The sequence below is a fragment of the Panthera onca genome, chromosome A1 (assembly GCF_046562875.1).
Source record: "Panthera onca isolate mPanOnc1 chromosome A1, mPanOnc1 haplotype 2, whole genome shotgun sequence".
Classification (NCBI taxonomy): Eukaryota; Metazoa; Chordata; class Mammalia; order Carnivora; family Felidae; genus Panthera; species Panthera onca.
In genome coordinates, this window is record NC_138339.1 from 121390705 (window position 1) to 121462793 (window position 72089).

The 72089-nt window shown below is 39.5% G+C and overlaps 1 protein-coding gene and 1 pseudogene across 2 annotated transcripts; one reads left to right on the forward strand and one right to left on the reverse strand.

Moving 5' to 3' along the window:
* Positions 1–2556: 2556 nt before the first annotated feature.
* Positions 2557–58476, reverse strand: NDFIP1 (Nedd4 family interacting protein 1). Of its 2 annotated transcripts, none has more exons than XM_060635868.3 (8): positions 58182–58476; positions 26557–26644; positions 21617–21747; positions 17194–17281; positions 16181–16305; positions 14188–14254; positions 11179–11284; positions 2557–3648 (listed from the first exon to the last, which is right to left on the reverse strand). In XM_060635868.3, the coding sequence occupies exons 1-7, from the start codon at positions 58242–58244 to the stop codon at positions 11181–11183; spliced, it is 666 nt and encodes a 221-aa protein (XP_060491851.1). In that variant the 5' UTR covers positions 58245–58476; the 3' UTR covers positions 2557–3648; positions 11179–11180. The 2 variants fall into 2 exon arrangements, with proteins under 2 accessions (XP_060491851.1, XP_060491849.1); XM_060635866.3 differs by lacking the exon at positions 58182–58476 and adding an exon at positions 36214–36521.
* Positions 36552–37384, forward strand: LOC132682366 (tubulin beta-4B chain pseudogene; annotated as a pseudogene).
* Positions 58477–72089: the final 13613 nt, after the last annotated feature.

Sequence of the window (72089 nt, forward strand, 5' to 3'; positions counted from 1 at the left end):
GCAAAAGCAAGAGTACTTCAATATTGGTTTAACAAACACTCTTGCTCAATTCGCCTCATGTACCTTATAGACTACAAGTAGTATTTAGGCATTAAAAATATGCAAAACACAATTTTAAGAATGCACCAACCATCCATAGGAGCTTATCTGCATTTTGTTACGCCTCTCATCATTTCTTAAATCAAAGCCTAAAAATGTGAAAATCTAAATAGCTGAAAACAATAGCAGATTCTGAAAATTATTAAACTGCATCTTACAACTTACCTGTATCCATCACTGAGATTTCACCAAGAACCAGATTCAGGTAGGGCACAGGGGCCACAGCTTCCTGTTCATAAGATATTCCCGCACATTTTACAAGAACGTACATCTCTACGTCCAGCCTTGGCATGTCTGAAGTTAAAATTTGATTATTGGGATATAATGGAATCAGGGCCAAGTGCTTTTCCAGTATCTACCACATTAACCTTCAAGGTCGGACACAGAGAAGAGGTGGTAGGGTTGGATTCAAAACTAAAGAACACTCCATTTGTGGGGTACATTTCTGTTGATTCTGACCTCAGAATCTTGCCACCTCAGCAACCACTTAAACTGAATTTTCACTTCTCCTGGCCCTGAAATTCCCTTTCAGTAGTTATTTCTTCCTTTAAATATAAACAATTTATGGCTAAGTAAAGTATATTCTAGTAGGAGAATATAGTGAAGGTCAAAAGAAGTTTCCTATGTACCACGAATGACTCGTGGTGGGCCAGAGCCCAAGTCATACTTAACAAGAAAATGAACAAACAAAAAATTTTAAGTATTATCATTTACTTCCTTAAAAATCTTGTTTTCTTTAAAACTGTAAACAAAATTGACCCCGATAGTAAAGATATTCACTCATAATTTTTTAACAAGATTTTAATAACTTTTTATTCCCACACAAAGCAATCTAATTTTCTGAAAAAAAGAAACTGCTACACAGAATCCTTTAAACATAGTTTGTATAATTCCAAATGAACAGAAGTAAGAGGCATGAGGGACCTCTGTGGTCATAGGTAAGCCCTAGTTGTCCCTTAGTTCAGGATCAAGGGCAGTTTATTCCATCACCTTAGCCAAATAAATGGTTCCTCAGTATCCCCTTTCAAATAGTTCATATGAAAGGGTTATTCTTAATAATGAAACTACCGAAGGGAGACAGAAAAGAATGAGAGAGAAAAACGAAAATAGTACAGTATAAATATTTCCATCCTAATAGTTAAGGACTCTAGGTATCAAATGGTACCAACTTGACACGTCTGAAAAGACCTTAATATTTAGAACATTTAAAAGAAAAAGGAGAAATCATCCTTCTAAGTACTTTGAAAGCATGTCAAACTATAGATTTACATGTGACAAAGTCTTAAAGACCACCAAATATGTAGAAATAGAAATTCCAAATGTTTTAGTCCTTTGAATATACAAAACCAAATAAGGCACAAGGACCTAAAGATTAAACACAAAGCAAGTTTATAATGTTCCAGTTTATGTGGTTTAGAGACCTTCTATTTTGTCCTGTAAGATAATTTCAATAGTTCTCTCTTGCATGCATCCCGATTTATTATGATTGTTGGAGATATATTCATTCTTAAACTTAGAACACGATATAGGCTATAAAATTTTCCAAATTATACTGTTGGCATAATCTAATTCAAAATGTAAAAATCTTCAAAGAGATTCAAAGAGACTTCCATTAAAACCCTCTGCTTATCTACTGCAAAATATAACTTTTGAACAAGAATATATAACTATTACAAATAACAAACAAGATGGAATGATCATTGAAATGTCCATCCAGGAGGCCCTCAATTCTCCTATTTAGCTCTCAAACAACCTACACTTCTATGCATTACATATTGACACCCCTAAACAGACTTCTGAGGCTGATCCCAGATATTTGCATGCAGGAGATAAAAGAACATTTGCAGCTGCCATACACGCTGGTGATCTGTGAGTTACATGACCATCTTGCTGCATGCTGCATTTGTTCTTTATATTTTATTTAGTAAGTGGAAGAAGGGGGGGGGACACATCAAATGGCTGACATTGTAAGAACCACGGGACTTTAAATTTAACACAACTGGGACAAGAATAGAAACGGAGGAATGAGGAGTCTTTCGCCTCAGCCGGGTTCTCATAGGGCTTAAACTAGTGGATAGTGCTCAAATGAGAAAAAGAGCAAAGGCAAGAAACATGCAGAAAATATTGGAAATAAACCATCTAGGATTAGGTCTAAAAAATGAAGCATAATTGGGAGTTCTGGAGTGATTTAAGATCTCTACAACTCCTCTGTATTTAGTCCATTATCTTTTGCAGAACCAATTTTCACATACATCTTTAGGAATGTACTGAGAATAACAGAAGGGAACTTTTTGTGCTGAAAAAAAAAGAAAAAGAAAAAAATTGGCTCCAAACCAATTTTTTTTTTAATTTAATGAATGATTCTGCATGACTCCGTATGAATAAAGATTAGAAAAAAATTGCCTTGGCAATGAACAAATGCAAACCAAGAAATTAAACACTAATCTACAGCAGAAGTTGCTACACAAGAGACGTTTATTAATGTTCTGTTGTATTTACAGTTTTAACATAGCAAACCAAGGTGAATTACCACTTGGCAGAAAGCACATCATTCTACATTTATAACTCATCGGTTTCTGCTAACACATTATAAAAGCAAGTAGTACTACAGTATGTTAGGGATCATCTCAAAAGTTCCAAACTAATTCTTTCTTTGCTCCTTAGTATCTAATACCCTCCCTACTCCAGCCCTTGGCCTAATCATCAGGAGACAAAAAAGAAAGAAAGAAGAAAGAAAGAAAGAAAGAAAGAAAGAAAGAAAGAAAGAAAGAAAGAGTGAGTAGGACTCTTAATAATAAAGTATCAACTGTATTTTAGTAATTAAGCTGCAATTGTCCTTGTCCTTTTTATTTTATAGTGACAACACCTTTACAATTTCTTAGGTACATAACACAGAACAATAAGGTACTGCAAAATTTAGAATACAGACTATAAAAAATTAATGCTTATTATTCATCAATTAAGAACTTAACTTAATCCTGACGACACCTTAAATGCATTTTGCACTATGATTTTGCTTCCAGGTGTTCACAGTACAACTGAATAAATTTCTAGATTAATTTTAACAGCAAGTATGGATTATGCGTAGAAATGCAGTCATAACAAAAATCTGAACTTTTGAGAAAATCCCTTTTAAAATGGCCAGCATTATACATATCTTACACTAAAATACTTAATTCCAAGTTCATTTTGAGATGGAGGATGAATAAAGCAAGATTGCCCCCTACTGACTACAGGGACAAGGCTCATGCTATTTAAAATAACTACAAACAATAGATAAGGCATTATTAATACATCACATACTTGATTGCGAGAGCTTTTTCAAACATTAATCACTAATGATTCAAAGTTTATGGAATTTTGCATTAACTATTAAAATTTTACACCTAGGAACAAATAAAGAGAAATGATCTTTTTCAACAGTACTTTATTTTTTTAAAGCAGGTGATTATTCCTCTGTGTTCTGCATCTTGATTCACTTCCTGCAGGTGTTCTCTTGCTTCTTGAGAGAGAATTCATAAACGCAGGAAGGCCTTTGCCAGAAAACATCTGCCAGAGAAGGATATTGAATATTGAAACTCTAGTTAGCTTGTTATTTTGGCCAAGAGAAGGATGTAGTCACAAAAGAAGGCAGGATGTTTGCAGACACAAGTAGATTTTAACATAGCTTTAAGATTACTCTACACTGACGTCATACTATTCAATAAACATTAACATTTCAGTTCTTAAAGTTACCAAGGACTCTAGAACTAGGAAGAACTTGAATGCTTTCTCTAAAGCCCACGAAGCCAGGGATCGATCTGTCTCTCCAAACGTCCTAACAACATAACGAAACGCAAGTAACACTTCCTTCATCCTGCACTTAACCTCCACAGCAATGACTGAAACTTGGGGACTAAGAGACGGTAGAATCCAAGTGCACAGGTAATTTTCCTAATACACCTGAAGCGCCTGTTTACCCTGCCAATTCTGCCAGATCTCACACAAGGAAGATTTCCACAAAGGACGCCAATGATGTCATGCTGTACTTAGAGCACTGCAAAGTTAAAGAATAACTGTAAACTCACAGGTATCACAGATACTTCTTTCAATCAATCAGACAAAAAAGTCAATGTATTGTGGGGCATATATTTCTGAAAAAATTTGATAAAGAAACTAATTTTTTTAAATGTTTATTTATTTTTGAGAGAGAGAGAGAGAGAGAGAGAGAGAGACATAGCGTGAGCCGGGGAGGGGCAAAGAGAGAGGGAGACACAGAATCTGAAGCAGGCTCCAGGCTCTGAGCTGTCAGCACAGAGCCCGACACGGGCTCGAACTCATGAACACAAGATCATGACCTGAGCTGAATGAAGTCAGGCACTTAATGGACAGAACCACCCAGGGACCCCAAAAAACTGATTTTTAAAAAGGAGTATACATGACTGAAATAAACACTCTCAAAACAATGTCCATATACTGCATATTATTTTTAAGTTTATTTATTTATTTTGAGAGAGAGAACAAGAGGGAGAGCATGAGGGGAAGGACAGAGAGGGAGGGAGAGAGAGAATCCCAAGTAGGCTCTGGGCTGTTAACACAGAGCCTGACTCAGGGCTCTTGACCTGAGCCGAAATCAAGAGTCAGGTGTTTAACTGACTGAGCCACCCACGTGCCCCATATATTCTGTATTTTAAATGCAGTTTTCATACAATACTTTGAGGTATTTCTGTTTTGGCATAATTAATCATTTTGGTTTTCATGGAATTAACAGGAAAACGTACAAGTGACTCCCTACATTAATGCAAAAAAAAACACACAACAACACTGAAGACACACACACTACTTCATAAATATTTGAGAAACAACTGTGTGGTATCATGCATCAAGGGAGAGTTGGATGGGCTCATATGGAGACCCTTAGCTTACTTTTCTACCTGTCCAGGTTACTGTAAAAGCTAGAACTAGCCCTTTCTTTTCTATCTTTTCTGATTAGACTACTGCATAAATCTTTAAAAGGCTGACAAAATGCAGAGAAGCTACAACAGAGGAAACCAATATATGGTTTTTTAAACTGTTCATATTTTTCCAAATTCCAAATTCAGTTGGTATTCAAGTAAACCAGTAATAGTGACACAAGAACAACTTTTCTTTAGATTGAGAGACCTCAGAATGTACAGTGACAAAGACATGAGAACATAAGGAACTCTAAAAACCAAGCAGAAGCAAAAAGTGTATCAGCAGGCCTATGTCAAGTGGAGGTTTTTGCAATGAGGCTAGACTTACTACAATTTTAAGTAACTTCAGCTTTATTACTTTCCATTAACAAATGAAAAATGATGTAAGAGTTCTTATTCATTAAAACACTAGAATTTGCAAGAACATATGATATAGTCCAGGTAATGATCTGACCACTTGCCTTAGATCATGCTGCTTCCACAGAGGTTGATTAGATCCCTCAAAGTCAGAACCACCCAACAAACAATAAAATTCCACTAAAGGAGTCTAGATAGGTTAACAGTGGGTGATCTCAATTACTATACAGGCTCCAAATGAAAATTATTACTGCTCTCTTAAACCTGGAGGCCTGTCCAGACAGACTTGACTCACAAGATGTCACAAAAACAATGGTGGAACACAACTGGAGGAAAGAAGGCTGTTAGGGACTCTGGACATCATTACTAAACTGTAGATCGGATCACTTCAGAAACAAAAGGAACCATCAGCCTACAGATCATTTAATCTCAAGAGGAAAACCACCATTTCTTCTTGAATGTTATATGAACTTTTTTTAGCAAAAATACCACTGGGGTGCCTGGGTGGCTCAGTCGGTTAAGTGTGTAACTTCGGCTCAGGTCATGATCTCACGGTTCATGGATTCAGGCCCCGCATCGGGCTCTGTGCCGACAGCTCAGAGCCGGGAGCCTGCTACGGATTCTGTGTGTCCCTGTCTCTCTGGCCCTCCCCTGCTTACACACTGTCTCTCTCTCTGTCTTGCTACTTGACAACATAGTCCAACAAATTTAACTTTAACTTGGGGTGAACTTCCTTTAATAAATTAAGAGAAGTATTAAGGAGGAGGGGGAAGTTTATAGAAAGGGAAACATCATAGAAAAGGAAAAATAGCATCATATGGGGGGAAATTTTACATATCTGGTAACTAATAGGTACAGGTCACAGGAATCATTATCTAATTGTAAAGCGTCCTATCTCATTAATGCCAGGGCTTACAAACTTTTCCCTCCTATTTTAATTTTTTTTTAACGTTTATTCATTTTTTGACAGAGAGAGACAGAGTATGAACGGGAGGAGGCTCAGAGAGAGACGGAGACACAGAATCCGAAACAGGCTCCAGGCTCTGAACTGACAGCACAGAGCCCGACGCTGGGCTCGAACTCACAGACCGTGAGATCATGACCTGAGCCGAAGTCGGATGTTTCACCGACGGAGCCACCCAGGTGCCCCTCCCTCCTATTTTATATGTGGTTAAAATAACAACTTAAAATCTTTTGGGCTTCACAGGCACAAGTGCTTCTGGAGCAGCGTCTGATACCAGTTCACTGTGCTACCACATTCCAACTACTGCAGCTAAACCCTCAGTTCCTTGGCAGCATCAGAGGAAGTGGTACTCCATAAAAATTTATTTTCCAGTAAAATGGTAAATAAGAAAAAGTATGAACACAACATTTTTGACCATTTCAGATAAAGAGGTTTCTGAAAGGTATCTGTTTCTTTGGAAACAATACAGAAGGAACGTTCTGTTTTTCTGCTTCCTCACAGTCACTCACTTCTTGAGGCCACTGGGACTACATTTAGCAGTTCCTTCTGGCTTTTCTTGCTGTGGGGCAGGAGACCAGATTTCCTTTTTAAGCTTAAATGAGCTCCAAAAGGGAACCTGAGAGCTGCCCCTATGATAGCAGTACATGAGCCTCACTGTTCGGCTTTTGTAACATCTACTTTGGCTGATTAGAAAGAGGCCTTCTGGGGTCATTTCAAGGTTTGTTTGTTTGTGTGTCCTGTATTTTGGGTCACCTGAACAGAAAAGTCACTATTCTTGTACCCTTTTCCAGAAAATGGCATACCTTAGTACAGCATGGGAATTAAGTTATTTTTCTGTTACGGCAAAGCTATTTTAAAAAGTACCTACCTGTGTCTTTCTGGCAAAAAGTAAGCCTACAGCTAGCTTTTAACTAGTGACATATATATCAAAGAAAGTTAAGAAGTCTCAGTGAAAGAAAATAAAATCTTCACATCTTCCATGATGGTTTGCTAGCACAATTTCAAACTAAATTAAATTTCCTCTCAACTAGAGAAACATTCTACATTTGGATCTAGATGAACAGTTCTTATCCCTGTCAATGGACAAAGGAAATTCAGTCCCATGGGATATTATGGCTTTTCAGATTCACTCTGGGGATACTGACAATTAGTAAGGAAGTCATTAGAATTCTAAATGCGGCTCTAAGCCTCCAAACCCCTAATTTAGAGCTCTGAATCCTCTGGGCATGTCAGAAATGATTTCAAATCAACTAGACTAGCAAAGTCAGATAGAAAAGAAAAGAAACTTAAGATGCCCTTCACCAGGAGATGCTCTAAGTTTCTGACAACTCCTAAAGCACAATAAGGCTTCTGACCCCAAAATACAGAGAATCGCAGGGGCCTAGAATGTCCCTTCACAATTCCATCAGCATTAGTACTAAGGACTGCCTACTGCAAATCATAATCCCATACTTTGCTTTACATTTAGAATACTCCTATAAAACATTTCAGACAGTTTTAAAAATCCAAACAAGACAATACCAATTTCTATGAACAAAAGCCACTCAATACAGTCTCTAACAATACAGGAAAACTGAGAAGTTCAGGCTTTCTTCCGAACCTGGCTGTTACTGGTTATGTGTTAGAAGCAAGATGAGGAAGGTGTGCAATCCCCTAATAAACATTGAAATTTCCTTCTAACTGAAGAATGAAGAGAATAGAAGTGTGATCTTGGTCCATTCAGAAATTCAAAGCTACCATTTGCCTAGACCTATAGAATCTATTATTTCTTAAAAAAGAGAAATAAGGGGGCACCTGTCTGGCTCAGTCAGTAGAACATGCAACTCTTGACTTCAGGGTTGTAAATCTGAACCCCACACTGGAAACAGAGATCACTTTAAAAGAATTAAAAGGGGAAGAGAGAGACAGAGAGACAGAGAGACAGAGAGAGACAGAGAGAGAGAAAGAAGTCTGTCCCCTCAGGATATATGGGCATCAATGGATTAGGGGAAATCTATGGGTGATTTGGGCACCCTTTGTAAGGAGAACCATGGCAACCCAAAAGAATTAACTTTTGAATCTTTGGCAGGTAAGAATTAAATGTGAGGCTTAGAAATAGTTACCAATTATATGGATATGGATATGGATATGGATATGGATATGGATATGGATATGGATATGGAGAGGAAAGAAAAAAGAGGACAATAGTAACTTCATAAAACTACACAGAACATCTGATAAGTCTCTTAAAGTTAGGATGTCCTAGACACAAAAACACATTAGGGCATTAGGCCAGCAGTGTCAACGTCCATCTGAGTCCAGACTTTGTAACCTAATTCAAATTCAGGATATGCCACATACTTTTAAACACGCAATAAATGGGGCGCCTGGGTGGCTCAGTTGGTTAAGCGTCCGACTTCGGCTCAGGTCACGATCTCGCAGTCCGTGAGTTCGAGCCCCGCGTCAGGCTCTGGGCTGATGGCTCAGAGCCTGGAGCCTGTTTCTGATTCTGTGTCTCCCTCTCTCTCTGCCCCTCCCCCATTCATGCTCTGTCTCTCTCTGTCTCAAAAATAAATAAACGTTAAAAAAAAAAATTTAAACACGCAATAAAACCTACTTCAAATGTTTTATTTCTTTTAAAAAAAAAAAGAAAAAAAATCCAGCACATGTGGCACTCTTAAGGAACAAAGTTTTCTTTCAAATCAAAGTACAAACTGCCTTGAAGAAATTTACTTTAACCAATACAAGCCTAAGTTCTTTGCATGCTTTAACTTTTGTAAGAAATGCCTTAGGAATATACTCTACCATGCAGGTATCTGACCTCATCTATCACTGTAACTTTCTGTTATTTACATAAATACATTTAATTATACATATGAAATGCTTAATGCAATTTGTCATATTCAAGAAATTCTCATATTATTCTGTTTCTTAAAAACTTTTACCTATTTTTTAGAAGATTTTGTTTTGAAGTAATCTCTACACCCAACACAGGGCTCAAAACCACGACCCCAAGATCAGGAGGGGCATGCTCTCCTGACTGAGTCAGCCAGGCATCCCTGTTGCTTAAAAAGTTTTAATGCTGGGGCGCCTGGGTGGCTCAGTCAGTTGAGCGTCTGACTTCGGCTCAGGTCATGATCTCACAGCTCGTGAGTTCGAGCCCCACGTCAGGCTCTGTGCTGACAGCTCAGAGCCTGGAGCCTGCTTCTGCTTCTGTGTCTCCCTCTCTCTCTGCCCCTAACCCACTCGCATTCTGTCTCTGTCAAAAATAAATAACCATTAAAAAAAAAAAAAGTTTTAACGCTGTCTCACATCACCTGGCAAATTAATTATGGTGGGTAGTTTCTTTTCTAGACGCACACATCCTGATACTATCATGAATCTTCAACACAGAGAACTCCACTCTTAGCATCTGATTACTTTTGTTAACTATGACTACCCACAGCAAATAGAGAACAAATTAATGTTCACAAAGGGTTAGCTTGCATTGAACCAACATGTCCCTGGACTTTAAGGGCTGCTCTATGCATTCTACTGTTCCACTGCAAATGGGCTTAGTGCTCAAGATATTTGAAACCATTGTCTCAAGCTGGCTTTGCCAGCCTTGACCTTCAACACTCCTTTATGCTATAATCAAACTGCTGTCCCTTGAGCAAGCTTCATACTTCCTTGCCTCTGTTACACTCTTCACTCTGCTTTAGGTGATTCTGAAATCTACCCCAACCTATCCAATTTCTGCGTATCACTTAAGATGGATGTCAACTGGTACACCCTTTAAAACAAAGCCTTGTCTGATCTTCAGGGGGTGCCTGGCTAGCCCCGTCGGAAGAGCATGTGACTCTTGATTTCAGGGTTGTGAGTTCAAGCCCCATGTTGGGTGTAGAGATTACTTTAAAATAAAATCTTTAAAAACAAAAAACACACAAAAAAAGCCCCAAAGCCTTGTCTGATCTTCAACTAACCTAGCCCCTAGGGTGGTTTGAGATTCCTCTCCACAACCCACCCATCCCAAACTTAAAGGAACAAAGTGAAGTCCAAGAAGTCCTATCAGATCTTGTTACCAGAGAGGACTCTCTCTGGTATACTCTTTCCCAAGATTCCATAGCTCTTCCTTTTTGCAGCTAAAGATGGAAGATGGAGCTAAGCTCTGGAGAAAACCACATAGGAATCAAAGAGGAGCCTTAGCAGGGCTTAGTCCTCCTCTTCTAGGCAGAGGTAAAGGTCCGTTCCCCTTCCTTTCCTTGGGTTTGACCCTCCTTACCACCAGAGTGGTAATGCCAGGGTGTGAACGTGAAGAAGGGCACCAGGAAAGTCTCCTGACTAATTTTAAGAGATGGAAGCCTTAGTGGGCTTGTAAAGTAGCCTAGGCAAAAGGAGTTCCTCATGCAGACAATGGTTTCTTCCCATAGGAGCTCTGGGGATTGGGGGACCTATGTAATTACAGCCAAGTGATTAGGCCTAAAAGGCTCCTTTTCAATGCTATCCTCTGGAGCTGGTACAATAAGCAGTGGCTTCAGGATTCAGGGTTCAAAGATCCTGGACCCCATAGTTACAGCCAAATATCCTAGCTTCCCAAAGACTATGAAGACCCCTGCCTCTTCTATACTGTCAGAACATGAGATAATGTTTTCTCCTATGGTAGTTTTTCCAACTTGCCCATTTCAATAGCTTTTAATGAAAACACGCCTTAACTAAACTAAAAACTGCCAAAAAGGCAAGGACTATGGCTTCCTTACCTTCTCTATATTTCCAACTACAGGGGGCATACTCTACTCTGATCGTGGAGAAAAACTGGCAATGTATCACATGATTATACCGGGACTAGAATAACGTTTTGTGTAATACCTTTAATAAATAAAGAGAACTCTGGTCCTAGGGAGATTTGAGAACGTTTCTGGCATCTTCCGAACTTTTGCATAATTGATAAATCCTCTGAGAAACAGGAGAAAACCTGATTTAAAAAAGAAAAATCAAGAATGAATTTATAATTTCTGTATTAAGTACACCCTCCCCACAGAAATATCCCTATTGATAGCACTATATCATCATTTTTCTGCTATAAGTTATCAAAACATGAGCAATTTCCAAAGGATTTCCATACAAAATTTTCCATTTCTCATTGAGAAGACATAATCTTGAGAGCCCAAATGAAAGTCTTTTTGCACATTCAGAATCTAATTGGTCTAAAAGGGAAATAAAAAATAAGATAGAGCTAAACCTCTATTATTTGATAACCTCACTGAAAGGCATTATGAAAACTTACCTTCTGGGTTCCAAAACAGTATTTCAATAATTAAGCCCCCCAAAAAAGACAGGTTATAAAATATTTTTCTCAAAAAAAAACCAAAAAAAAACAAAAAAAACCCCATCCCTCTTGTCAAGGTTTTTTTTTTTTTTTCTGTCAACTGTACATATGCTGTCCACTAGGTGTCAGGATCCCCTTAACCTATTACAGCAATTCTTTTTATATTTTGTTTCGTTTTGTTTTTGTTTTTACAGCAATTCTTACATTCTCAACTCTAAATTTAATTTCTCTATTCTTAAAAATATATATACAAGTAGGGTTCACTCTGCCCTTTATTTCCCAGGCACTGAAGGAGTGAGGCTGATTTTCTAAGTCTACACCGAAAGCTATTTACATTCAGTTTTCACCTCTTGTAACAACCAACCCCCTCCTCCCCCCGGGAAGGGGGTATGCCCCCTCTAATGACAGCTCACTCTCTTCTGACCTTCCTCCTTCAGAGCTCTTCCCTGGGTCTTAAGAGACATTTTAAAAACACCTTTATGGTGATATAATTCACATACCATAAGCTTCACTCATTTAATGTATACCATTCACTGGCTTTATTTAATTTTAGTAGAAATATAAAGCTGTACAACCAAAACTATTATCTTAACTTGAGAACATTTTTATGACCCCTAAAAAATCTGTACCCATTCAGCAAGCACTCCTCATTCCCATTCTGTTTGGCAGCAAAAGTAGTAAGTGACTAGAGAGCAGGGGTTACCCCATCACGTGCTGGGTTGTGGAATCCTGGTGAAATGAGTGGTTAATATGGAGTGGATGCCTACAACTCAGCTCCAGTAAAAGGGTGGGGGCCAGGTGGAAATATAGGCCTGTTTTGCTAGATATTCCAATTTTTAAGAAAAGTAAAAAAATTGAGACGTTTTATATGGAAACTCCTGATTTGTAAGTGACGGCAACTAATTTTTAAAAAAAACCTCTGAAAATAACTGTAGAACAAATTATAACTACAGGCTAGATGTAGCTCATTGAGTGCCAGCTTGAGAGCTCTGTGTAGACTTGTTCCTAGCAAAACAACAAACAAAATAACAAAACACCCAAGAATTGGTTCTCTCTGCAAGAGAAATTCCCAAAATGATCTAAACATTGGATCCAAATGCACAAGTTATATCCTAAGTGTCACTGTTTTTTCGCTTACTAGTAAGCAGTAAGATAAACAGAATGACTAATTACAAGTATGGTAAATTCTTCTCCCAAGAAACTTTAATAAAGGAAGGAAATCAGTTCATTAAGTTTCTATAAATTATCTATGTTATCAACAATCAACCTAAAAATACATATTTAATGCCTCTCCTTTGGTCCATTCAGGACTTGTCTGAATTTAGGCTTGGGGGATAAAGGAAAGTCACCCTTTTTCGTAAAGATACATTTTCAAGAATAAGCAAGCCAAGAAACTATTCCTCCAAAGTAACTCTTCTATGGGTCATTTTTATTATTAAGTGCCTTAAGATTAAGGGGGGGGGGGTTATGATTTATCTTTCCTTAGAATTCCAAAGACTATTAGTAGAATAGATGATGCTACTGGGGAAGTGGGGGATGGTGTGATATAAGATTTGTATTTTCTAAGTAAAATTTAGGTTCACCAATGCATGGTCTATCACCTTGGGCAAAGCAGGTAGGTCCTGAATATATTAAGCACTTGTTGGGCATGGGTGCTACACTGTGCTAACTAGACCCATTAGTAGCGTTGCCACCAAGGATCTTGATTAAGAAGGTAACAAGGCGGCCCAAAACAGGAGACAGGAGAAAGCGATATCATAGAAGTGGGCGAGGCAATTATACTATCTTGAACGGGATGATCCTGCTATGGTTCTAGAGAAATGACAACAGTGATGGTGGTCAGTTATTGTATCATAAATATTTTCTTCACAAAGAAAGAAGAAGTCAAAACTATTCACCCCACTGTTCATTTCTTTGCTTTAAAATGTCTTAGAAGAAAAAATTTTTAAATACAGAGTAAAAAAAGATAATCTTAAGATGAACAACCTGAAATGCCTAGCATATTATATTCTTTTAATTGCAAAATCATTCTTATTCTCACCAGTACTGAACTAAAGAGTTCTAGAAACCCAATAATGATTCTTCCAGAAGTTATGTCTAGTAAGACTATACATTTTGTTTCTTGCTGACAGATCTGACTGAAGATTGGCCACATACATGCCTGAGTAGTTAGTTCAATTTGTTAAAATATACCTATAAATAATTTGGGGTTAAGTTTGTGAACCCTTTTGTCATGAATACTCTCAAGGGGAAAAATACTCGCAAACTATAAAGTAAGTCCTATTAGCATGCCCCACTGGTCACATGGGAAACCTGAGAAGTATATACGAATGGGTTAGGAAAAACCTACCACTGAGAGACCTTTTATTAACCTGCTTGTTACTCTAATGGTGACAACAACCTAGCCTTTAAGAAATGTTTTACAAATTATACTTACTATTGGTAATATATTACTGTATCATAAGCAAGATAAGGGTTTACTAAAAGCAATTTTACTTCTAAAATTAAAAATATCTTTTCTCTCCTTTGTCTACGTTAAAAGCACTTACCTAAAACCAGGAACACCCACCAGAGCCAGTACTGACCATCAAAATATCCAGGGAAATAGGTGGAAAACTGAAAAATAAAGCAAACAATTTTATAGCAGCTTAGCAAATACAATTTCACGTTTCAACTTAAGGGCACACAAAACACAAGACTTTTGCATACTAATGCTATCATTTAGCTCCTGCAAATTTTTAAATGAAAATATTTTATGTATTACTGACCTGAAATGGTTATGACATATGCAGACACGTTTCCTTTCATGGAAAGGCAATCTTGAGATATGATTTTGTCTTATAGACTCCTTGTTTTGCAGTGCTCAAGTCTGTTTATTTTTTAAAAGGTTTTTTTTTTTTTTTTTTTTTGCCCATGTAATATTCATCCTTCTAGAAATACGTTTTGATGACCCTTTGACTTTGCTTACCCAGTGACAGAACCAATTATTTTGTTCCTATTCTTCCAGGTATGCCTTCACTTTGCAAGCTTTATCATGTACAACACAATAATTCGACTCCTTTGCCAAATAATGGCACATTCTGGCCAAAGGGAATTGAGGGCTGCTAAGGTCTTCTTGCATGTGGAGAGAAAAGCAAGAGAAGAAATAGTTGTCTTTCTTCTGCTGAGCACTGCTGTGCTTCTGCTGTGATGCCTTGAAACTGCTATGGCCGTTTTCACCCTGAGGGAGGAGCAGCTGTACTAACATGCTGACCAGAAGTGGCAACTGTCCCTAATGATGTCAATGACACCCTGATTTAACTATCCTCCACGTCAGGGCTTGTTTTCATGGGAAATAAATGTGCTCCACGGTTTTCTAAGCCATGTTGAACCCGTTTTCTGTTACAGACCAGGCCATCCTGATACAAGTTGATTCACTCAATTCAGTTTTAAAATTTAGTCAGCTCTGAAAATTTTAGTTAAAAAAAAGATTGGTAACTAATTTTATCTCTGTTTTCTACTGGGGGCTTCAGTGTCCAAGAATTTAACACAGTTTCAGTGTTAAAATATAGCATTTTATTTCCTAATAGAATAACAATTTAAGACAGAAGGAACGAGAAACCCCTTTCGGACTCAGGCTCTTAACCTGAAGGCTTGTCTCAGATGAATATATATTAGCCATCTGGGGGAAAAGTCCTTAACTTTTACCAGACTCTCAAAGGAACTTGCAATCCTAAAAATGTTAACTGGTTAAAATAAATAAATTTGAAAAACTCCAGCTGTCAGTCAACACCCATTAATTAGTTTATAATGCCAATTTATGATGGATACATTGATTTTATCTATAAAAGCAATAAACTTATATGAAATCGCAGTATACTTTAAGATACTAGATTTTTTTTAAGTATAAATTACTTCAACAATTGTGACTACCTGATAACTCCCAGATCACTGATGATTTCTCTCTAATATACTGTAGAGATAAAGTCCCCTAATGGAGTAGCACTTGTTAAACAGTTTCAGCTCCCAGACATTTTGGTATAACCACTGATGCTACTGATAAACAACCCTGGAGGGGAGGAAGAGAGCTCTGAAGAGAGGGAAGAAGGGGGGAGAAACAAAGTGAAAGAAAGAGGGAAGAAGAAAGATAAACTAAAACTTTAGTAGAATTAGTGAGAGGGTGAGAGGAATGCCTATTTTTAATGAGACACCAAAGAAGTGTTATCTTTCTTTTTGTCATAAAAACAACTAATTTCAGAACAAACACACATATTATCCTATTATAAACATTAAAAGCAGAGAAAGCAACTTGTGAACAACCTGTAAGATAGATACCTTGGGGCCACCAATATTCACTAGATTTAAGTATAAGACTTGCATGCATGAACCAACTGCAAATGATTTAGGTTCAACTTCATGAAGCCAGAATAAAGACAAACCTAAAATCGTTTTAAATGTAGAGATAATGCTAAGCAACAACACATGAAAAAAAAAAGTCAAATATTCAAACTTATTCTACTTCTTGTTTCTCAAAAGGTCTATCTTTTCTGGTATACAACTTACCCTGACAATCAGGATCCACTTAATTAGAGAGAGACCAAATCCTGAAATGGCCCCATACCTTCCTGCAGCTGAGGTGGTCAGACAAAAAGACAGGAAAAATCCAATCCAGTTAAAGAGGAATGCCACTGTAAAGGCAGAGAAGAAAAAAAACAAAACATGTCAAACATGTCCTGTTATTATGGTAAGAGTGCCTTCTACACTTGCTTTTGCTTAAATGGTTTTTCCAAGGATAAAAGCCCAGCCCATCCACCATAACACTTCCCTTACCTCCTACATCCATTCTGTCTTCCTCCCAAAAGCAAACAAGAAAACATATCTATTGCTATTCACTTTCAAAAATGCCTTAACATTCACCAAACTGTATACTTATGACTTGTGCCCTTTTATGTGTTACACTTCAGTAAATAAAATAATCTGATTCAAGTTATTCATCGTCCTACTTCTATGAATCTTGACAGCTACATAGCATCGCCTCTAAAAGCACTGCATTTCCTTTATATCTAATCTTTTTAATACCGCAAATTAAAAAAATGGTTGCTCACTTCTAAGTGACACTCAGGAACAGATAAATGCAAAATAACATCAAGGAGGGGAAAAAAAATTCGGCTGACTTTGATCTGTCAGAAAATAGAAGCTTGCAAAAAAAAAAAAAAAAAAGGCAAAATCAATCAGACTAAGGTCTTCAATTCCTACTCTACAGGTCAGGTCTGAGTAGGAGCAATGCCAAGGATCCTTGCAGACCTAAAAGATGAGGCTTACTTATTAGCTCATGTAAAAATACAGCATCCCCATAACTACTTCAGTTATATTTTCTATAGATATAAGAGAAGACAAACAGAAGGAATATTAAGAAAAATGTATACTAAGTTCCTGAACATCTCAATAAGAGGCATCAAATGCATACAATGTATTAAAATATTAGTTCAACTAGTCACTTTAATTCAGTCAGATACGGCCATACTTCAAAGCACTCTGGTTGGTGAGAGGTGGTCCTACTATGTGTATTTACTTACTGAAAAAAGTTAACATGAAAATCCCATCATTTCCTATCCTCAGCTGGTCAGCATCATCAAAGTCATCCCGACCCACAAAGTCTTCATCCTAAATGAAAAGAGAAAGGTAAAATCAAGATGAATTATTTGTAGGCAAATGAAAGGCATCAAGAAAAATAAGGAAAGGAATAAAAGTGAGTACCAAGGAGAAAATTTACCGCTTTGGCTCAATTCAAAATAATGAGCATTAAGGTTCAGTATGTGTTAAAAATTTCATTTTGTCTTTTAATAAAAGATACAATTAGAGAACAGGCAAATCTTTCTTCTATCTCTATAGTTTTCTAAATGAACTGTTCATTTTATAACCCAAGTTCTTTAAGAATACACTTCAAAAATTATAAAGTTCAAAGAGAAGTATTCACTCAAATATATCTAAAGGAAAAATACATATTTGGCTTAAATTTGCCTTACATTCTAGAATCAGTAACCCAGGGCCTGCTGAGGGCCCAGATATTAGTAATCCAGGACCTTATTAAGAAGTTCAAATTTTTATAAGACATGGGAGAAAAAGAATAGCAAGATCACACATGAAGAGGCTGTGGGGCTGCCCAATGCTCAACTTTACAACCATTTTGTTCACTTTAGCATAAAGGTCTGAAACAACCTTACTTCCAAGCTTATTGGCGGAGAGGATCCTTTCCATCCTAACTTGAAAACATATTACTCCAAGTCTAGGAGGAACAGGACCCTGACCACCATTAACCATGTGGCCCACCTTTTCAACTGATGTATGTTATGTGTTGAAATACTGAAACACATATGAATATACACTTAAAAGTAAAAGCCAGATTTGTACACAGTCCAATGAAGGTTCCTCAAATGCACAAAAGGAAAAAAAGGGAAAAAAAAACCCTTAGGGACAATCCAAACTCACCCTACACAGACAGAAAGGAGGCTGGGAAATCCATAACAAGCTAGGGTTCACCTGGGGAGGGTGTACTGGAGAAACGGAAATGTAAGGGGCAGCTTCCATTTCAAACTTAACACACTTCGTCTCCTGTTAGAAATTTTTACAAGAGGGGCACCTGGATGCTCAGTCGGTTAAGTGTCTAACTTTGGCTCAGGTCATGATCTCACAGTTCATGGGTTTGAGCCCTGAATCGGGCTCTGTGCTGACAGCACTGGAACATGCTTGGAATTCTCCCTCTCCCTCTCTCTCTGCCCCTCCCCCACTAGTGCTTTCTCTCTCAAAATAAATGAACTGTTAAAAAAAAAAAAAAAAGGAGGGGCACCTGCGTGGCTCAGCCGGTTAAGCATCTGACTTTGGCTCAGGTCATGATCTTGCGGTTTGTGAGTTCGAGTTCTGCATCAGGTGAGCGTGAGCCCTGCTTTGGGTGAGCTCAAGCCTTGCTTCAAGTAAACCCTGCTTCTCTCTCTCTGCCTCTCGCTCACTTGCACCCTCTCTCTCTCTCAAAAGAGGAAGGAAGGAAGAAATTTTTACAAGAATGTGTTTGTTTTGTTTTTTTTTTAATACTAAGTACCCAGTTTCTGACTTCATATTAGGAAAAATAAGGCCTTGCCTAATTAGAAACTAATTGGGTTGTTTTGTTTTGTTTTGTTTTTGCATAAATACTCAAAGATATACTACAGAAAGACAGGGAAGTAATTTCTAGTAATACTGCAGGTGCCTTCTTTTAAAAAAAAAAAAAATTTATTTATTTACTTTTGAGACAGAGCACATGCACAAGCCGCAGAGGAGCAGATGGAGAGGGAAAGAGAATCTGCACTGTACGCGCAGAGCCTGACTCAGGGCTCGAACTCGTTGTGAGAACATGACCTGAGCCTAAATCAAGAGTTTGATGCTTAGCCAATTGAGCCACCCCAGGTGCTCCTTGTAGGTACCTTCTAACTGTTCTTCCTGTCCTTGGTATCTGTACTATCATTCCTCCTACAAATTGCTGCTGGGTTAATGTTTCTAAAACACATACTTGTCTTATCATATCCCTGCTCAAAAACTTTCACAAAGATTCTGTGTGACCCACACATAAGCCTACATGCCTCACCCTAGCATTCAAAACATTCTACAGCCTATAGTCTGGTCACAAACTCTTTGCTCAAGCAAAATCAATTACTACATTCATAGACCCTTTCCCACACCGGCTAAATTCATGTCTGCTTTCTGGACTTTTCCTTTTGGAATGTTCTTATCCATCAAAACTCAGGATCCACTTCAAATCCCATTTCCCCCACAATCACATAGTAAAAAGTCACAGTTCTTAATGCTCACGGCACCTGTGCTGCTTAGATATTGGTATTTGGGGGCCTTTTCCCCAGCTGTCTTTAAGTTCTTGTATAGCAGGAGTACTGCCTTATTCAAAACTTTCTACCTATCCATTACAAAATACATAGCACATTGTAAAAAAAAAAAAAAAAAAAAGAAAAAAAAGTGGTCTATGCATGTTTGCTAAATAACGTTTAACAGGTTCCTAAATATGTATCCTTGTCAAATAAAAGTATTCTAAGGAGTTCTGTTATTAATCAGAGCTAATCTCCTGGTCTATTTCCATGGGACAGTTACCATATAATCTAAGGGAACTACAGAATACACATAGGACTTTAGAGTCTAGAATACCTGGGTGTGACTCTCACCTGTGCTACTTATTAGCTATTATGACTGCGCAAATTACTTAATTTCTCTGGGCTCAATTCTGTAAAATGGGGATAATATAATCTCTATCTTGCAAGGTTGTTGTGAGAACTGGAAACAATATACTAGAAACTGAGTACATGCCAAGCATGTCGTTGGCTTCCAGTATTACATGAAGACTGTTTTGTCCTTAGACAATAAACTCCTTGAAGGTTGGTAGTTTCTCCCTGGAAACTACAAGAACTGAGCACACACTACCATATGGCATCAGCCTAGTCTAGGCTTATGAACTATTATTTCTATCAAGTAGTGGTTTTAGAAGCCGGACTCCTCATAGTAGGTATGGTCTGTCAACAGTCCTCTACCCTAAGGCCTGAACTTCTGGGGCCTATGCCATTGCACTGTCCCGGCTAAACCTCTGTTTTTGTTCTTATTGTTCACTCTAGTTTCCTCTCGGGATGAGTCTGGAACCCTGACTGCCCCTACTCTACATTTTCCCAATACTGGCCCAAGGCCCTACCTGCATCAGCTTTAACCTGGATGAGTATTTATGAAATCACATCTAGTCACTTGCAGATCTGACATCAAGAACAAAGAGTGCCTTAAAATCTCCCACTGGCTTTCATCACACCCAACCTACAGGATCCGAATTCACTATGTCCTCACAGACACAGGAGTGGTCTGGACTGCTGGTGACATGAGGTTCATCTAGACAATTGCTGGGGCCCTGTTATAAGTTTCATAAGTTTAATTCTATAAGGATGAACTTACTCTCTCCATAAATCTCCCTATCTACCTAACGCCAAAATATGAAATGTGTAGATCAAGGCAAAGTCAGTGTATTTCCTAAATCAGCCCCTGCTCTAAGACGTTTCAGTTAGGGCAGGAAAGTTGAGAAAATGGTGGTGGAAGGAGAGATACAGGGAAAATTTAAACTGGCCTGACTAGTGATTTTTTTTTGCTGATTTGTAACTTTTACCACATCATTTTCAGGAAGAGGTAAGAGTTTGTTATCCCAAAAGAAAATGTACTTGTTTTTTAAAAAAATAGCTGTACTTTCTCAAGAAACTAAAAATAGAACTACCCTATGATCCAGCAACTGCACTCCTACGTATTTACCCAAAGGATACAAAAATACAAATTCAAAGGAGCACATGCACCCCAATGTTTATAGCAGCATTATCAACAATAGCCAACCTATGGACAGACCCCAAATGTCCACTGACTGATGAATGGCTAAAGATGTGGTATGTGTGCATGTGTGTGTATACACACATATACACACAATGGAATATTACTCAGCCATCAAAAAGAATGAAACCTTGCCATTTGCAGTGACACAGATGGAGCTAGAATGCATTATGCTAAGCAAAATAAGTCAATGAGAGAAAGACAAATACCTTATGATTTCACTCGTATGTGGAAGCTAAGAAACGAAAGAGATGAACACATGGAAGGGGGAAAAAAGAGGGAAACAAACTACAAGAGACTCTTAATGATAGAGACCAAACTATGGGTTGACGGAGGGAGGTGGGTGGGAGATGGGCTAGACAGGTGATGGGTACTAAGGACGGCACTTGCTGCGATGAGCACAGGGTGTTGTATGTTAGTGATGAATCAATGACTTGTACTCGTGAAACCAACACTGCACTGTATGTTAACTAAAATTTAAACAATAAAAAATTAACTGTACGTTTATGAATTAGTACAATCATAAGCAATAAATCAAAAGTGGGTAATGAAGAGAACCTAATTCCCATAAAGCAGCCAGCAAGTAACATGGTAATTTGGACTTACTCTTCCAGGAACCAAGGGGATAGTAGCCTCAGCCTTTGTTCTCTCAGCTTCATCATAACTGGGCAGTGTTGTTGCCACATTGTAAGACGGAGGCTTTGGAAATCCAGACTCATCTTTGTAGTCAAAATATGCTGCAGAATAAAAAGGAAGTCATAATTAACTGACCATTAGCTAAACGCAGGAAAAAGATGATTTCTACTAACTCTGGAAAACAAAAACCAGCCATACTTCTAAGGGTACATACAGAATAATTGAACCAAACTGTTCATATAAGAATATAAGAGATTGAGAATGATTTTTAAATTCATCTACCTTTTAATTATTTAAGCAGATTCATTGAAATCACTTTGCCTTCCCTCCCAAATGCCTTGGAACACTTTTTTCAACTGTCACTTGATATGTTCACCAAAGGCACTCAGTATTAACAGTAGCATAAAGACAACATTTAAGCCAAAAATACATCACCTGTGTGTCTGTAAGCTATACCATAGTTTCCTCCCAATTATAAAGAGGAAAACCAACTTAATAAAAAAGTTAAAATTCATTTCTCACGAGTTTATTCTGGCACTTTGATTCTTACCCATTAGTTTTACCAGGTACTGTTTTCTATGATGTGCCTAATCAGTTCAGGTAACTAATTCAGTTACAGGTAACTGAACTGAGGTAACTAATTCAGTTACAGAGCCATCATTTATCTGAATTAAATCTTTCATTTCCTCTTTTTAATGTATCTTCATTCTCATTAACTTCTATGATAAGGAACTCAATATTTATTAGAAAAGATGTATTTAAAAATCTATTAAATTTCTACACCATTTTTTTTAAAAAAACAAACATTTTGAAAAAAGTCCTATAGTTCATCAAGATTAACATTTTTCTCTCTTCTATTTCTTCTGGTTAATTGTAATTAACTTCCAATTTTACTGTAATATATTACTGAAATCATCAATCAATACAATTCACCTCGTTAACAGAAAAAAGAAAAATTCTATTGTATTCACATGGACACAAAAAGCGTTTTACACAATTCAACACCTACTGATAATAAAAACACTTACCAAATTAGGAATAAAACTTCCTTAATTTGATCATAAGTCTCTACAAAATACCTAGAGTCAATATCATAATTAATTGCAAATTTTTAAAAGCTTTCTCCCCTAAGATTAGAATTAGACAAAAATGCCTACTGTCACTACTTCCTATCAAACATTACCTTAAAGATCCTACTAGTTCATATAATATGGCAAGAAAAGGAAATACAAGACAGAAGTATTAGAAGAGAAGAAATAACTGTCCCTAATCATGGATGACATGATTATAGACCCAGAAAATTCAAGAGTATCTACAGACAGCCTATTAGAATTAATATATGAATTTAGCAAAGTCTCTGGATGGATATAAATCATCAATTGTATTTCCATATACCAGCAACAAACAGAAAGTAAAATTATATATGAACCATTTTTTACAACAACGTGAGAAGTAAGTCTAGTAATAAATATATAAGTACTCAATGTTGAAATCTACAAAATACTACTGAGAGAAATTAAATAAGATCTTAATTACATGGAGAGATATATCATGTTTACAGACTGGAAGCAGTATTATGAAGATGTTAATGCTCTTCAAACTGATCCCAGATTCAGTGCAATTCTAACTAGAATTCTAGCAGAATTACTGTTTTCTTTTGTTACAGTTTATGGAAACTGACAAGCCTATTTAATTGTAAAATGTATATATATGCAAAAGGCCAAGAAAAACCAAAGCAATCTTGAAGAGCAGTTAAGTGTGAAGGACCTACATTACCAGATACCAAGATTATAAAGCTCTACAATTAAAATAGTAGGGGATGGGCATAAGGATAAGTAAACAGACCAAAGAACAAAAAAATGAGTCCAGGGGTGCCTGGGTGGCTCAGTTGGTTAAGCATTCAACTTTGGTTCAGGTCACGATCTCACGGTTCATGCATGGGTTCAAGCTCTGTGTCGGGCTCCATGCTGACAGCTTGGAACCTGGAGCCCACTTCGGATTCTGTATCTCCCTCTCTCTGCCCCTCCCCTGCTCACTCTGTGTCGCTCTCTCTCAAAAATAAATAAACATTAGAATACTGAGTCCAGAAAGAGATCCACACATATATGGTCATCTGATTTACAACAAAGGTGACACTGTAGGGCAGGGAAGAAAGAATGGTCTTTTTAATAAATGGTGCTGTACCAACTGCCGATCCATACAGAAAAACAAATTCATCTTGACCACTATCTTACACTATACAGAAAAAAACAATATCAGATGGAATATAAATCTACATATGAAAATAAAATATTAAAGCTTTTAGAAGAAAATATAGGAAAATGTGTTATTGAAACTAAAGCTGCCACCTAACCCAATTTAAAGAACTTGTTTTTTTCCATGTCAAAATTGCTATTTAAGATACATGCACACACATACATTATAATATATACATTAATGTAATATATACATATATAATTAATGTGATACATACATTATAAAACACTACATAATCTTCTATTAAATTTCTTTTTATTTCTCATCAAGTCAAACTAAGTTATTACAAACAGAAATGTACAATTTAAATTAGCCTACTGCCATAGTAATTCTGAATACATGAATAAAACTGATACCTACCACCTTAAGTTGAAGAAAATTAACAACATGTTTATTTCCCTATTTCAAAATATTTTGTAATGGGATCCATCAATATACATACTCACATCATTTTAAGTTACCAAGAAAAGTTTAGTGACAATCTTTCAAGTTTATTTAATATATTCAGAACAACAACAACCAATATTTGTTAGACTGTTCAATTTATATATCACAAATTAAAATAGGTAGAGTGTGCGAAATAATGACTTGTGCTCTTTTTTTTCCCTACCAACATGCATGTGTCATTTTGTTTCTCATCACTTTCCTCATAAATGGAGTAACAGGTACACATAGCATTTATCTAAAAAAAAAATTAGCAATGTTAATTTAACAACAAAGGGGGAAAAGGCCATTTAAACCATTTTAGAGGTTTCCTTTTTAAAAAAAAAGTCAAAATGGAAAACCCCAGTTCATACACAAAAAATTAATGTTCTTGAGTAACTTATGATCCCTAAAAAAGATTTCCCTGAAACTTCACTCATCTGAAACTCAAAGAGCTCAGTAGAGACTCAGGAAGTTAAAAGTTTGGTTGTTTATTTTATTTTATTTTTATGTATTATTTATGTATTTTATTTGTTTGTTTGTTTTAAAGGCTTCTGTGTAGTTAGACGAAATGCTATAAAATCCAAAGACTTTATTCATAAGAGTATTCTTCAGGCTCTATTCTAGAAGTAGTTTACCTCTACTTTATACCCAATCTCAAGAAGCTTTGTTTTTTGCCGTTGAGGCCCACAGCAAGATTAACAACAACAAAAGAGAAAGATTAAAGGGACTTCTGTAAGGACAGCTATGGGAAATACCATCTGACAGCTAAGGGAGAATCTGATTCTTGAATCAAAGTTCTACAAATGTCAATGAACAAAGGCATCACTATAGTATAGAACAGAATATCTTCCAGATAATGTTTCTGGTTGCAATCCCTAAATCATAAGAAAAAATGTAAACAAAGAATATGAGATATAAGTGAATAAGGGAGGGAAGTGTTTGAAAAAGATTTGTCTCAAAAATGGTTCTAACTTTTTACAATTACGGAAAGTACAAACTCAGATATTCAGGGAAAAAATTACCTCTTAATAATTCTGGGTAGCTAAATATAAAAGACTTTTATCATTAAAAAAACAGGAACCAAATTTCTTATTAATGAGTTAAATTTTCAGTGGATGTATTTAAAGGATAACTAGTACTTATAGTCTGGGTAGAAATGAGTAAATACGGCATGGCTTTGCAATTCTTTCCCAAGTCTTGGTGTTTTCATCTTAATTTGATTCAAGGAGACACCCTGCAATTCCTCAAAAACCTGAAGTTAGCATTCTTAGTTTTAGATGCTTATAAATAAAAGAATTTTAATACAAGGATACAGAGTTCAAAATTTGAAGCCAGAGTAGAGGGAAAAAACTTTCTGACCCATGTTCTTCTTAATTAAACAGCAGCCTCAGGGCCCCAGAGACTACCAACCAAAGTAAGCCCTCATCAACTGACAATAGCTGCCCAAATACTGTATTGAAAAGGATTATGAGGCTCTTTGGGATAAATGCTGTCTTCAATTTGCCTATCTACCCTGGCAGTAGGATGGGTTCAATGGTGGCACCATGCACGATTTCATGCCACATTTCTCTTTTAGAGAAAATGAAGAGGTTCCATCAAAACTGGTCCATTTTCAGCAATTAAAGCAGAACTGCTTATCAGGAAGCTTTAAACTACCAAAAGTCCTCAACTGTTGAGATTTTCTTTCTTTTTCCCCATCCCTTCTATGTATATATGTGAAAATTAAATAGATAATCCGGCGTAAAATGTGAAGACAAAAGATTATTCAAGGAGGGCTTGAACTATGAGGAATATTATGAAAGAACTGAGAGACTTTTAGTTTTGGTTTTGTTTTTTTTTTTAAATTAAGAATTCACTAGCACAAATCAATCAAATGTACTATGTTCCAGGTCGCAGGCACTAAAATCACAAAGAGCAAAACAATTAATGAGGAAACTACAAAAAGAACAAAAAATCAGGTGATCACCTAGTTCATGAATTTCTACTTCCTTTTTACGAAGGGCCTATTGGAATGAAATGGAGTTCCATAAAAAAGACACACTGAGATGGAGTTTTAAGTGTTTTTCAGAAAAGTAACATGAGTTTTTTCCACTTCCGGCTACAAACTACAAACAACGTCAAAGACTTCTTAAGGAAAGCTGAAGCAAAGGCAAAGACAAACACACACTGGACAAGTCTCTGGCTAAGTGCATTTCATGAGTTCAAGAGTCACCTTGCGGGTTACCTACCTGCACTCTCTGCAGAGATGCTGCTGTAAGGTGGAGGAGCGTCACCTACAGCCTGTTCTGGCTCTCCAGGCTCTTCCTCATTCTGCAACTAAATAAAAATTGCACATTTTAATCCAAGTATAAAGCCAATTAGAGAAGAAACTGAAAACTGGAATGGCCTTTCTGGAAAGCTATTTGGCAACGTGTTTCAAAAATCTTAAAACGGACAAATCCTTTACAAAGTACTCTACTCTCAGGAGCCTGGGTGGCTCAGTCAGTTGAGCCTCCGACTTCAGTTCAGGTCATGATCTCACTCACGGCTTGTGAGTTCGAGCCGCGCATCAAGCTCTGTGTTGTCAGCTCAGAGCCTGGAGCCTGCTTTGGATTCTTTGTCTCCCTCTCTCTCTCTGCCCCTTCCCCACTCGTGCTCTTTCTTGCTCTCTCACTGAAAAAAATTAAAAATATATATATATTTTTTAAAGCAAGAAACAAAGTACTCTACTCTCAGGAATTTATCCTAAGGAAATAAAGGGGCAAAAGGGTAGATATTAATGTTACTGCGGCAAAACATAGAAACAACCTAAATTCCAATCATGGGGGACTTTTAAATAAATTATAGGTCATCTCACAAAGGATTACTAAGCACCCATAAAAATAAAATGTGATGGCTTGAATGGGTATTTATGCCGTACATGAAAAATAGCAAAATTTACCAAATAGCAGGCAAAACATAATTTGCTTTTGAAAGACAGTTAAGTGAAGACAAGAAAGTTAGAATGACAGACATCTACAGTTTACAATGTTTATCTCTAGCTGATACAATCATAAGGGAATTTTTCCTTTTTCTTGTTTATATGTATACTGAATTTTTGGTAATGAACATTTACCACTCGTGTAATTTTTTAAGTTAGAAAAACAATCCAATAATCATCTGTTGAAACAAAGCTAAATCATACCAAACCAAGGTTTACCATTATATTCAGTCTGCACATAGAAATTAAATCTTAAATAATTAAGACATTTACGAAAACATTAAATTCTACATAATTCTACAAATAACCTCTGTCAGTAAATCTCCCTTTTCCCTATCTCAGAGACTTTCTCGGTCAAATCTACAGCCCCAGTTACTCCAAATAACTCACAATGAAAAGGGTGTCTTCCTGTCATTGCCAGTCTGGACAATCTACTCAAACTCATCTTCATAGAACAAAGACATTAGATTTAATTCTTATAGTGTGACAATAAAATACAGCTCATTTAAAAAAGATGAACTGGCTGAGAATGGGAGTCCATCTGTAAAGTAATAACCATATTTATCGATGTAACTGACTCAGGGGTCTGGGTCCTGCTATGGGCCATCATGATACAGGGAACCAACTGAGCCACTCGCAAAACACACACCCTTCTAAACCAACTGCTACAAAAAACTCTACGTTGAATTCAGACAGGAAAACAGAGAGCCTGACTGGTGGTAACATGAAGGAGAGCTCCCGAATTTCTTAAATTTTAACTAACCATCTCAGTCTCCAACCCCTATGCCGTTCAAAATCAGAAGCCAACAAAAAACTTCTGATTAATACTGCAATGTATTCAGGAGTGCCTGGGTGGCTCAGCTGGTTAAGCGTCCAACTGTTTGTTTCAACTCAGGTCACAGTCTTGAGTTTCATGGGGTCGAGCCCCACATCAGGCTCCAAGCTGACAGTGAGGAGCCTGCTTGGGATTCTCGCTCTCTCTCTCTCTCTGTCCCTCCCCACTTGCTCTGTCTCTCTCAAAATGAATAAATAAAAACTTTTTTAAACATACTGCAATGTATTCAATTTCAGAAGAATTCTGGTGCCAAATTATCAACATCTACCATCTGGGCACATTTTTTTGAACCCTAGTATTCTAACGTTAAACTTAAGGCCCTCCCCAAAAAACTGTATGATAATGTAAGATGAGTTTTCCTTTTAAGGAAAGCATATAGGGCAAAATAGCTATAGCTATTTATATATAAATATAAATATAGCTATATATTATATATTTATTATATATAAATATAAATATAAATAACTATAGCTATAAGCCACATGATCCTAGGACCTCCCCACCCCCCATCAGTAAATTATTTAAATAGAGTTCCTGGGAGCACCTGGGTGGCTCAGGCAGTTAACTGTCTGACTCTTAATTTCAGCTCAGGTCATGATCTCAAGGTTTGTGGAATGCAGTCCTGCATCAGGCTCCCTGGTGACAGCACAGAGCCTGCTTGGGATTCTCTCTCTCTCCCTCTCTCTCTCACTTTTTTGTTAAGCTTATTTATTTACTTGAGAGAGAGAGACCAGGGAAGGAGCAGAGAGAGAGAGAGAGAGAGAGAGAGAGAGAGAGAGAGAATCTGAAGCAGGCTCCATGATGTCAGTGCAGAGCCTGATGTGGGACTGGAACCCATTGATCTTGAGAACATGACCTGAGCCAAAGTCAGTCTGAGCCACCCAGGCACCCCTGGAATTCTCTCTCCCTCTCCTTCTGCTCCTCCCCTGCTCAAGCTCTCTATCTCACACACAAATTTAAAAAAAAAAAAGAAAAGGAAAAAAAAATGACACTGAGACACTATTTTTTTTTATCTTTCACAATCTATTTTATTTTTTTTCCAATATATGAAATTTATTGTCAAATTGGTTTCCATACAACACCCAGTGCTCATCCCAAAAGGTGCCCTCCTCAATACCCATCACCCACCCTCCTGAGACACTATTTTTTAAGAACACATAAATTGAGTTCCTGGGGCCATGGTTCACTTGCAATACTTTTTTTTTTAATGATTTATGTTTTTGAGAGAGAGAGAGAGAGAAATCATGCACACAAGTGGGGAAAGGGCAGAGGGAGAGGGGACAGAAGATCCAAACCAGGCTCCACGCTGACAGCAGCGAGCCCGACACGGGGCTCAAACTCATGAACTGCAAGATCATGATCTGAGCCGAAGTCAGAGGCTCAACCCACTAAGCCACACAGGTGCCCCCACCTGCAATACTTTTAACATTATATGAATCTCTAGATAGGGTATTCTCAGCCTACTCCTGCATAACCACTTTTGTGCCCTGAAAATGCCACAAAAGAGTCAGCAGCAAAGAGAGGCAAATATGGACTTTGCAAGAATGATGCCTTAATATACTGCAGCCAGTAATGTTCTTTATTTAAACTTAGCTTGGTATTTTTGACCCGTTTTATATTTCCTGAGCTGGGTCATATAATCATGTTGTCTCTGCATAATTTAGGGTTTAGAAAAGAAGCATGACAATTCTGAGAAATACAGAAGTCCAAAGAATAAAGAGATCTTATGTGCCAATATCTGCAAGATAGGCTGCCTGTCTCCTAGCAACCTGGAAATGTGGAATTTGATCATCCCACACCAGGGGAAGAGATAACAGAGCAAAGAAATTCCAATGGTCTCAGAAACCCCCATTTTCTCTTTGGTGAGGATAAAAAAACAAACATTTCCAAGTAAAGTTTTTTGCTCCATTAAAATTCACCACTTTAGGGGCTCCTGGGTGGCTCAGTTGGTTGGGCATCCAACTTCAACTCAGGTCATGATCTCATGGTCCATGAGTTTGAGCCCCGCGATGGGCTCTGTGCTGACAGCTCAGAGCCTGGAACCTGCCTCAGATTCTGTGTCTCTTCGGTCTCTCTCTGCCCCTCCTCCATTAGGGTTGTCTCTCTCTCTCTCTCTCTCTCTCTCTCTCTCTCTCTCTCTCAAAAACAAACATTAGAAAATATTTTTAATTAAAAAAATTCATCACTTTAGAATCATGTACTAATACTATTTCCAACCAAAAACAAAAATGACAAAAAACACCCACTATGACTATGGAGGCTCCACACTCTGGGATGAACCCAGGACCTCACTGTTTAGGCTTCCCAACACTGGCTTATTTTCTATGTGCTGGTCTTAAGTTTAGGCTCCATCAAGAAATGTGTTTAAAATAAAATAATACCGGGTGGAAAAAAAGAGAGGTAACCACCTGCAAGAAGTATTTAGTGACCACCATCTGTGTGAAGAATAACTTGGTAAACAACAGAATCCCTAAGTATATATGTTTTTACACTTTGGGGGATATCTATGGCCATTAATGTGGCTCTGCCAGCAAACAAATCGGGCACTCGCTAACAAGGCGGAGGGGCTGGGATGCAGTGGCACCTTTGGCTCTCTCCCTACTATGCTATTCCGTGTGGTGGGTAGGGGGATCCTCTGATTGTGTGTCTATGACAGATAATAAATACCTGTTGGGACTGATTCTTTTCTTGACAATTCTGATCAATTTCACTTATCTCTAAATAAGATTTAAATGGCATTTTTTTTTTCCAAATAGAATTATACAATTACCTATGCATGCCATATAAAGTACTGAGTTTAGTACAAAACTACCTAAAACCACCCAGGTCTCCAGCCCTGAGAGAGGAATAATCCAATCATCTGAAAATCCGGGTGGCCTTTCTCTTTCCACCGCCCCCCATCCCCTCCACTGTGCCCTGGCTCCCACTTTCCTTATCACCCATGTTCCACTGCATACTCCAAGCAGACTCTGTCATGGGTCCCTAAAAGAACCCTAAAACTCTTCTACGTTCCCACTTTGCATATCACAATTTGCTGTGGTACCTCTTGGCCTTGATCACTTTCTATTTTTTTAATATGTACCTACAAATACATGCTAATAATGTTCTGTCCTCCAGATTCAGCCAGTGAAATACAGCACATCTAACATAAAGGCTGTGATGACTCCTTACTACATTCCACTGTGTCCTATCTATACTGTTGCTATGAGAAAGAAATACATGGTATTTTACCTAAACAACAGTTTAAGGACTCTCCCATACAGAAATCATACACAGCTGTAGTTCTAAGAGAAGCAAACTTGAATTTAACAAGTTTTTTTATTAATGTTTAAAAAAAAATTTTTTTTTAATGTTTATTTTTACTTTTGAGAGAGAGAGACAGAGAGCACACACGAGTGGGGAAGGGGCAGAGAGATAGGCAGACACAGAATCTGAAGCAGGCTCCACGCTCCGAGCTGTCAGCACAGAGCCCTATGTGGGGCTCAAACCCACAAACTGTGAGATCATGACCTGAGCCAAACTCGGATGCTCAACCAACTGAGCCACCCAGGCGTTCCAATGTTTATTTATTTTTGAGAGAGAGAGAGACAGAGTGCAAGCAGGGGAGGGACAGACAGAGGAGGAGACACAGAATCTGAAAAGAGGCTCCAGGCGCCAAGCTGTTAGCACAGCTGGACACGCAGCTGGAACTCATGAGCTGTGAGATCATGACCTGAGTTGAAGTCGGACGCTTAACCAACTGAGCCACTAAGGTGCCCCTCTCTTATTTTAATGGGTAAAGTTGTTCCAACAGTTCACAGATCGAGGCACTCATTTATTCACTTGATGAGTTCCACTGTGTGCCAGACATGAGGAATATAGTGGGAAACAAGGCAGATGCAATGAGGACCTCCTCGAGCTCACATTCTAGTGAGGAAACCCAGCATAAAAGGGACTCCAGTGAAGTGAGTGTTGCAGTGAAGTCCAGGGTATCATGGGAGTTAGATAATAGGGACCTATGGGGCCTAAAAGACAGGTAGACTTCCTGGAAGTGGAATTTATATTCCTAGTGAGTAGGGAAAAGAAGATAGTTTAAAGACACTTACACCCTGCAGGTTTAAATTCTTATGAGTTCACACCCCAGCAAAAAGGCCTCATCACTCCTCTCCCCTGAGTCGTTCTAAAGATGGTCTTCCACTGAAAAATGAGCTGGGGTTATTTATTTATTGTGGGGGGGGGGGGGGGGCGGGGAGAGAGAGAGAGAGAGAGAGAGAGAGAGAGAGAGAATCCAAAGCAGTGGAGCCCAAGACGGGGCTTGATCTCACGAACAGTGAGATCATGACCTGAGCTGAAATCAAGAGTCTGATGCTTAACTGACTGAGCCACCCAAGCAACCTGAAATGAGCTGTTTTTAAGCAACAGCAGAGTCAGAGCTATGATTAGGCCTAAGTAAGGGGCAACATTCACAAATGTACTGGATGGCAGTACCTAAAGGCACTTAAACATCATTCTTCGGGGGGGTGCCTTGGTGGGTCAGTTGGTTAAGCATCCAACTTCAGATCAAGTCATGATCTCACGCTTGTGAGTTCAGGACCCACATCGGGCTTTGTGCTGACAGCTCAGAGCCTGGAGCCTGCTTTGAATTCTGTATCTCCCTCTCTCTCTGCCCATTTCCCATTCATGCTCTGTCTCTCTCTCTCTCAAAAATAAACATTAAAAAAAAAAAACTTTTTTAAAAAGTCATTCTTGGTTTCTATTTACTATGGATGGAAGAACAAAAAACCCTACAAAAGACCCAAAAAGCCTTATACATGACAGAATGTACCAAAATATACCTCATAATTCACACAAATACAACAAGCATGTGGAAAATAATGCTGAACTAGCCAAGAAACCCATAATGTTACAAGTATTCGCACCACTCATTTTTTTTTTCTTGGTTGGGTCCTATTTAAACAGCAAGAAAATTCCTTTATGTTTTAAATCCTTTTTTAGTTATTAACAGTAAGTCTCAGAAAACCCTGGATCAATGCCTAAACTCTAGCTTTAAATGTTACTTACTATTTCTAATTTTAGAGTTAAATCCTAAATCTTTTACCTTATAATGCAATTTTTAAACCTCTCATTACCAGCCCACTACTTCTGCATACTCTAAATCCTACCAGATGAGACAGTATAATTAACAGAAAATAAATAAGCACATTTCTTTAGGTAAACAACTGAGTATGCATTTTACTCTGTTATTCAGAAATAGCCAAAGTTTGTGGGGTGCCTGGGTTCCTCAGTCGGTTGAGTGCCCAACTTCAGCTCAGGTCATGATCTCGAGGTCCGTGGGTTCAGGCCCTGTGTTGGGCTGTCTGCTGTCAGCACAGAGCCAGCTTCAGAGGCTCTGTCCCCCACTCTTTCTGCCCCTCCCCTATTGGTTCTTTCTCTCATTCTTTCTCTCTTTCTCTGTCTCAAAAATAAACTTAAAAAAAAATAAATAGCCAAAGTTTGTGAGGACTAGGAATTTTCTATTGTACACAGTCTTAGATTTTTAATTGTATACTGACTATAAACTTTATTGTTCTAACATCAACAAACTCTTTATATTCAAGAACAATTCTCTATTATATTGCTAGTAATTAGGGGATGATATTTAAAATAAGGTAAATACTTCTGATAAGGAGAAACCTGCCAATAAAAAAATCCAATTTAAAAACTAGCACAGAGGCACCTGGGTGGCTCACTTGGTAGAACATGCAACTCTTGATCTTGGGGTCATGAATTTGAGTCTCATGTTGGGTGTAGAGATTACTTTAAAATAATAAACAAATAGGCAAAGACTTTAAAATTTATTTTTAAGTTTATTTATTGATTTTGAGAGAGAGAGAAAGTGCATGCGAGTGAGGAAGGGGCGGGGGGGGGGGAGAGAGAGAGAGACAGAGAGAGACAGAGAGAGACAGAGACAGAGACAGAGGGAATCCCAAGCAGGCTCTGTACCACTAGTGTAAAGGCCAACGCAGGACTTGAACTCCTGAACCATGAGATCATGACCTGAGATGAATAGGACACTTAACGAACTGAGCCACCCAGGCGCCCCAGGCAAAGACTTGTAATACACATTTCTCCAAATAAGATACACAAATGAGCAGTGTACACAAGATGCTGAACATCATTAGTCATCCCAGAAATGCAAAATCATACCAAGAGATACTACTTCTAACCCACTAGTATGGCCATAAAAAAATAAAAAAGGAAGGTAACAAGTGTTGTTGAGTACGTAGAGAAATTGGAACCCTCATACACTGCCAATAGGACTGTAAAACGGTGCAACTGTGGAAAAGTTTGGCAGTTCCTCCAAAAAAAGTTAAACAGAGTTATAAAAAGATCCAGCAATTCCACTCCTAAGTATATGCCCAAGAGAACCAAGAGCACAGTTTCACAGAAAAACTTGTACATGAATATTCATGGCAGGATTACTTACAATAGCCAAAATGCTCATCAACTGATGAACGGATAAACAAAATAGGGTATATCCCCCTTCCAAAAAAGTACTGATGATGAGGAAAACAAAAGCAAGAGAGATGTAGCTTAAATTAAATCTCCTTACAGCCTGCAGCCCAGTGACAGACACCTAAAACATGCAGAGCGTGACCTTCCTCAAGGAACTCATGGCTCCCTTAGTGCCTTAATGTTTTTTATTAAAAACTAAAAGTAATTTTATCTTTTTTATTTTTTTTTAATGTTTATTTTTATTTTTGAGACAGAGAGAGACAGAGCATGAACGGGGGAGGGGCAGAGAGAGAGGGAGACACAGAATAGAATCGGAAGCAGGCTCCAGGCTCTGAGCCATCAGCCCAGAGCCCGATGCGGGGCTCGAACTCACGGACCGCGAGATCGTGACCTGAGCTGAAGTCAGATGCTTACCGACTGAGCCACCCAGACGCCCCTAAAAGTAATTTTATCTTAACAGCAGCTAGCCCCTCAAGTTCTTAAAAGTCCTGCTTCCAAAATTCCTTAGAAACCTACTTTATCTCTACCCATCTTCCTCCACAAACTTAAAAATATATATAATCACTCACTCCTCACAATTCCAGGGCAGCTCTTTCTGCCCCCAGGTCCTGTCCCCCTATAATAAAATCACCTTTTTGCACCAAAAAAAGAGAAAGGTCTCAAGAATTCTTTCTTAGCCGTTTGCTCACAAATCCCACTTCATAATTTCATCATTGATACACGCCAGAATGCTGAGGAATCTTGAAAACAGTATGCTAAGTGAAAGAAACCACTCACAAAAGACCACATATTTTATGATTCCCTTTATATCAAGTGTCCAGAAACAGCAAATCCAAGAGAGACAAAGATTAGTAGTTGCCAGGGGCTAGGGAAGGGAAGAAGGGGGAGTAACTGACTGCTAACGGAAACTGCCAGGTTTCTTTTTGGGTGATAAAAATGTTCTGCAGTTAGATAGTGATAATGGTTTCAAACCTTGTGAATATAGTCAACATCCATGAACTGTATACTTTAAAAAGGTGAATTTTGTGGTATGTGAATTACATCTCAAAATATTCTCTAATTTTGAAAAGGCAAACTTAATGTAATGTAAATTTTGTTTAAAACAAAACTGAAGGGGCACCTGGGTGGCTCAGTCGGTTGGGCATACGACTTTGGCTTCAGTTGTGATCTCACAGTTTGTGAGTTGGATCCCCACATGGGGCTCTCTGTTGTCAGCACAGAGCCGGCTTTGGATTCTATGTCCTCCTCTCTCTCTCTGCACCTCATCTGCTTGTGCTCTCTCAAAAATAAATAAACATTAAAAAAAAAAAAAAAACTCTTTAAAAAAATGAAACAAAACTGAAGAGCACTCTGCACACCCACTGGTCTGCTCTTGCGCCGGTCCTTCTGCCCACACTGCCACCAACACTCCCGCCAAGAGGGAGATCTTGCACTTTGCAGACAGGCCAGGGCAGCAACCACATCTGCACCAAGTTCTGTAAGGTGATCAGCAACGAGCGTGGCACGGACCTTACCGGCACTTACCACAGCCACCTCGACCTGCAGCTGGAGCAAATTTACATGTATTACAAAGAGGGCACAGGTGGCAAGTACGTGCCTCGCACTATGCTCACTGACCTGGGAGCCCGGTACCACGGACTGCGTGTGCTCCAGGCCCTCCCGGCAAATCTTCAGGCCAGATAACTCCATCTTAGGTCAGAGTGGTGCTGGGAACAACTGGGTCCAGGGCCCTACATGCACTGTGCAGAGCTGGCTGACTGGGTGCTGGATGTTGTGAGGAAGGAGCTGAGAGCTGTGATTGCCTGCAGTGCTTCCAGCTGACCCACTCCCTGGGTGGGGGAGGGGGGAACCGGGTCTGGGATGGGTACCCTCCTCATCAGCAAGATACGGGAGGAGTGTCCCGAAAGGATCACGAACACATTCAGCGTGGTGCCCTCAGTCAAGGTGTTGGACAGATGGCAGAACCCTACAATGCCACCCTCTGGGTCCACCCGGCTGGTAGAAAACACAGATGAAACTTACCGCACCGATAACAAGGCCTTGCTTCTGCTTCTGTGACATCTGCTTCAGAACCCTAAAACTGACCACACCCACCTACAGGGACCTCAACCACCTGGTGTCAACCACCATGGGTGGGGGGGTCACCACCTGCCTGCACTTTCCTGGCCAGCTCAGTGCTGACTCCACACACTGGCTGTCAACATGGTGCCCCTCCCCCACCTGTACTTCTTCAGTGCAGTGGGACTTTGCCTCACTGACCAGCCAAGGCAGCCACGGTACTGGGCCCTGATGGTGCCAGACCTCACTCGGCAGCCGTTCGATGCCAAGAACATGATGACCACCTGGGACCTCCTCCACAGCCACTACCTGACTGTAACCCTAGTGTTGAAGGGCCACATGTCCATAAAGGAAGGTGGACGAACATACACTTAACGTCCAAAACAAGAACAACAACTACTTTGTGGAGTGGGATCTCCAATAATATAAAATCAGCTGTGCCACCCCACCCTGGGGGGGGGCTAAAAATGTCTGCCACCTTCATCAGCAATAGCACGTCCATTGAGGAGCTGTTCACATGTACCTCAGAGCAGTTCACAGCCTTGTTCTGGCATAAGCCCTTCCCGCACTGGTAAACAGGTAAAGGTTTGGATGAGATGGACTTTACCAAGCAGAGAGCACCATGAGTGACCTGGTGTCTGAGTCCCAGGACACCACAGTCAAGGAGGAAGGTGAGTTTGAAGAGGAGGCAGAGGAAGAGGTGGCCTAGAGCTGATACCCAATAAAACGTGGACGCTGTGTGAACTCTGTATTCACTCATAACCAGTTCTCTGATAGCTACGTCTCTGTGTGTAGCCATGTCTCTTGCTCTTTTTCCTGCTGTGATCTCATATGCTGTACAGACACCACCATTAAAGCATTTTCATGGGGGGGGGGGGGGGGCTGAAAATTAACTGCTCCAAATCATCATTCTCTTACTAAATCAATGTCTATGCTCATAAATGGGAGAGAATGGTCCTGATCCCATCAGTATCCTCAGATCTTAACATGGAACATGTACTTGCGAACAGACAAAAATAAAGAAAAGTAACACAGTAAATTACAAGCTAATTGCAGTAAAAAAAAAAAAAAATTCTTAATGTTCTCCCCTCCTGATAAGAAAAATATTAGGATCAAGAAATCACATAGGTTTGGGGAGCCTGGCTGGCTCAGTCAGTAGAGGACGCAATTCTTGACCTCGGGGTCATGAGTTCAAGCCCTACATTGCGTGTAGAGATCACTTAAAAATAAAATCTTTAAAAAAACCCAAAGCACTGGGTGTTGTATGGAAACCAATTTGACAATAAATTTCATATATTGAAAAATAAATAAATAAAATTGTGTAGATTTAAAAAAAAAAACAAAACAAAACCAAAACAGTTTGGCTAACAACCTATTTTAAGAGCTGAGAACGGATAGCATTAATTTATTTTTTTCTACTTCAAAAGTTACCCCAAAGATAATTTTAAAAATAAACCACCAGAATTAGATTATCCCCAATAGTATGTCTCATGTCAGAAGGAAAAAATAAATGCAAATCCTCTTAATACCATAATAAAAACATAATTAAAAGTCAAAATTCAGCAAAGCAAAAGAAGAGTAATCAGAATAATGCCTTAAAAAGTCAATGCAATAACAGAGGAAAAGAAAACTAATACCACAGTAAATCCCCTTAGAAAGGCCATCAGTTCATAAAGCTTTTCACTTAAAGATTTTTGTGATGGAGATGCCTGGGTGGCTCAGTCATTTAAGCATACAAATTTTGGTTTCAGCTCAGGTCACAATCTCACGGTTCATGAGTTCAAGCCCCACATCAGGCTCTGTGCTGACAGTGTGGAGACTGCTGAGATTCTTTCTCCCCTCTCTCTTTACTCCTTCCCCGTTCATGATCTCTCTCTCTCTCTCTCTCTCTCTCTGTCTCTCAAAAATAAATAAATAGGGCGCATGGGTGGCTCAGTCATTAAGCATCTGGCTTCAGCTCAAGTCCAGATCTCATGGTTCATGAATTCGAGTCTCACATTGGGCTCTGTGCTGATAGCTCAGAGCCTGGAGCCTGCTTCAGATTCTGTCTCTCTCTCTCTCTCTCTCAAAAATAATAAAAACATTTAGAAAATTTAAAAATAAATAAACATTAAAAAAGTAAAGATTTCTGTGATGATCACTATTACATATATAAATACAACTGATGAATAAAATTTGGATTGGAAGGAGAGAAAATACTTTCTGTATTTATGCTAGTCCTTAGAAATGAGAGCAAATATTATGAACTATAATATAACAACTTGTGCTTTCTTCTTTCTTCACCTGATATGCAAGTAACAAGGAATACCATCCAGAGAGATAAGAGGAAGGCAAGATAGTATCCACTCACCTCCAACTTCGACCTTCCTAAGAAGCCAAGGTGCTAGGAGAAATCACTCTTCAGGACATCTGGGGGGCTCAGCTGGTTAAGTGTCTGACTCATGGTTCTTGAACTGAGTTCTGCCCCACTTTCGGCTCTATGCTGACAGCACAGAGCCTGCTTAGGATTCTCTCTCTCCCTCTCCCTCTGCCCCTCCCCTGCTCAAGCTCTCTCCCTCCCTCCCTCTCTCTTTCTTAAAATAATAATAATAATAATAATAATAATAATTATAATAATAATAAACTTAAAAAAAAGAAATCACTCCTCATCCACAGAGATACTAAATTAGCCAACTATGGCTATGATAGCAGCACTGTGAGATTTTTGGGTGGGACAAGAAAATTATGATCAACCTGCCAACCTCTGGGATCCAATGTCTTATGCTCAAGTATTTCCACCACTGATAGCAACACCAAGACAGCATCAAGTAAATGGTGCCTGGTGTTTTCTAGCACTTAACTTCAACAAAATCTGTAGCCAAGAGCCTTCCAAGTTAATGATACGCCCCACCCTCCCCATGCTTCATGATTTTATAAAGACTGGGGAAACAAGGAGGGACAACCATGCAACATTTTCAAATAGGTCTCCGTGCCTCTTTTAAGAAGTAGCAACGAAACTATTTACTAACAATGTGTCCTCCATAACATCCTGAGTCCTACCTCTTCTCCATTTCTTACTTCCTTAGAAAACTCAGGTTTCAGAGCTCTAGGGCCTACTTGGAAAAGTAATTAAAATTCCTGGCAAAGATAAGTTGAAATGGACAGTAAGCACTTGGCTTAGTCCCCTTGCTTTTGACAGGATGATAGAAACCATTCATCTTTTGTTTACAGAATAATCAACGTAAAAATAGTAGCTAGACCAGACTCACTTTTAAATAATTTATATCAAATCTAGTCCATAATTTCAATGCAAAAGTGGTGAATACTGCTCATGCTTTTATTTTTAAACCCGTATGTTGTATTTAAGATATGTTACAGCTCTAAAATACCAACATGGAAGCAAAAATGAACTCCTAATTATTCACCACTTAAAATTGTACATTAAGCAATGCCTTAAAAAAAAAAGTTGTCCCAACAGAACATGGAATACAACTGACATCTATTCAAGTATGCTTTTTTTAAAAAAATGTTTACTTATTTTTCAGAGAGAGAGATGGATCACGAGCACAGGAGGGGCAGAGAGAGACAGAGACTCCCAAGCAGGCTCCGTGTTGTCAGTGCAGAGCCCAAGAGGGGGCTCAAACTCACGAAATCTAACAATATATTTAATTAGTTTGATTTGTATAACTTTCTGTAAAACAGCTCAACCACACAGGAGTACTTAAACTGTAAACACTATTACGGCACCTGACCATCTCGGTCAGCAAGAGCATGAGGCTCCTGGGCTCAGGACCGTGAGTTCAAGCCCCATTTTGGGTGTAGACATTACTTAAATAAATAAACTTAAAAAAAATAAAAAATAAAATGCAAACACTATTAATGTAGACATAAAACCTAGAGTATAATCAAATGTAAATATATTGTGATTCAAGCTTTCTGTTCTATTACCTTTTCTTCTGCCATAGCCCACAACAACCTTCTCCTCATGGAGAATCATAAATTTAAATATCTCACTCAATAAAATTTTATCAAGCACTAATACATGCCAAGATCACATCAATTTTTGATTATTATCCCCTTAATGTTCCTGAAAGAACATTTCCATTTTTTCCATTTACTAGGAAGACTATTAGTTTAAGTTGTAATAATAACTTTGGAGGTTAAAAAGTTAATTTGATGAGATGTGTTTAAGGATGCTTTATGTATAACTATGAAGACCAAGATCTGTCAGCAAGGATGAAAAAACTTTTTCATTAAATCTACCGACAGAAGCACTATTCCTATATACCATTATATTAAAATAAAATACCAAAGGAAGTAGTTTTTTAGGTCTAGCAACTGGTTTCTTCTGGGCTCTACCTTTTTGTGTGTATGTCAATATTCTCTAACCGATGGTTACCTTAGTGTTTGGGGCATCACAGGGGATGGCATATTTTTATCAGCAATTTCCTATAGAAGTGGTACACATCGATCCTACTGCTATTCTTCAAAAGCAGACTACCAATTTCTTCCTTTACCGTTAGCTTTTTTGTGTCCAAAGACATAAAGAAGTTCACCCACATTTGCTTCTCATATTAACTTTTATTCATTCAAAAGACCCGATTAAGAAAATGAAGACAACCCAGAGTGGCAGAAGATGTATTTTTCAGACAAAAGACTCAACCAGCATACATACAGAGTTTCTAAAAAACAAGAAAAAGGAAAAACAAACAAAAAGGAAATCACCCAACTGAAACATGGTTTAAAAACTTGAAGAGACAGTTCCAAAAGAAGTTATCCAAATGGCCACTAAACTTATTAAGAAGTGCTCCACTGTATTAGTCATACAGAAATGCAAATTAAAACCATAGATGATAGTTAAAATACAAAAGCAGAAAACACCAAATGCTGATGAGGACATATGACAACCAAACTCTCAAATTGGGACTGTAAATCTGTACAACCACTTTAGGAAACTGTTCAGCAATTATCTTATTTTTTTTTTTAATGTTTATTCATTTTTTGAGAGAGAGAAAGAGCGCGTGCAAGTGGGGGAGGGGCAGAGAGAGAGGGAGACACAGAATCCAAAGGAGGCTCCAGGCTCTGAGCTGTCAGCACACAGCCCGACGCGGGGCTAGAACCCATAAACCGTGAGATCATGACGTGAGCTGAAGTCACCCATGACCAAGGCAATTACCTATTAAAGATGAATCTGTATATTGGGGCGCCTGGGTGGCTCAGTCGGTTAAGTGTCCGACTTCGGCTCGGGTCACGATCTCACGGTCCGTGAGTTGGAGCCCCGCGTCGGGCTCTGGGCTGATGGCTCAGAGCCTGGAGCCTGCTTCCGATTCTGTGTCTCCCTCTCTCTCTGCCCCTCCCCCGTTCATGCTCTGTCTCTCTCTGTCTCAAAAATAAATAAACGTTAAAAAAAAAAATTTTTTTTTTAAAATAAAGATGAATCTGTATATACTCTACAACCCAGCAATTCCACTCTAGTTATATATCTAACAGAAACACATATGTTCACCAAAAGACATACCAGGACGTTTAAAACAACATTATTGTTGTTTTAATTTAACTATCTAAATTAAATGTCCATCAATAGCAGAATAGATAACTAAATTGTGGGATCTCCATACAGTGGAATACTACACAGCCATGTGAATAAACTATGACAACATACAATGCATGGGTGAATCTCCCAAAAATAATGTTGAGCAAAGGAAGCCAGAAACAATAGCATTAACTGTATGATTATATTAAATAAAGATCAAAACCAAGCAAATCTAACACGCCAGTCAATGCAGAGAAGGTAACTGGAAAGGTACGTGAAGGGGGCTTTTCGAGTGCTGATAATGTCATTTCTTGATCTGGGTACTAGTTAAAAGTGCACGTTCAACTTCTGAAAATTCACTAAGCTGTGCATTTATGATCTGTGCATTTTTCTGCATGTAAATTATATTTCAATAACAATTCAGGAAGGGGAGAAAAGGAGACTAGCAAAGTATCCATGACACAGACGGGGACCTCTGCATGGTCTATCTCTATATTCACCATAGCATTTAACACTGAGTGGCACATCACAAGTACCTTATCAGCACATGTTACCTAAAGCAGGATGGAGGTGTAGTTTTAACATAAATCTACCTAAAGAAATGGCAGCTTATCTTAATGCCCTCTTAACCGACCAGTTCACATGTACCTAAAATATTCACATTACTTTACAATCACCAAATAAATGTACAGATGAGGCATGGAGCCACACGCAGATGAGTGCTGAACTGTGGAAGGGACAGTGATGACAGGTCCGTGAGTAACCAGCAGCAGATAGCATCCCTATCACTACTTAGCACCAGGAGCACATAAAACACGGAGAAAACTGATGAGAAACCAGGCTTTCTAAAGCAACAAAGACAAAAGTTATTCTCTCTTACTGGCTAGTCTAAAAGCAAGGAGGTATGACACACACACAAAAAAACCTTCCAAAAAGGACTGCCAACTCACAGGTATTTGATTTATTTGCAGGCTTTATAACCTTATGCGTTACATGTATTCCTTTTGTATGTACCGTGTTTCATAATAAAAATTAAAAGAAAATTGTGATTCTATAATTACCAATTTTAAAAAGAAATAGGAACAAAAGTGCAAGAAACACAAAGGAGAAACTGGCATCTTCGACCTTCAACTCCTGAGAAATAAGAAATGTGTAACATTTAGTATTCCACCTATAACACTTAGCATACTGTACTAGGTACAAACAGGTATTCAATAAATGTTTGTGGTACAAGTGAAAGAAAATTAGTGTTTTAATCACACTAATTCCTAGACTGTTTTTTTCTTCTGAAAACAACTGGCATAGCAAGAAATGGAATATTCTACATTAAGAAGACAGTAAAGTCAAATGTCCACACACTAAAAGTGACAGACATGCCTAGAACTCAGGCACTAGCTCTGACTACAGCCTGCTTGGCCCTGCTGGCCCCAGGAGCAACGAGAGCTCTCTCAGGCTGAGTTCCAAAGCTATGCTTGCTTTTTACTATATTATTATTATTATTATTATTATTATGCCTAGACTAGAGCATGCTAGGGCACAGGTTAGGGATGGCAAAAGGTGTTCAACAGAGTCTGCCTAAACTTAGGCTTGGTCATGAGGTCCCCTTTTCCTCCAAGAACAATGAGAGCCAAGATAGATGCATTAAGCATCTCCTATCTTTCCCTCCACCTCATAATCCCAGAAAGTTCCATCATGCAAGTGTTTTAACTACTAGAATAATGTAACACCACTCAATGTGTTAACAAGTCTGGCCATGATTGGTGTGGGGTAAAGGACACAACAGCGAATGTGACTGCTGTTTTTAACCTAAGTATGCAGTTCATCAAAGAAAAGACCATCAAAAGAAGTAACTGCAATTTTAATATTCTACTTAATGATTAAACACACACATTTACTCCATAAATAATCCTTTAGTAAATGTAAATGTTAATGTAATGTCAGTAAAGTTTTGTTAATTTTAAGTCAAAAAAATATATAGAGACAAGTACCAGGAGAGGAAGCAGCAATAAAATCCCAAAAGCCAGAAGCAAGAGGAAAGGTGACAACTACCACAGAGGACCCAAGAGGAGTGAATCCTAAACCAGAAAGCAGAAGAGCGACATGTCTTGCACTATATCCTCAAAAGGCTCAAGAACTGGTGGCAGCAGTTACTGGTAGAAGTAGGAATGAAAATGAGATTTAAAAGCAGAAAGAAAGGTGACAGACTCAGCCCAGAATCCAGTTCCAGGATCCCCACTAGAAGACTAGAGATTTTTTTTTTTCTGACCAGTGTAAAAGCACAGAGTTTTGGGCTGGAGACACACAGTTTGGGAGAAAGGGTAGCATATCAGAAAAGAGTGATTGAGAGATTTATGTACCAAGTGTTGAGATCTCCGAGCTTTCTCCCCACTTAGCTCCCTTCTTTTTTTTTTTTTAATGTTTATTTATTTTTGAGAGAGAGAGAGAGAGAGAGAGAGAGAGATGAGCAGGGGAGGGGCAGAGAGAGAGGGAGACACAGAATCCAAAGCAGGCTCCAGGCTCTGAGCTGTCAGCACAGAGCCCAACGCGAACCGTGTGATCATGACCTGAGCTGAAGACTGAAGCTTAACCAACTGAGCCACCCAGGTGCCCCTCAGTTCCCTTTTTACTAGCAGTCAGGCCTATTCTCTGGGGGAAACTAAGCAGCCCAGAAGAAGAGACCTAAAGACGTCCACTCAAAGAAACAGTCTAGTCAGATTCAACAAGAAGCTCCATCAAACATCCTGAGCTTTTTGAGGTGTCTGGGTGGCTCAGTCAGTTGAGCGTCTGACTCTTGATCTCGGCTCAGGTCACGATCTCACGGTTCTTTCTAAGTTTGGGCCTTGCATTAGGCTCTGCACCGACAGTGCAGAGCCTACTTGGGACTCTCTTTCTCCCTCAAAATAAATAAACATCATTTTAAAAAACAGATATTAAAAATACTGCAATGAGTTAGAATCTAAAAAACTTGTTTAAATTTACCAGAACTGATAAACATGAGCTTCCAGACCAAAAGGGCCTTCTGAATGCCTGGTACAGTGGACAAAAGTAGATCTCAAGGTACAACACAGTGAAATTTAAGAGCAGTGGGGACAAAAAGAAGCTCTTAAAAGCTTCCAGGGTGAAAGAGACAGAGAGCTGGAGAAAGTAGGCAACATCTGAAGAATCAGACATCAAAAGTGGCTTCAGGCTTCCTAACAGCAACAGAACTTACAAGGCACTAGAGTAAATGCCTTCAAAATTCTAAAGGAAAACGTTTCTGGACCAGAAGTCTAAGTGTGACAACAACATAAAACAGCCTTGGATGTGCAAAGTGTCAAAAAAAAAAAAAAAAAGGAAGGGGGTGTTAACTTCCCATGCATTCTTCCTCAGAAAGACACTGTAGGCTGTGTTCTAGGAAAATAAGGCAATAAATGGAGAGAAAGAAAGAAGTGAATCAAGGAAAGGGGCTTCAATCAAAAAGTCTGGGAAAGGAAACCCCCAGGATAACAAGGAAACGGCGGACCTTGGGAGCAACCTTCCAGAATGGGTCAAATGGCCAGAAAAGATACCTCCCCACCCTCAACAACAGCAATAAAATATCTGATATGTTTGAACATATCAAAAAAGAAAAAGAAAAACAAACAAACAAAAAACCTATGGAGAATATTAGGTCAAAGTCTGAGGATTAATTAGTGCTATTAGCAATTTCTGATATGTACATAGAAATTGAGCAAACAAAAAAGTAATTACTTTATAAAATTTATTTCAATTCTAGTATAGTTAACATACAGTGTTATATTAGTTTCAGGGGTACAATGTAGTGATTCGGCACTTCCATGCATGACCTGGGGTGTTCATCCCAGCAAGTATGCTCCTTAATCCCCATCACCAATTTCACCCATCCCCCCCACTCCCAAAATAATTACTAACTTCAGGGAAAATAAAGTACTATTCAGGCAAGGACAAGTAACCACAGTACAGTACATATTTCAGCCCTGAACAGTGTTTATTTTTTTCAATTACTGTAAATGCTGAATATTGATCTAACCACATAATGGACACAACTATATCAGAAAAGTGAGAAGAAAGGAAGCAGGAGTACATGCAGCTGTGGGAGGGTGGTAAAATAGAGATAAATCCTTACCTCCCATAGCAGTTAAGTCAAATTTTTTTTAAACACTGAAAACTGAAAAATCAAGAAGTAGCACACTATAAAATGTTATGTAGCTACAAGGATAATAGCAAAACAGCAAAAGAAACAGTTAAAAGAGTTAAGACATAGGCAACTAAACAGGAGACTACTGTTTTTAGTAATAAGCACATGAGATCTATTTTACTCTAACCTATACACCTATATATAACTTTGATATGAAAACAAACAAAAAAAAAAGTTTAAAACATAAAACATGATTACAAAATGTGTCACAAAAGGGGATTCTCACTGTGCTCAGGAGAAACTAACCTATTGGGGGGAGTACTCAAACCCCCTTTTGGACAGACTACCTAAACTAAGCTGGGGGCTAGGTAAGAGGAGGCCTCCAGACCAGAGGGTGATGCACTCTAGACCTGAAACATGTTCCCCATGGGAAACAAGTCATGAGACTCCATCCTTCCCCCAAATACTTGTCTCCCCCATCTACATCTTACTCATCCTTCAAGGCCAGGCTCAAGTTTCACCTTCTCAGAAACTTCCTACCTAGAACCAGGTACTAGGTACTACTCTTCCACCTTAAAATGATGTCTTTCATCTGCTATCTCATTCTCTGAATTAAAGTAATTAGTATTACACCAATACCATAATACGTTCTCTTTAGTCACTCAATAGGCAAAAATATAGAAATTGAAAATAAAAACCACAATAATCCCATCTTTCAAATATCCTTCTAGCCATTGGGTGAATATAAATAATCGAATAAGCTTTTCATTCACTGCATGGTGGAATTTTTCTTCATCATTAAATAACCTTTTCTAATATCACTATAGTATCTGAAACCCAGTGTACATTTTTTTAAAGGGAAAAAAAGTTCATTTCTCAAAGTAACTACAGCATTAACCAGGGACAATTAAATAATAATTAAAGTAATCTGGTAAGAGAAATACAAAATCAGGATTAGAAGGTATGGCCTGGTAATTGTTGAGATCCTTTTCAACACAATTACAGATTCTTACTTTAAATATTTTCACTGAAATGTGAAGTCAAACTTAAAATGGCATTTGGATTACATTAAACCTGACACATGAAGATATTTTAACCTTCCAAATAATAGTAGATGCTAACATAATAAGCCAATGATTACCTTTCACACCTCCCATAACTTTCTCCCCTTCTACTCAGCTGATCATTTTGGTCACAGCTGAAAGGTGGCAAGATGGCTGTGAAACTCACAATATCAAGTAACTGTGATCACCTCACTTAACTCAGCCACCTGAAATAAAACTCGGCCAACACGCTTAAGACAATTAATGCTGCTACATACATGACTGAGTAGAACTGATTTTAACCACACCTTAAAATACTCCATCTGTGACAATTCAGTCACAGAAGGACAAAACTGCTGAAAACAACCTAGTATCAACCATCAATCACGTGTAAGATCCTCAAGGCTACAGATTACCCTCAAATCATTCTTCTTATCCTATTTCAAGAGTAACATGACAATTTCAAAATTTCTGAAAATGCTACTACTAAAAGCAGTGAATAAGAGTACTATAACTCGGGGCACCTGGGTGGCTCAGACGGTTAAGTGTCTGACTTCAGCTCAGGTCATGATCTCACAGTTTGTGAGTTCGAGCTCTGCGTTGGACTCTTGGCTGACAGCTCAGAGCTGGAGCCTGTTTCGGATTCCGTGTCTCCCTCTCTCTTGCCCTCCCCTCCTTGTGCACTCTATCTTTCTCAAAAATAAATAAATATTAAAATAAGTTAAAAAAAAAAAAAGAATACTATAACTCAAAGAGCCAACTTCTTTAAAAAAAAAAAAAAAAGCTCTAGAACTTTTAAAATTAGTAGCTTCTCACTTTTACAAAGACTTTATTAAAACATCTCATCAGGGGTGCCTGGCTGGCTTAGTTGGTGGAGCACATGACCTGTGATCTCAGGGTTATGAGGTCATGTCCCACATCAGGTACAGAGATTACTTAAAAATAAAATCTTTAGGGGCCCCTGAGGGGCTCAGTCAGTTAAGCATCCGACTTTGGCTCAGGTCATGATCTTGCCATTGATGGGTTCAGGCACCATGGCGGGCTCTGTGCTGACAATCCAGAGCCTGGAGTATGCTTCAGGTTCTGTGTCTCCCTCTCTCTCTGTGCTTCTCTCTCTCTCTCTCCCTCCCTCTCTCTCTCTCTCTCTCTCAAAAATAAACATTAAAAAATTGTTTTAATAAATAAAATAAAAGCTTTAAAATAAAACCATCTAATCAGTAATAGTCCAGCTTCTATCACAAAGAAGTAAAATTGTGTGACAGCAAGTGATGATTTTACTGTGAACTTAAAATTGCTCTAAAAACCAAAGTTTATTTGAAAAAATTTTAGTTATGATTTCTAAAAGCATTATTAATTATTTTCTGGGACATACAATATTTGAAGCTGACCAGAAGGGAAAGATTTACAAACAGAATGCTTTGACTAGTACTGTAAAATTACAAAATGGTATTCTATACTCAATGACCCATCTGTTTTTAAAATATACTATTAAGATAACATTTTCTATATTTTTAAACAATGTATAATTTCTTTTATCTTTTAGCATAAACTCACCATCTATATTTATTGACATCACTTTTAAAAATAATTATTCATGAGGCGCCTGGGTGGCGTGGTCGGTTACGCGTCCAACTTTGGCTCAGTTCGTGATCTCACGTTTCGTGGGTTCGAACCCCACATTGGGCTCTCTGCTCTCAGTGCAGAGCCTGCTTCAGATCCTCCATCCCCCTCTCTCTCTCAAAAATAAATAAATAAACATTAAAAAAAATTTTAATAATTATTACAAAAGACGTTTGCTAAATCATCAATAGAATGCTGTCTCTTTGGATCAAAGCCACCAGCTCCTATATGCAAAAGCAATCAATTATAAAGCTGGAAGGAATCAAAGTGATAATAATAGTCCAACTACTTCAATTTACACAACACAAAATAAGGCTAGAATAAGAGGTTAAAATCCTCACCCACAGTCACACAACCTCTTACTTCATGATAGAAGCTGGAGTATTACTGATTAGATGTTTTAATAAAGTTCTTTTATGTTCTCCTAACCCAGTCTCTACTTAGTGCCCAAAGTGAACCCTCCAGATATAAAGTCTACATGACCAGCTTCAAAAACTGCTTATTGGAGTGCCTGGCTGGCTGAGTTGGTAGAGCTCTTGACTTCGGGATCATGAGTTCAAGCCCCATGTTGGATATAAAGATTACTGAAAAACAACAACAACAAACCTGCTTATTAACGCAGAGGTATGTGAAGAGTTTGGATGCTACAACATAAAGCTCCTAAAATGAAAGCTTCAAAATACTAACACTGTATTCCCGATTCCCTAGTTCACAAAATTTCATCTAAATTTAACAAGGACAAAATAAATTAAGAACAATTTAGTAACAAAGAAAAAAGCAAAATAAGCAGAGAATTCTATAGAAAAAAGACCGTAGAGGTTAAAGGGACTTGGGTTTTACCTACAGTGCTTTCAGTTTTTACAGCACTGTATGCATTGTTAATCAGACCTTAATGCTTAAGATGAATGTGAGTAATAAATATACGTCTTTATTTTATACTATTTTTGCAACTTGTAAGTTGAAACTATTTCCAAATTAGTTTGTAAAGCAATTTTTTTACAAGCAAAACATGACTGGGGCACCGCCTGGCTCAATCGGTGGAGCATGTGACTCTTGATCTCGGGCTTATGAGTTCGAGCTCCACACTGGTGGAGAGAGTCCTTAAAAATAAAACCTTTAAAAAAACAAATAAAACTGGGGTGCCTGGGTGGCTCAGTCTGTTAAGTGGCCAACTCTGGCCTAGGTCACGATCTCATGCTTCATGAGTTCAAGCCCCGTGTTGTGCTCTGTGCTGACAGCTCAGAGCCTGGAGCCTGCTTTGGATTCTGTGTCTCCCTCTTTCTCTGCCCCTCCCCTGCCTGTGCTCTGTCTCTCTCTCTCTCAAAAAAAAATGGGTAAACATTACAAAAAATAAAAAACAAAAACAAAACGTATAAAAAATTTAATATAAAAAGCACATGATTATTAACAAAAATTTGGGGAAAAAAGAAATCACTCTTATCATTTTTCTTAACAATCTATTATAAATGTATGAAACAACCCCACTAAAGATGAGGGGAAAGGTACGACCTAAGCAACTTTGGAAATGAGTAGTCTGCAAACCTAAAAGCAAAGAAACTGTACATATGCCCTGTCCTCTAGTTGAGAAAACTGTTTCCCACAGAGGAATAGGTTAACATTTGTGACACCACTCCACACGTATGTTAGAATTAAAGAATTAAGTAAATGGATGGCGGGTAGTGGGAGCAAGGTTTCTCACTACTGAATGGGAATTTACAGAGGGGCCAGGGCAGGAGGCTAGAGTGATCCACATAGTAATGGGTTAGACTTGGTTAGCTTAACATAGATACAGGTGATTACATATAGAAATGCATACAGATAGGTATACACACATATATTTCTCTCCTCTGTCAACCGAAAGGGCCCAGTAGCAATGAGCACAGATCTTGGTTTCTAACACCATTCTCCAATTAAAGGAGCCAGGGCTCCCTGGAGAAATGGCTGATTCTAGGGTGGCACAGGAAATACACATGATGATCCTGGTGCCAAATGCAAGGAAGTGCTTAAAAAAACCAAAAGATGGAGCCAGGTCAGAGGGACACAAGTGCCAACTGAAAGAGTTCCAATGGCCAAAAGTGCAACAATCTGAGGCATAAAATAGTACTGGATTATAACTCAAAGAATAAAATAACCGAGTCCACACTGATATCAATGAATAAATAAATACAAAGAGATAAATGTTGCACGCAGAAAAATTCTGAATAATTTATGCAAATACTCTGCCCTCCACAAGGTGGAGCATAACTCTTCAATCCTTAAGTGCATATGGTACATAGACTGCGACTTCCTTACAAAGAGCACAGCATGAAAGGCAGGGAGTGGGGGAGTAATTTTACAGTAGAGAAATCTCACAAACACCACGTGAGCCAGGTGATCAAGGTCAACGTCAACAATGTTATGTTGGTTGTATGCATTCTTGATATGATATGATGGAAATGGCACTTTACATCTGTGGTCTTCCTCACCAAAACCCACAACCCCAATTTAATCATGAAAAAAGATTTAGACAAATGCAATTGACTACATAAGCAGATGGACGTTAGGTAAACCTATTGTAACTGCTTCAAAATATATGTAAATAAAACCACCGTGCTGTACACCTTAATCTTATACAGTGATGTATGTCAATTATTTATCAATAAAACTGCAAAAAAAAAAAATAATTTGAGGGACAGTCTACAAACACCTGATTCAAACTCCTCAAAACTGTCAAGGTCATCAAAAACAAGGCAAATTTGAGAAACCATCACAACCAAGAGGATCCTTAGGTAACATGACGACCAAATGTAAAGTGGTAACCTGTATGGTACTGTGGAACATAAAAAGATTAAAAAATGAAAATCTGAATAAAGAATGGATTTTAATTAATAATAATGTTTCCGTATTGGCTCGTTAATGTCATAAACATACTATGCTAATAAATGATGTTAATAGGGAAAACTGGTTCTGGGGTACATGAAAACTGTTATCTTCTCAATGTTTTTGAAAAATCTAAAAATGTTTCAAAAATTAAAGTTTATTTTAAAAAAATGTTTTAAAGACTTATTTTAAAAAGTAAAGGGAAGGGGCATCTGGGTGGTTCAGTCAGTTAAGTGTCTGACTCTTGATCTCAGCTCAGGTCTTCATCTCAGCGTCGTGAGTTCAAGCCCCACGTTGGGCATGGAGCCTACTTTAAAAAAAAAAAAAGGAAAAGGGACATTTTTTTTAATATTTATTTATTTTTGAGAGAGAGAGCACACACAAGCACGAGAGGGACAGGGAGAGAGAGGGAGACACAATCCCAAGCAGGCTCCAGGCTCTGAGCTGTTTGTGCAGAGCCCAATGCAGGGCTCAAACCCACAAACTGTAAGATCTCGACCTAAGCTAAAGTTGGACGCTTAACCAACCGAGCCACCCAGGCCTGGGGAAAAAATTTGTAAAGCCTGAAGAATGCACACAAACTTGAGGGGCAGTTACACCGGGAAATCAAGCTTTCCTTTACAAGTGTTCTGTCTGGCTCTAGTATACGAAGAGTATCTGTGTACCATTGTATAACAACAAATGTTTAATTTTTTTTCTTCTTTAATGCTTATTTTTGAGAGAAAGAGACAGCATGAGCAGGGGAGGGGCAGAGAGACAGGGAGACACAGAATCTGAAGCAGGCTCCAGGCTCTGACCTGTTAGCACAGAATCCGATGCGGGGCTTGAGATCATCAGCCATGAGATCATGACCTGAGCTGAAGTCAGACACTTAACTGACTGAGCCACCCAGACACCCTAACAAATGTTTAATTTTAAATGACACACTTAAGCACGGAATAATAAATAAAATCAAAGTGTTATTAAACAGAAGCCATTCCCTAAGCTCTTATATTTCTGTTCATAAACCATCCAATTTCCAGAAAAACCTCCAAATCCTATTCAAGCAGCTCATTAACTAGTAACTGATATTACTATAATATATGAATTTAAAAGAAAAACTGTCAATATTGCTAAGGGGGATAAAAAAATACATCCACACACACACAATACATACATATATATATATGTATATGTATATATATGTATATATATATTCACACATGTGAAAGAAATTGCTTTAATCAGTAAGAAAATATTTCACCTGAAACATTCTGAAATTGATCAGTATTTAGACCCAGTACTTATAACTTTTAATATAAATTGTGTTATTCAAAAAAAAAAAATGAGTCATCCTAATTTTTACAGCAGGATGTGCTACATGATGTCTAATAACACTCACTTTATTACTATACTTGGTGAAGGCAACAACCCATAACTGCATTTCTATCTAGATAGCTACTAGAAACAGTAGCAACTGGAGTATGTAAAGCTCAGCAAATTTAATACGTGATATTTAGCAATTGCCTATAGTGGCAAAAATGATCTGAGAATAAAGATAAGATCATCAGGCTGGTTATCAACATCAATCTCTAATTAAAGTGTTAGAAGCTGCTTTATCTAAACAGGCACCATCGACTACTACAAGTATATGATTCCACTAAACAGTTGTACTTGTTCAAAGACAATGTAAGAATAAATTATTAAGAAACCAAAGCAATTATTTTAAAGCCCTAAGAACAAATAAATCAGAAGATGGCACCTGAACCTCTTCAGGCCTTCTTTTTTTTTTTTTTTTTTTTTTTAATTAGTAAGACTACAAAGTCACTCTCATAGGATTTATTTCATAATACAATGTTATGTCAGGTAACATGATACATGGGTGTCTAGCATAAAGTAATGTGAAGTTATGTTCAGGCAAACCAGCCGGTGGCATCAGTTGAGATGATGCCAGGATTTCCTCAATTGGGCCTTAGTCCCTACCCAAACCAGGGAGTTCTGCCTTGTTTAAATCTGGTTAAATCTGGTTAAACCTGCCTTGGTTAAATCTCCCCTAAGAAGTGGTCACCAGTAGGACCAGACAAGAAAATAACAAGGGATCAGCAAGAATCATCGCTGCTACACAAAAAACACTCACTGCTTACCAAGAGGGAGTCAAATACCAATCATAGTTGTAATCTACAGCTCCTGACACTCACAAATCCTGTTTCCATATTCATAATAAATTGCAAAAGTGCCCTCATGATATATTTCTCATGGGATACTATCTGCTTACATCTTTTAGAGTTACAAAAAAAAATTTATGGATGTAATGACATCCATTCTAGGATTTGCTTCAAAATAATGGTGGGGAGTATAAATGAAACAATATTACCCATTTGCTGATCAATGCTGAAGCTGAGTGATGAGTACAACAGATTTATTACACCATATTTTAGTATGTTTGGAATTTTCATGGTAAAAAGTTGAAAATGTAAATATTATTAAGAAATGACTCTACTACAACTCAACAAAAAGCAAACAACCCAATTCAAAAATGGAATATACATTTCTCCAAAGGCATACAAATGGCCAATAAGCACAAAATCCTCAATATCACTAATCATTAGGGAAATGTAAATCAAAAAATAAAACTTCATGCCCATTAAGATAGCTTTATCAAAAAAATAAAATAACAAGTATTGGGGAAGATGTTAAAAATTGGAACACTGCCACACCGCCCCAAAAAATAATTGGAACTCTCACACACTGCTGGTGGGAATGTAAAATGGTGTAGGTACTATGGAAACAACTCTACCCATCTTCTCAAAAGTTTTGGAAAAGTTTTCTTTGATCATTGGCCATATAGGCCACCAAGACAGCAAAATAACCTTAAAATCTGGACATAACATCCTAAGAGGCATTCCAAGATATAATTGTGACTTCTGAAAATAAAAAAATAAAACCACAGGGGCACTTTTCACCCTTCCTCCAGGATCGTGACTTCATCTAACACGTTAGCATAAATATGGTTTGGCTTGGAAGAGATGAAATTCTTTCCGTGATCTTTCAAAACCTTCCTCCGCAATCCTGAAAGAATTTATCCAAAAAGGTATCATTCCCAAAGCTGCTCTACAGTGTCATCAGACGATACAAACTTATTAGTGATGCTTATAAGCGGTCAACTTCTGCAGCAGGCAATGAGTGAAGTCGAAAGCTAAACATTCCACAGTCTATTTTTAGGCCTATATGGCAGTGTCATTGTTGCACCCTGAGATTAGATTCAAATTCAAAGATCTCAAAACATTTAGGAAAGTATCTGGCAAAATTCATGATACAGGCAAAGATCCATTCTAGTGAGGCCAAGAGGTCTTAGAATGGATGAACAGGAATAAAAGTCTGCAGAGAGAGCAATACATAACAAGTTTCTCAGGCTTACCTAGACCCTCTGAAACAGTGCTTCTGAATGTTTGGATATACAATCTGTTCCAAAATGCAAAAAGGGAAAAAAAAAAAAAAAGTCACAGGGAAACTATGAGCTCAGACTTTCTGTGCATCATGATGCTAAGTTCAAGTTATGCACATGGTGTCCTACTGATAAAAAGACCATAAAGGCAAAACTGTGTTTGTATTTAGTAATGAATTTTACAGTCTTCCACTGCATTTACTTTACTAGAGGACCAGCTCAATTTGATTAACCAGATCAAGCAGAAGTCAGAATGGCCTTTTGTGACAACCAGAGTATCATGCTCCTATCAAGTTGCCTGGACAATTCACCAACATTCTATAATGCAAAAGCCTTTTAAATATGTATATTCTCTGACGAAGTATTTCCACCTCTAAAAACTTATACTAAGGAAAAAATTAAAACACAAATAAAATTTATACTAAGGAAAACAGATGATGTATATAAAAGAAACTTCAGTGAATGAAAAAAATTATGAACATACTTAGTGACCAACAGGCAACTGACTTGAACTATAGCACAGCCATAATTACATGCTTTGCAGGCATTAAAATACTAACCCACCTTATATTACCTGTATTGTGTGCCTCTGTACATAAATTCGAACATAGACACATATATGCAACTCTGTGAATGCACTTGTGTCTCAGAACAAGATACACAGGGGCACAGTCGGTATGTAAACATACACATGTGCACCTATGCACAAAATGTGTGTAAGTATAATCAGGGGCCCATAGAACAGTACATGTGTGCAAAGATGTACCTCTATATATACACATATGGGTACATGAGAAAATACATAGGCACATATATATCTGCTAATGCACATGCCTATATTTGGAACGTGAGCCTGTGTTTTAAGCAGGTGAGTGTGTATTTATCCTTGTAATCACTACTTAGAAGCTGTGACCTTGAGCAAGTTAAGTAGCCTCTTGGAGTCTTGACTTTGTCATCTATACAATCATACCAAACACTGCCTCATGGGGGTTTTATGAGGATTAGTGAAATAATGGATGTAAAGCACTTAGTCCTGTGAGTGCCACAAAGTAAATGCTCAATCAATATTAGCTTTCCATATCTGTACAAATGTATACTGATTTATATTTGTGTATATTTACATACCTATAAGTCCACAAAGATACACATCAAAATACTAACTCTGGTTACCCATGGGGTATAGGTTTCATTGTGGGTTTTTTTAGACAAGGTTGACTTTCGTATTTTGCAATTTTTCTAAGAAGATTATTTCTTTGTCCATGCTGTTTTTGGAAGTTATTTCTCCAAAATAATGATTTTTAAAAAATAAAATAAGGACAGCCTGCCCCTGGCATACTTCAATTCTGCCTATTTAAAGCTATTAAGTACTACACCAAGAAATATATACATAGTTTTAATACTCCAGCAGCAAAATTTTTGTATTCCAGCAATATGTCAGCATTACCTAATGGCTCAAGAAGATGGCAGTACAAAGAAAAGCCACAGCTTTTTGCTTGTTTGCCTTACCCAAGGCAGGATGAAAAGAATTAGAACACACTGTGGGGTACATGAGCTTTTTGAACACTGTGGTGACAGTTAAGTGACAACTGTCACTTGTATTTGATTAAACAGGGAGGAACCCAGAGCCATGCCCAAGGTCATACAAAAAAGCATGTACCAGACCCCAGACAGTGAGAGATGGAAGGACTAGACTGCACTGCCAGTTTGGGCGTGTTTATGAAACCAAGAAGCTAAATTCTTAACCAGTCATTTCAGGAGTCCGGCTGGAGGAGGGAGGAAATTACAACACAGGGCTGATGACAGCAAAACAAACTGGTAACTGGCCGCATTGGGTTAATCTAGATGTTTTAATCATACCGGTTCTCCTTATTTCTAAAATACAAAACTGTAGATCATCAATGATAGGACATTTAATTTCATAAAAGCACGACTGACATCTGTATGCAAATTATACCAAAAACATCTGAAAGGACAAGATGCAAGCAGTTATCTGAGGTTCCAATCAACACCAGTTACTACCCGGCTTAATTTCCACAAATACGAAGTATTAGGTTAAATACCACTAAAAACCCTGCAGACTGTGAATTTCCGAGGGGAACCCAGCTACATACACAGGCGAGTAAAACAAGCAGCTCTTTTCCCCAGGGCCTCAATTTATAAATTATGACCCAGATAATACTCCAATCATCCCCTATACATTTCCTCCCCAGCCATGCTATTAAATCTCTTTAAACGTCATTTCCAAGCTTTTAAAACACACACCCAGGCACACGCCCTGCAGCATTCAACGAAGCTCGACATTTTGGGGCTGGCCCCAGCTAAAAAAACATCGCCTTTTTCCAAATCTACTGCAAACTGTGGACTTGCCTCTCGTCTCATTTTTGACTTTTGTCTGAAAACAGAGACGAGGAGGATGGTTTTCCACAAACAGACTAGGCTCTGAAACCCTGAGCAATCGCATCTCGCTGCGGGGAGCTATCGGCCGCAGTAGCAGCGATTTTAATCTTTTCTCTCCACCTAGTTTCCTTTTCCATCTCAGGCGTGTTTTTTTTGTTTTTTGTTTTTTTTCCTTTTCTTTTCTTTCCAATGACATCAAACCAAAGGTGGAAAAAGGAACACTGAATGCCCCCGGGCCGATGCCTCCCGAGGGTCTCGGGCTCCGACCCTCGGGGTCCTCGGGGACCCGCCCGCTGCGGGAACTGCGGAAAACGCTGCGGGGCAGAGGTTTTCCACAGCCCGAGTGCCGCCCCAGGTCGCCCAGGGATGGGCCAGAGCCTCGAATCCGAGCCCAGGGCGCGCCCGGCCCGCCCAGGCCCGGCGCGGCCTGTCAAGCCGCGGCGTCGCGTCGGCCACAGGCTGGGCCGGAGAGGCCTGAAGCGGCCGGCGGGCAGGGCCCTGGGTCCGGGGTCCGGGGAGGGATTCGGCGCCGCTCACCTGCTGGTACCGGCTGCCGCAGGCCGGCTCCACCGCCGCCAGCGCCGCCAACGCCAACGCCATGGCGCAGCTGGCCGCAGAGAAGAAAGGTGAGCAAGCGAGCTCAAGGGATGCGGGCACAGCGGCCTGGGAGCGTGGAGGCCGAGAGGGTCGCGCCTCGGGTGGGCCTCGATGGCCGCCGCCGCTTCCAGGCAAGCCGCTCTCCTCGGGTTGTGAGCGCCGTCGCGGAGGCTCCGACGCGGCCCCTGGGGAGGAGGCGGGGACGACGACGACGCGGCGGCGCCGCCGCCCCGCCCCCGACTCGCGCCGCGCCGCTCTGCCCGGCCCGGCCTCGCCCCGCGCCGCCGCCCTGGTCCAGCCGAGCAGCCGCTCGGGGTGGGGGCCGCCCCTCCTCCCGCGCCCGGGGGGCTGAAGCGTCCGAGGCGTAGCCGCTGAAAAGGAATTATTCACCGAGGAGCACCTCGTGTGAGCTTTGAGATTCGCCTGTGTGTTCTCATCTAACCCTCATCTCACACCCCGACATGGGGGCCACAGCCCCGTTTAAGAAGTCATTGGCGCTCAAGGAGGTTGAGAGTCTGGCACAGCAGCGGTCTGATCCCTGATGCCTGCTGTGCAATCTCCGTTCTTTTCCAACTCCCTTCTTGTCTGCCATTTTCGTAGATCAGGGGTCTGTCAACCGCGGGGCAGAGGCCAAATCCGGTCCAGTGTCGGTAGAAAGTATAAGAAATTCAAATTTCATTGTCCATCAGTTAAGTTTTATTGGAACACAGCCACTCCCATTTGTTGAGTGCCTTCCAAACCCTAAATTACGTGCCATCTAGCCCGTTACAGAAAAGTTTTCTGACCCAACATCCTCCAGAACGCTTTAGATTTCAAACAAAGCCTAGTTAGGGTAGATGATAATAATAGCATACTCATTTTTATTCAGTCCTTTAGTATTTTGACAGCCTCATCTGTGGACATAGACCTGCTATTTTTCTGAACCAGAGCGCTCTGAGGAGGTGACATGAATGGCCAAACTCTAAAGATTCAGCCATGCAGAGAGCTTTCCAGGTAACAGGTATATTTGCAAAGGCAGTGAGGGGAACGAGAGCTTGCCTAGTGGAAGAACTGAAAGGAAGCAGGCAGAACTGCCATATAGGAGATACAATTATCAGTGTTTTCCAGGTGAGGAAATTATGCTTGAAGAGCTTAAAAATCTTAACCAAGAACACAGAGCCAGTGAGAGGTAAAGCCGGAATGTAAAACCAGCGTTCTTAACCATTATCATGCAACTAAATTATAAACTCTGTGAAGATGAAAGTATGTATCTTTTAAATATTTTTCTATCTCCTATAGCACCTACCACAGTATAGCTATATACCAGGCATTTGAGGTCTGCTGTTTCTGTCACACCCAGCCATCTGGAATTGCTTCTACCCATGAGTCCAACACAGAAAAAACCGCATCTTTGAAGCTTGTTGCAATTCCCATTTCTTCTTGATTGCCTTCCCAAGTCAGTAGTCTAGGGTTGGCATTAAGATGATCATTGTTTTAGCTTCTGATTTTCAAGTTTAGTTAACTACATATTTTTTTTAATTTTTTTTAACGTTTATTTATTTTTGAGACAGAGAGAGACAGAGCATGAACGGGGGAGGGGCAGAGAGAGAGGGAGACACAGAATCTGAAGCAGGCTCCAGGCTCTGAGCCATCAGCCCAGAGCCCGACGCGGGGCTCGAACTCACTGACCGCGAGATCGTGACCTGAGCCGAAGTCAGACGCTTAACCGACTGAGCCACCCAGGCGCCCCATTAACTACATATTTTTAACCAGAGCTGCATTTGAACGTACCCTGAGGGTTCTGCATATACAAGCCGATTGTAATCAATAAAAATTCTAGATTTTTATCTTCCTCACTTTGAGTTCTCTACCAGTTTCCAAACTCCTACACATCTGTCCCAATACCCAAGTGTTAGGCTCACATATTTACACCCTGGGGGGAGCAAACAAATCCAGCAACCTGCCAATCTGAGAGTCTCAAAGTGGCACACTCCTTATTCTGTCCCTTGTTTTTAATCCAGAAAAACAACCTTTAAATGTAATAAGGTACCATCAATCATTCCACACATAATGCCCTATCTTGTGGTCTTATATAAGGAAAAAAATGTCTAATTTCAAATGAATTGAAATCTCACCAAGAGAAAGTAGAAATCCAGATTTCTTTGCCCAGATTATCTCAATGTACGTGTAAGAGGGAATAAAAAAGATGTCTGTGCTGCCGCATATGGCGTTTGGAGCAACAGCTGCCATCTTTACGCAGGTGTACAGCGCTGTGACGTTTGTGGAAAAAGATGTTGCTACCCTTCCAGTCTACCTCTTTCCTAAATTACTTTCTCCCTCAATAGCTGTACACTCCCTGCATATGAACATAATATAAATACTGGGCTTTCTCACTGGAATATTTTCTTTTGAAAGAAAAAAAAGTTCATCTGCAGCCTCCAATCTCCCTTTCCGACTCCTTTTCTGATATCCTGAACCGAAGTGTTTTGTGTTAACAGTAAAGACTTGGTCTTTTTTTTTGCCTCCGAGTTCCCCCAAGAGCTTTTGAGAAGTAAACGGAGATGATTTGTGTTGATTCAATGGAGGGGTAAATTGGGAAATTGAGAAACTGAGTCACCACCGTATAAGGTCTCCTGTTGGCAAGCAAACTGTACAGTGAAGGGGAAAACTCTGAGTTTCTGACTCACAGATCCATGCGTGCTGCAAGCCAAGCAGACAGAGAAGATAATCCAAGGCTATAAAAATTGCACTCTTTGGCTTCATCTCAAGATGTTGTCAAAGAGAGTTTCCACAGAGAAAGTTATTAATTTCAGATTGCTGCACTTAGAGACTTATTTCCCCACAGAAGAGCAGTAATACTTTCCATGTGCAATACTTTTTATGTGAATTGCTGACTCTGAGTCATCCATCCTGAGAGAAGAGAAATATTATGGACGAGTAAAAGCGTCTGTTTCCCTCCCGCTCCCCAATTGAGATAAGAATCTCTTCCAGAATAGATGTGGTCTTCTGTCTCTCACATCCACCTGAGGCCTGTCCTAGGCAGTACTGAGCTCAATAAGTAACCAAGAAGGGTTTGTTAAATTTTAAACAAAGCCTCCTTGGTCTAATATCTCATTTCAGGCCTTGAATGTCTCCAGCTAATCTTTACAGGGCTCCAACCGAACCATGCATTTCCATTTCCACTTACTTACTACTTCTTTCAATTCTCATTACATTACTGAGTTTCATTAAAGGCAAAGGTAGTACCTTTATATTATAAATAAAGACATTATCTACTGATAATTACCATTGTTTATGGAGCACCTCCTGGGTCTTGGGCCCTTCCCTACATCATCTCCTTAATCCTCATAACAGCCCAATGCAGGTAGAGAGATTCAGGAGACGTACATCACTTGCTCAGCTAGCAATGGTGGAACCACAATGCAAACTTAGATCTGTCCGATAACAAAACTTGAACACTTCTCTATATGTAGAGGAGAATATAAGACATAGAGGGACCAGCCTCATCCTTGGAGTCTTCACAATGAAATAGAGAAGACGGTAAACACATATTCAAGACCTGTTTTTAAAATCTAACATTTGCAAGTTAATTACAGCTGTCTTGGGCTATATTAACTAAAGATGGTAAAAAGAATTATGGGATCAGTTGTGATAATCCGGTAAGGATGGAAGAGAGAGGGTTTTGAATGAGGAAAAGGCTTTCCCATGATGGGGGGAAAGGCACACCAGGTCATGAGTATGCTTGTACAAAAACTTAGAAGAGGGGTCAGCAAACTTTTATGTAAAGAGATACAGAGTACTGTAAATATTTGGGGCTTTGTGAGCCACAAGCTTTCTGTCATAACTATTCTACTTTGCCACTGTGTTGTGAACACAGCCCTAGACAACACCAAGCAAACTGGCATGGCTGTGTTCTAATAACATTTTATTTATGGACACTGAAATTTGAATTTCTTATTTTCACGTGTCATGAAATATTATGCTTCTTTTGATTTTTTTCAACTATGTAAAAAATGTAAAAAATTATTTTTAACTCTCAGATCATACAAAAACAGGTAGTAGGCTGGATTTGGCCCCCAGGCAGTAGTCTGCCAAACCCTAGCTTCCTAGCAGGACAAAAAAAGTTTATCCACTAAGAGCTGGAGTGGGAAATTTAAACCACAGAGTAAGGCAGAAGGCCTAATGGAGAGGCAAAGGAGAGAGAAGAGGATGGGAATTTATAAAAGCTCTTAAAATATAAATGGCTTCTGCAAAAAAATAAGCCAGAGGAAAAATGTAGGTCAGTTAGGGATCCACCATGAGATTTCTGATTCCTTAGCTTATCTTCTTGCCCCTGGAATGCAATTGATTTATTTATTCATTCAACAAATATTAATTGAGCACCAATATGGGCAATTGTTGTGGCTTTCTGCCTAAGACCTGAAACTATAAAAAGAATACTGTGGTTTCTCATTTATTCTCCAAAATGAAATTAAGAAATGCTAAGGGTGGTTATTTAACATATCATAAGATTTGGCATGTTATGTCTTTACTTTTATTCATTTCCATGTATTTTCTAAATTTTTTAAAGTTTATTTATTTATTTTGAGAGAGAGAGAGAAAGAGAGCATGGAAGAGGCAGAGAAAAAAGGAGAGAGAATCTCAAGCAGGCTCTGCACTGTCAGTACAGAGCCTGATGCGGGGCTCGAACTCACAAACCATGAGATCATGACCTGAGCCAAAACCAAGAGTTGGACACTTAACTGACTGAGCCCCCCAGGTGCCCCTCATTTCCAAGTATTTTCTAATTTCACTTGTGATTTCTTAGACCCACTGGTTACTTAGTATGTGGTCTAATTTTGACTTATCTGTGCATTCCCCGCATTTGTTTTTGTCATTGATTGCTAACTTCATTCCATTGTGATTGGAGAACATACTCTGTATTATTTCAATCCTTTTCAGTTCATTGAGGTTTGTGGTATGCCCTAGCCCTTGGTCTGTCCTGGAGAATGGTCCATGTTCATGTGAAAAGAATATCTACTCTGCTTTTGTTGGGTAGATGTGTCTATAGGTGTGTCTATTAGGCCTAGTTGGCTTATGGTGAAGTTCAAGTTTTCTGTTTCCTTGTTGATCTTCTGCCTAGTTGTTCTAGCCATTATTGAAAGTGGATTGTTGAAGTCTCCCAACTATTGTAGAATTGTCTATTTCTCCTTTCACTGATGTCAGTTTTGCTTCATATAGTTTAGTGCTTTAGTGTTAGGTACACATATGTTTATAGTGTTTACTTATTTTATACACTGTCTTGATCCAAAAAAGATTTAAGTGATTGCAATACAAGTAAAAAAAATCGTATATTAGAAGTAGATAAGAAAGAAAAAGCAAAACAAGAATAGCAACATGAAATAGACCTTGCCTTCTTGTTCACTGTTATCTCCATAGGAACAGAGCCTGACATATAATAGGCCCTTGTAGGATTGAAATAACATCAGGAATGAGTTTAACACAAAAATGAAGTTATACACGTTACAAGCTCACCATAAATTTGGCACCCAATAAGCGGAGACCTGATTGGTTATACATCTGATAGAGAAGGAACCTGAGCAAAATAAAACGAGATACCAAGACCAAGAAAGAAATTCGTTCCAAGAGCCCTCACTAACATTTAGTTATAAAGATGCTGAGCTGACCCCTCTGTCCTAAACAGAATACACACATGCTTTAAGTTTTGGGGAATGTATTGACTGCCACATCTGATTGTGTAAATTGTGCACTGACCCACTCCAGATGTAGCCAGGCCACTATAGTCTATGCAAACAACACCCCCCACCCTGCATTTGGGCAATATACATTTTATGCATTCCCATAAAATCTTTAAGTGATCCCACCCCTGACAAGTGGCTCACCATACATTTAGGGGTGTTGTGGGTGGCCAAGAAATGAGGAATGAAGAACAGTGAAGTGTCCACAGGGAAACCAAGTGTGTGATTCTCATTTTTGGACACAATGTACCAACCAAATGCTTGAACTAAGTGCCTTGAACACAAGAACAAGGTGACTAGGGAAACCCCTTAATTCTCCAACCCTCAGGCTGATTCCTAAGGAAAGAAAAGGGTTTCTCACATTTCCCAAGTGGGTAGTTTTCTCACTGTGTTTAGGGAGTATCATAAGAAACAGAATTACACAAGGGAAATACTGAAGCTAGGAGATCTGCACTGCCCGTGGTATGTCAAGGGAGAAACAGCTTGTGCTAATTATGACACCAAAGACAAGCTACCCACAGGGACCCCCACTGCAAGAAGCCGATGTTGGCTTAAGCTCAGCCACAGCTTGTGGGCATGCATACTGGTTGCCACGGGTCTTCAGGGAACTCTGTCTGGGTGACTTAGAGCAGGCCTCGGGCAAAGAACAAGGGAGACTCTCTTGTTCTAAATAAGATTGCATGAGGACCAGGAAATCATACCTTAGTTTTAAAGCAGTGTTGAAATCCTGGCCAAATGATTCAGGAACTCCTCTAACATTATGCCTGTGTGGGGCTCTCCTTCATTCACGACATCTTCAGTAACAAAGCCCGGAGATAGAGCCTTTGCTCTATGCCAGATTCCTCCCCTAGAGTCAGCTGTACCATGGGAGAGTAATAGTGCAAGGTGGGACGGCCCCCTGGAACTCAGACTTTCCAGAGCTGATTGTGACCAGACAGGTCACAAAACCACCAATTTCAATTTCAAATAGTACAATTGTCCACCAACTTGGCGTCTGAATGGAAGTTGTGTTTTTCGTTTTTGAAACACCAAACATCCTCTTGCCTTGTCGTTCCTTTACCGGTTGAGCCAGCGTCACTCTAAGCAAACATGGCCAATATACTAGTCTACAGGTCATCCAGAATATCGGCCTAAATTGCCATTGATGTTTCTTACCATAAAAATTTAAAGACACACTTTTTTATTGTTCACTGCCCTAAAAAGGTTACCTCTAATGTCACTGCCCCCAAGAACACTACTTTAATAACTCATACACACTGAACACGTACTTTATGCTGGAGACTGTGCCAAACAATTTACATTTTCTGTGTTTCATTAAAAAAAAACAAACAAACATGAGTTGGAGCCTATTTTATCTCTATTCTCTTGAGGAGGGAACAAGTTGCTAGAGGTAGTTATCTTGCCTATGTGTGTACCATAGAAGATGAGAGGGGAAAGGGCTTTTGAAATCATTTGATTTGATCCTTCATTTTACAGCTGTGGAAGCTGAGCTCAGAGAGGTTAAGTCACATGCCTGTGATCACACAGCCAGGAAGTGGCAGAGCTGATCCTTAACATAAGCTTCCTTCCATCCTCGAACCATACAATCTACCACCTTGGGTTAACACACATCACCCTCGCCTCCTGTACTCTGAGAGCTTGTGGCCCAATCTTTTGTGATTTGAGGATTTGTGCCATCCCCAATGTGCTGTCGTCATGCAACCAAACTGTGACTCAGGAGAAGGGGGAGGGGGGCATCGTGCTCTTGCTGCATCTGATTGATGACGAAGTCAAACTTCATGACTCACAACACGCTGAAGCTCCCCGCCCTTCACGCCTTTCCCCACAAGAAACCCACCAGGTTCTTGGTTACCTTTCGAGTGTTTCGTGGGTGGCACAGAACGTATCCAAAAATAGATCTGTCCCCAGCTCCCCGAGAAGAGACTTGCAGCCTAAAAATGTCACTCCGTCTCCCTTCCAAAACAGACATCACTGCCTGGGGCGTAGCCCTTCCTGCCCAACCTGGTGGCCTAAAGATGAGCTTTCCTCCCATCTGGATATTAGACTTCCTTCTTGGGGAGGGGAGAGAAATGCCTGTTGCCAGCAGGGGAAAAAAAAAAAAAAGACCTTTCATGCAATCTTTGGCAACAATTGATCTGAGGCAGCCTGATTTCAAGCAAACAGGTGTGGTCTAGTCTTTTACCTTCTGAAGACCAACTAAATGGGACAATGTACATAAAAGTACTTTGTAAATTGCAAATACCAGGAACTATCACGAGGCTTTGCATGTGTTCCCTGAATCTTCAAAATCCAGGGAGCGGAAGGGATGAATTCTCTAGTGATACCTCTGGTGACACAGATTTTCCAGCCACAGAGACCCAGGGAGTTTTCCTGGCCTCAGCTTTCTGTGGATAACTCCTTGTGTGCCGAGATGAGATCAGGATGGCTACGAAAACAGTGGCAAGCCTGGGCTCATGACGGCTGCAATGGGGCACAGGGTGCATGAAAGAGTCAGAAAGAGTTTCCATCAGCCAGCAGAATTGAGGGGGCAGGGAGACAGCGTCGTCTGGCTGTGGGAGGATTGCCCAGTTGAGTCTCTGCCCCTGCATTGACCCGGAGCTTGTCTTAATACAAAGACATGTTTACTAGCTTCTCGCCAGGCTCCTGTGATGCTTGAGCTCCATGAAGCATCTTGTCACAGTAGAGGTGTTTCCAGTTCTCTTATTTTATTCATGCAATCACTCATTCAGTGAGCACATATTTAATTCTTACTCCATGGGCAGCTTTCTCTGCTTAAAAAAATTCCTCCATTTTCTGCCCACATATAAAGCCCACGTACAGTGAGCATAGCTTGGAGGTAAATAGGTTTTGTTTAAATAAGAAAAGTAAAGAGGGGCTTATTTCTATTGCATCCACTCCCTGCCACCCTCCTTGCCCCACACCAGAAACGAGAGGTCAGGTTTGGGATTCTTTTTTTCTTTCTTTCTTTCTTTCTTTCTTTCTTTCTTTCTTTCTTTCAGAGAGAGGGCATGAGTGAGTGAGGGGCAGAGAGAGAATCCCCAGGAGGGGCAGAGAGAGAGAGAGAGAGAGAGAGAGAGAGAGAGAGAAGCAGGGCTCACCCAAAGCGGGCCTGGAGCTCACCCAATGTGGGACTTGGACTCACAAACTGTGAGATCATGACCTGAGCTAAAGTCAGATGCTTAACGACTGAGCCACACAGGCGCCCTGGGATACTTTCTGTTCCTGGGAACCATTATGCTCCTGGAAAGCATGAGTTTCAGAATGTTATCATATCCTTTGAATAGGGTTTTTTGCATTATTATTATATCACTTATTGGGTACCCTTGTGCATAACTCCATGGAAGACTCTGAGGGGACAGAAAATCAGTAACAGTAGTAACAACACAAACACATATCAGTAAGAAGAACAAGAAGTGTAAGAAGTGGTGCCCAGGCTTTGGGTGCTTATACTGGGATCCCCAAAGGCAGGGGAGATGCATGTGACTCATGTCACCTTTCCTGTGTGCACGACAGAGAGCCACAATTGCCCACAATGCTCCCACTGAGGTCAAGTGCAGGTAAGAATTCTTAACACAGGGCTCTGAGGGGTCATTGCGGTTTGTCTGGAGTTGTAGGTAGGATGCAAATCCACCCACCTCCTCTTTCCATCTGCGTGTTTTTGACCAAATTCAAGAGAACTTCAGGAAAGGAAGGCGCAGTCATAGGTGCAGGAGTGGTCGGGAAACATGCCACACGGGAAGGCAATTTTAGCTTCATTCTGAAGAATTCATCAAATTTGGGTAGAGTGGGTAAATAGGGAAGAGGGGAGAGGAAGAATTTTTGCTGTGCTGAAGTTTTTTGTACTTTCAAAAAATGTAATCAAATCTGTGTCTCCTTTTTTTTTTTTTTTAAATGACTTCTGGCTTTAATTTAGGAAACTCCTCCTTCACCCCCAAAATCATGAAAACACTCACCTGTATTTTCTCCTAGTACTTTTCTTTCTTACATAGACATATTTGATCAAGTTCAGTTTATTTTGGGGTAAGGAATACAGTAGGAATCCATTTTTTTTTAAGGTTAGCTAGATCTCATACCATTTGTTGAATAAGCGTTTAAAAAGTGTCCATCATATACAGAATCTCCTTACATACATGTGCTTATTTCTGGAACCCTGATTCCTTTTTCATTCATCTGTTCATATGTATATTGTGAGTCCTGCTTTTTAGAAAACTCAATTCAGAAAATGCTTACATACAAATTAGGTATCTAAGCAAACAGAATTCTTCAAACTGCAGCCAGCAAGCTGACCTAACTGTCCTGAAATGGCTTAATTTTTCAAAATCTTAAATATATACTCCTTTTTAAAAAATATAGCAGCTTTACTAACATATAATTTCAGCTTTACTAACATACAATTCATCCATTTAAAATGTACAATTCAGGGGCACCTGGGTGGCTCAGTTGGTTGAGTGTCCAACTTCAGCTCAGGTCATGATCTCCCAGTTTGTGAGTTCGAGCCCCACATTGGGCTCACTGTTGTCAGCTTGTCAGTGAAGAGCCTGCTTGGGATCCTCTCTCCCCATCTCTCTCTGCCCCTCCCCCACTTGTGCTCTCCTCCCCCCAAAATAAATATTAAAAATAAAATAAAATAAAACGTACAATTCAGGGGTGGCTGACTGGCTCAGTTGGTTGAACACAGGACTTTTAATCTCAAGGTCGCGAGTTCAAGCCCCACGTTGGGCTTTTAATTTAAAAAAAAAAAATAAAATAAAATGTACAATTCAGTGGTTTTCTGTATATTTGCAGTGTGCCACAATCAATCTTAGAACAAAAAGATACCCTGCATCCATTAGCACTCATTCCCCATTTCCTCCCAACTGCTCCTCCTGCCAGCCCCTGGCAACCACTAATCAACTTTCTGCCTCTATGTATTTGCCTCATTCAGTCATTTCATAGAAATAGAATCATACAATGTATGACCTTTTGTGTTGGCTTCTTTCCCTTAGCCGAATGTTTTCAAAGTTCATCTGTATTACTGCACGTGTATCCAGACTTCATTCTTTGTATTTTTGAATAATCCATGGTATGGATATACCACACTTTGTTTATCCGTTCACCAGTTGATGGACATGTTGGTCATTTCCACATTTTGGCTTTTACGGATAATGTCACTGTGAACATTTGTGCACAAGTTCTTGTGTGAATTACATACTTTTTTTTTGATGCTTATTATTTTTGAGAGAGAGAGACAGAGACAGAGTGTGAGCAGGGAAGGGGGCAAAGAGAGAGGGAGACACAGAATCCAAAGCAGGCTCCAGGCTCTGAGCTGTCAGCACAGAGCGTGATGTGGGACTTGAACCCATGAACCATGAGATCATGACGTGAACCCAAGTCGGAGGCTCAGCCACCTGAGCTGAAGTCAGATGCTCAATCGAGTGAACTGCCCAGGTGCCTCAAATTACTCACTTTTTTTAAAAAAGAGCATTGTCTTTTGCATAAAATCATACACTTCTTTGCAAGACTAGTCCTGTGAGCTATCTTTTCAGGATGATTAAAATGTTTATTTCCTTATACTCTTGTTTCTTTAAAGCCAAATGTAACTTGATTTGTGGAGGCCTTAATCCTGTCAGTCTATGCTGTTTGAACCACCATTAAATAAAATAAAGAAATTAATTAAGAAAACTGCAATCTGGTAAAGAACATGACTGGTGGGTGCTGCAAAGAATCCAGTGATAAAGGTGGAATGTATGGATCACTAATATCACTTTTAAATTCCTTTTCTTTTTTTTTTTAATGCTTATTTATTTTTGAGAGAGAGAGAAAATGAGAATGAGTGGGGGAGGGGCAGAGAGAGAGGGAGACACAGAATCTGAAGCAGGCTCCAGGCTCTGAGCTGTCAGCACAGAGCCCAACTCGAGGCTCGAACTCAGGAACCACGAGATCATGACCTGAGCCGAAGTCGGACGCTTAACCGACTGAGTTACCCAGGTGCCCCAAGGACCGCATCTTTGTTTGTGGTAGGCCCAACGTAAATATACTGTATTTGTTAATTACAAGAATGAGGGAAGTTGTGTCCTGAAGCAGATTTCTAGCCTTTGCCCCGCCCACCTGCTCCCACTCTGTTGTTTATGCTCTCCCTGGAGATCCCAGCCTCACCCAATTCTAAGGGACAAGGGACAGATCAGGATTTATCTAAAGCAGACGTAGTTGGAAGACTGTTTTTAGCATTTTGAGGAAGGGAGGGGTTGGCATCAACTAGAAAACCAAACGGATCCTGTTTGGTCAGTCCTTTATCTGCTAGTTTTGAAAGAAGAGAAATTTCTCCATACCTTGGAGCCTTACTGAACAACAAAAACAAACTGTAAAGAGTTTAAATACTAAATCACACTGACTTGGCCAAATCCCAAAGGTGGCTGTGGAAGTGAACAGACCTTGCCTTGGAGAAAGTCTCTAACGCTCCGTTCAATTGCAGCTCGGGGAGAAACAGAATGAGCAGACCTTTCAAAGCTGGAATTTTAAGCACCAAGTCCAGTTGGTCAATTCTGGTGGCCCACACCCACTCGGCCCGGGAAGCACCTTCGTGGACCTGACAGCCAGATACTCCACCAGACACATGGAAAGCAAACTGCAGGGACGTCCAAAAAGCCCCTTTCAGGAAAAGGTCTCTTTGCTCCTCGTTGCTTAAACCTTGGCATACAGGGGGAGCCTGGGTGGCTGAGTGGGTGGAGCCTCCGACTTCAGCTCAGGTCATGATCTCATGGTCTGTAGGTTTGAGCCCCACGTCGGGCTCTATGCTGACAGCTCAGAGCCTGGAGCCTGCCTCGGATTCTGTGTCTCCCTCTCCCTCTGCCCCTCCCCTGCTCGTACTCTGTCTCTCTCAAAAATAAATAAAACATTAAAAAAAAAAAAAAAAAAACCTTGGCAGACAGGCCACACCTGAGGTGATAGGTTTGACCTGTAAGTGCCTGAAACTTGCCACGGGGCTCCCAGACACTCAGGCCAGACTAGAAGCAGCTGCTTGTGGATGTGCCTATGACTGGCTCCTCTGTATTACTTGGTAATCAGTTCAGACGTCACCTACCTCTTCAGAGGGGGCTACCCTGGTGCTTCGCAAAGACCTCAAGACCCTACAGCTGAAACTGCCGTCGGTCTCAGCCCACACAGCGCTCTAGTTCTCTCTCGCTCCTTAGCCGCAGAAGCTCACTGAGGATGAAGCGGGGCAGAGCCACCATCTGAAAGGAGGTGGTGGTGGTGCTTCTGATGAGTTGGTACTCCGTCTTTCCTCCGGTTTTATCTTCTATTCTGATGAAATGACGGTGATTGTCCCTCTGTTCCAGAACAAATAGAGCTACGGCTTATGTTTCCCACTGTTCGTTGCTAATTTCATGCACCATCAGGTTTTGTGTTTCATGTCTCCATTAAACCTGTTTCCCCCTCTGGGATGCTGGAACACTGTGGGTAGCACATTGTCTTGTGCTGGCATGCTGGGGGTTGCAGGGAGGCTGGAACTAACTTGGGGAGCACCTGTCCCTTGGTGATACCCACCCACGGGAAGCTTGTTCTCCAGACTCCCCACCCTCACACCGGGGCAGCCATGGCTCGGAAACGGCCTCTGAGCTAAGCCCGGAAATGGCCTCCGAGGCACTTCTCAACCCCACACCAGGTGGCCACCACCAATTGAACTTAATTGGCACTGTTTGGCAGTCCTGCTTGATTTATTACAATAATGGAAAAAGCAAAAATAAATCTGTCCTCTGGAAGCCTCCGGATTCACTTACACTCTTGTTCAGATCATGTTCCCCGTACACATAGGGCTATTTCATGAATTTTCCCACCACCAAAAGTCTGAGAGGACCCCTCGTTCTTTTAAGGAGGAAGGACATCTCTCCAAAGGCATCTTTTTAAAAATAAGTTTTAACGTTGTTCAGGCATGGGAAGTACAGAGAAGAAAACATTTAGTGACCCATGTTTTTACTGCCTAGATCACTTCTGCTGGTAATAATTGTAACACTGGACTAGTAGTCATACATAAAATTTGAGACTTTAATGATTAAAAACTATAAAGTTACAAGTGAGAACATCTGTTCCCACCCTTTCGAATGGTAACAGCTATTATTTATTAAGAGTTTTTTATGGGTCCTTCCAGAAGGAC

Excerpts from the sequence above, each read along its gene's own strand:
- NDFIP1 (XM_060635866.3), bottom strand. The coding sequence starts at position 36,285 with ATGGAGTTATCTGGCCTGAAGATTTGCCGGGAGGGCCTGGAGCACACG. Across the intron at positions 26,645-36,213 it reads CCGTGGTACCGGGCTCCCAG|TTGCAGAATGAGGAAGAGCC; the intron begins GTCAGTGAGCAT and ends ATTTTTATTTAG. Across the intron at positions 21,748-26,556 it reads CATCTCTGCAGAGAGTGCAG|CATATTTTGACTACAAAGAT; the intron begins GTAGGTAACCCG and ends TTTATTCTGCAG.